This window comes from Lathyrus oleraceus, chromosome 4 (genome assembly GCF_024323335.1).
Source record: "Lathyrus oleraceus cultivar Zhongwan6 chromosome 4, CAAS_Psat_ZW6_1.0, whole genome shotgun sequence".
In the NCBI taxonomy this organism is placed as follows: domain Eukaryota; kingdom Viridiplantae; phylum Streptophyta; class Magnoliopsida; order Fabales; family Fabaceae; genus Lathyrus; species Lathyrus oleraceus.
In genome coordinates, this window is record NC_066582.1 from 41465928 (window position 1) to 41538016 (window position 72089).

General features: G+C 35.1%; 2 protein-coding genes across 2 annotated transcripts; one reads left to right on the top strand and one right to left on the bottom strand.

Annotated features, from left to right (window-relative positions):
• Nucleotides 1-24658: 24658 nt before the first annotated feature.
• On the bottom strand, nucleotides 24659-27446 carry LOC127138738 (pectinesterase/pectinesterase inhibitor PPE8B). Its single transcript, XM_051065243.1, has 3 exons — nucleotides 26989-27446; nucleotides 26338-26862; nucleotides 24659-25521 (listed from the first exon to the last, which is right to left on the bottom strand). The coding sequence occupies exons 1-3, from the start codon at nucleotides 27305-27307 to the stop codon at nucleotides 24824-24826; spliced, it is 1542 nt and encodes a 513-aa protein (XP_050921200.1). The 5' UTR covers nucleotides 27308-27446; the 3' UTR covers nucleotides 24659-24823.
• Nucleotides 27447-36687: 9241 nt separating this feature from the next.
• LOC127135894 (uncharacterized) lies at nucleotides 36688-44593 on the top strand. Its single transcript, XM_051062520.1, has 4 exons — nucleotides 36688-37106; nucleotides 37188-37359; nucleotides 37445-37589; nucleotides 44553-44593. The coding sequence occupies exons 1-4, from the start codon at nucleotides 36688-36690 to the stop codon at nucleotides 44591-44593; spliced, it is 777 nt and encodes a 258-aa protein (XP_050918477.1).
• The last annotated feature ends 27496 nt before the right edge of the window (nucleotides 44594-72089 follow it).

A 72089-nucleotide genomic window follows, 5' to 3' on the forward strand; every position in this document is an offset into this window, starting at 1 on the left:
CCTTAATTGGAAATAGACGTGGTGGCTTGGATTCTAGATATTGAATCGGAAAGCGGTGAAACGTTGGGTTCACATTGGTACCACATGCATAGAGTCATATGTCTTGCATTGAGTCGCATTAGAGTTATGTGATAATTGAGTGTTTGCATTGATGTGATTGTGATGTGTGTATGAGATATGGTAATTGAATTTGATGATGTTTGGATACATAACTTGACTGAATATGTGATTATGTGATAATTGTAGTTATGTGTGCTTGAAACATGTGAAATAAATGTTGGTTAATATTATTTATATGGTTATATGGAGTGTGATCAATTCCTTTAATTGTTGATTTAATCATTGTGCTTGATTAATACTTCTTCATAATGATTTGAATTCTCACCCTTTCAGTTTGAATGTTGCCTTTACATGGGTGTCGTGCAGATACTCAGGAGTAGTATTGCTGAAGTAAGTGGACGGTAGCTCACTCGAGATTAGTCGGAGATTTCCGTATTTTAGTTTGAAGACTAGGTAATGAGTCAATGCTCTGATCATGTAACTCTGGGTAGATTAGTAGTATATAACTCGTATCCTATTTGGATAAGTATTCTGTTATTACTTGTGAACATGCTTATGTGCAATTGTTGTTGAGAGGCCATAATGCCAAATATTCTGATTATGGTTTTAGTTTATTTTGAAGAGATTATTGAGAGATGATCATGGTATGGGACATGGATCATTAGATGAAATGCACGAGTGTTCATTATTTTCCGCTGCGAACGCATATTCTGGAATATTCATGATAATTGAAATGTGTTATTTAAATGACCAGGTGTATTGTAGATTGATGATGAATGAGGTTGGTTTTTGAACGCTTTTAGTTTTTGAAAACGTCGATGTGATGCCCTTTTGTTTATATGCGTGCTTATTTACTCTGATTATATGTTAAATATTTTGGGGTAGTAAAAGGGGTGTTACATTAGTGGTATCAGAGCATGGTCGACCAGTTGGTCAATAGTCGTTAGGGTTTTCAATCCCGTTGTATTTGATTTGTGTATCTGACACGATCGATACTGTTTGTCTGTTTTATCTGATACATTAGTGGTATCAGAGCAGGTCGGTCCGTCCGTCCAGGTTGTTTAATTATGTTTGTTCCCTATTTTGCGACATGTGTGGGAGAACACTGTCGATGATTGTTTTATTTTCCATTGGCAGGTTGGGAATGAAATAAGTGGGGGAGGAGCGTCTGCTTATCTTGGATGTTCCAATTGTATCGAGCTTGGAAATTATGTGGTCGCATGCAAGAGTGTAGTGGGCCATTAACCTATTTGAGAATGTTGTGCTTTTCCTGAACCCGAAGAGAGGTCGGATTCGAGGATGGTGTTGGTTAGAATTTAATTGGGTGTATATCAACTGATTCGAGAAGACGGTTATTTTTCCTGAGGTTGGTGCTAAGGAAGATTGGTTTGTGAAGCGACGTCTTCGTGTGTTAAGCTTGGTATGTTGAAGCTTACGTGTGGCATTCTTGACGAGATTAGAGAAGATCGAGAAGTGAAGAAGCTTCGTGGTAAGGAAGTTGCTTTTGGTGAAAGTGATATGGGGCGGAGTCACCAATGGCAATATTACTTGGGAACTCGAGGATAAGATGAAGGAATCGTATCCGAAGTTGTTTGTTTGAGGTATTTTCGAGGACGAAAACCTTTTAAGTGAGGGAGAGTTGTAACAATCCAATTTTTAGTATTTATTTATTACACTATTATTACTAGATTTTATTTTACTTATGTGGAGTGTTAATTAATTAATGGGTTGTTCGGTAGTATAATAATCGATTATATTAATTAATTTGGTGTGTTAATTAATTATTTAGTTGATAGGAGATATCATGAATAATTGAATTAATTAACTTGGTGGATATATGGTGTTAGTTTAATTTATTTGAATTGAATAGAGATATTTAAATATTAGGTCTTATTGGGCCTATTAATTAAATTAGAAGTATAATGACTTAAGCCCAAAGAGAATACTAATATAAATAGTAAGAGGTGAGGAGAGTGAGAATTAGGATTCATTTGATCATTGAAGGCAATAGAGAAGGAGGAGAGGAAAAGTAAAGAGGAGAGCTAGGGTTTCCAGAAAATTGAAGAGGTAAGAGGGAAATCCTTATTGTTATGGGTTATTATGATTGGGTCAATGGGTAGATGTATTATTAGGTTAAAATCCCTAATTTGCATGATTTTAGGATTATAAGGTTTTGATGAGTATTCTTTATTTGTGATGATTTAATTGTGTTGAAACTGCAAATTAATATTATATATTTGGAGTATTGTGTGAGTTATAATTTTCTGAACGTTTGCCTTTTTACGGAATCGAAATCGGAGGTCCGGAAGTCCTCCAACGATGAAAAACGCAGAAAATTTTGCATGCTGCCCGTCACCATCGCGGCCTTCTTTTTATGATTTATTGTCGAGATCGTTTTGGTCATAACTTTTGATCCGTAAGTCCAAATTGAGTGCCGTTTGAAGCGTTGGATAGCTGAAACAGAGGGCTATAACTTTGTTTCAGGAATAAAATAATTTTGGAGATTATTTCATGGACGTTTTGGGGTTGAAGAAGATGAAAATTATGTTGGAAAATTTAATAAACAACAACTTTTTAGTAATGCCTTCGTGTACGGTTTTGATCATAACTTTTAACTCGTGAATCATTTTGGGTTGGGGTTTAAATAATTAGAAAGGTGACTCTAAGAGATATAGTGTGACGGTGATAAGTGAATTGATTGAGTATTATTCCTATGCCTACTGTATTGATAAATATATTGGTTTATACGTTTGGTTGATGAATCGTTGCATTGTTGTAATATGATTGTGTGATAATTATGTTGTTATGTCGATGATGTTAAGATGTTGATGAGTTGTTGTTATTTGTTGATATTATTCATTTGGTAACATGAATTGGTTAATTGCATATTATATGAATGGTGTATTTGTTATGAATGTTAAGATGGTAGACATCATCTTAATTGCATATTATGTGAATGGTTTATTTGTTATGAATGTTAAGATGGTAGAGATGATCTTAATTGCATATTATGTGAATGGTGTATTTGTTATGAATGTTAAGATGATAGAGATGATCTTAATTGCATATTATGTGAATGGTGTATTTGTTATGAATGTCTATATGTACCATTGAAGGATAATTCATAGAGTTGAATTATGGTGATATGTGGAATGTTAAGATGGTAGAGATGTTCTTAATTGCATATGTGTTGGTATTTGTAAATTCATTCATGGCATGGTCGGCTTCATGGTGGAAGCGGTGAAACTATGGGTTCACATGGTATATAGACGTTGATCCTTAATTGGAAATAGGCGTAGCAGACGTTGATCCTTAATTGGAAATAGACGTGGTAAATAGACGTTGATCCTTAATTGGAAATAGGCGTAGCAGACGTTCATCCTTAATTGGAAATAGACGTGGTAAATAGACGTTGATCCTTAATTGGAAATAGGCGTAGCAGACGTTGATCCTTAATTGGAAATAGACGTGGTAAATAGACTTTGATCCTTAAATGGAAATAGGCGTAGCAGACGTTGATCCTTAATTGGAAATAGACGTGGTAAATAGACGTTGATCCTTAATTGGAAATAGGCATAGCAGACGTTGATCCTTAATTGGAAATAGACGTGGTAAATAGACGTTGATCCTTAATTGGAAATAGGCGTAGCAGACGTTGATCCTTAATTGGAAATAGATGTGGTAAATAGACGTTGATCCTTAATTGGAAATAGGCGTAGCAGACGTTGATCCTTAATTGGAAATAGACGTGGTAAATAGACGTTGATACTTAATTGGAAATAGGCGTAGCAGGCGTTGATCCTTAATTGGAAATAGACGCGGTGGCTTGGATTCTAGATATTGAATCGGAAAGCGGTGAAACGTTGGGTTCATATTGGTACCACATGCATAGAGTCATATGTCTTGCATTGAGTCGCATTAGAGTTATGTGATAATTGAGTGTTTGCATTGATGTGATTGTGATGTGTGTATGAGATATAGTTATTGGATTTGATGATGTTTGGATACATAACTTGACTGAATATGTGATTATGTGATAATTGTAGTTATGTGTGCTTGAAACATGTGAAATATATGTTGGTTAATATTATTTACATGGTTATATGGAGTGTGATGAATTCCTTTAATTGTTGATTTAATCATTGTGCTTGATTAATACTTCTTCATAATGATTTGAATTCTCACCCTTTCTGTTTGAATGTTACCTTTACATGGGTATCGTGCAGATACTTAGGAGTAGTATTACCGAAGTAAGTGGACGGTAGCTCACTCGAGATTAGTCGGAGATTTCCGTATTTTAGTTTGAAGACTAGGTAATGAGTCAATGCTCTGGTCATGTAACACTGAGTAGATTAGTAGTATTGAACTCGTATCCTATTTGGATAAGTATTCTGTTATTACTTGTGAACATGCTTATGTGCAATTGCTGTTGAGAGGCCATAGTGCCAAATATTCTGATTATGGTTTTAGTTTATTTTGAAGAGATTATTGAGAGATGATCATGGTATGGGACATGGATCATTTGATGAAATGCATGAGTATTCATTATTTTCCGCTGCGAACGCATACTCTGGAATATTCATGATAATTTAAATGTGTTATTTAAATGACCAGGTGTATTATACTTACAATTTTTAGTATTGATTTATTACACTATTATTACTAGATTTTATTTTATTTATGTGGGGTGTTAATTAATTAATGGGTTGTTCGGCAGTATAATAATCGATTATATTAATTAATTTGGTGTGTTAATTAATTATTTAGTTGATAGGAGATATCATGAATAATTGAATTAATTAACTTGGTGGATATATGGTGTTAGTTTAATTTATTTGAATTGAATAGAGATATTTAAATATTAGGTCTTATTGGGCCTATTAATTAAATTAGAAGTATAATGACTTAAGCCCAAAGAGAATACTAATATAAATAGTAAGAGGTGAGGAGAGTGAGAATTAGGATTCATTTGATCATTGAAGGCAATAGAGAAGGAGGAGAGGAAAAGTAAAGAGGAGAGCTAGGGTTTCCAGAAAATTGAAGAGGTAAGGGGGGAATCCTTATTATTATGGGTTAGTATGACTGGGTCAATGGGTAGATGTATGTTTAGGTTAAAATCCCTAATTTGCATGATTTTAGGATTGTTAGGTTTTGATGAGTATTCTTGATTTGTGATGATTTAATTGTGTTGAAACTGCAAATTAACATTATATATTTGGAGTATTTTGTGAGTTATAATTTTTTGAACGTTTGGCTTTTTACGGAATCGAAATTGGAGGTCCGGAAGTCCTCCAACGATGAAAAACGCAGAAAATTCTGCATGCTGTCCGTCACCATCGCGGCCTTCTTTTTATGTTTTATTGTCGAGATCGTTTCGGTCATAACTTTTGATCCGTAAGTCCAAATTGAGTGCCGTTTGAAGTATTGGATATCTGAAACAGAGGGCTATAACTTTGTTTAAGGAAAAAAAAAGTTTTGGAGATTATTTAATGGACGTTTTGGGGTTGAAGAAGATGAAAATTATGTTGGAAAATTTAATAAACAACAACTTTTTAGTAATGCTTTCGTGCACGGTTTTGATCATAACTTTTAACTCGTGAATCATTTTGGGTTGGGGTTTAAAGAATTAGAAAGGTCACTCTAAGAGATATAGTGTGATGGTGATAAGTGAATTGATTGAGTATTATTCCTATGCCTACTGTATTGATAAATATATTGGTTTATACGTTTGGTTGATGAATCGTTGCATTGTTGTAATATGATTGTGTGATAATTATGTTGTTATGTCGATGATGTTAAGATGTTGATGAGTTGTTGTTATTTGTTGATATTATTCATGTGGTAACATGAATTGGTTAATTGCATATTATGTGAATGGTGTATTTGTTATGAATGTTAAGATGGTAGAGATGATCTTAATTGCATATTATGTGAATGGTCTATTTGTTATGAATGTTAAGATGGTAGAGATATTCTTAATTGCATATTATGTGAATGGTGTATTTGTTATGAATGTTAAGATGGTAGAGATGATCTTAATTTCATATTATGTGAATGGTGTATTTGTTATGAATGTGTATATGTACCATTGATGGATAATTCATAGAGTTGAATTATGGTGATATGTGGAATGTTAAGATGGTAGAGATGATCTTAATTGCATATGTGTTGGTATTTGTACATTCATTCATGGCATGGTCGGCTTCATGGTGGAAGCGGTGAAACTATGGGTTCACATGGTATATAGACGTTGATCCTTAATTGGAAATAGGCGTAGATGACGTTGATCCTTAATTGGAAATAGACGTTGATCCTTAATTGGAAATAGGCGTAGCAGACGTTGATCCTTAATTGGAAATAGACGTGGTAAATAGACGTTGATCCTTAGATGGAAATAGGCGTAGCAGACGTTGATCCTTAATTGGAAATAGACGTGGTAAATAGACGTTGATCCTTAAATGGAAATAGGCGTAGCAGACGTTGATCCTTAATTGGAAATAGACGTGGTAAATAGACGTTGATCCTTAATTGGAAATAGATGTAGCAGACGTTGATCCTTAATTGGAAATAGACGTGGTAAATAGACGTTGATCATTAATTGGAAATAGGCGTAGCAGACGTTGATCCTTAATTGGAAATAGACGTGGTAAATAGACGTTGATCCTTAATTAGAAATAGGCGTAGCAGGCGTTGATCCTTAATTGGAAATAAACGTGGTAAATAGACGTTGTTCCTTAATTGGAAATAGGCGTAGCAGACGTTGATCCTTAATTGGAAATAGGCGTGGCAAATAGACGTGGATCCTTAATTGGAAATAGGCGTAGCAGACGTTGATCCTTAATTGGAAATAGACGTGGTAAATAGACGTTGATCCTTAATTGGAAATAAGCGTAGCAGGCGTTGATCCTTAATTGGAAATAGACGTGGTAAATAGACGTTGATCCTTAATTGGAAATAGGTGTAGCAGACGTTGATCCTTAATTGGAAATAGGCGTAGCAGACATTGATCCTTAATTGGAAATAGGCGTGGTAAATAGACGTTGATCCTTAATTGGAAATAGGCGTAGCAGACGTTGATCCTTAATAGGAAATAGGCGTGGTAAATAGACGTTGATCCTTAATTGGAAATAGGTGTAGCAGACGTTGATCCTTAATTGGAAATAGACGCGGTGGCTTGGATTCTAGATATTGAATCGGAAAGCGGTGAAACGTTGGGTTCATATTGGTACCACATGCATAGAGTCATATGTCTTGCATTGAGTCGCATTAGAGTTATGTGATAATTGAGTGTTTGCATTGATGTGATTGTGATGTGTGTATGAGATATGGTTATTGGATTTGATGATGTTTGGATACATAACTTGACTGAATATGTGATTATGTGATAATTGTAGTTATGTGTGCCTGAAACATGTGAAATATATGTTGGTTAATATTATTTACATGGTTATATGGAGTGTGATGAATTCCTTTAATTGTTGATTTAATCATTGTGCTTGATTAATACTTCTTCATAATGATTTGAATTCTCACCCTTTCTGTTTGAATGTTACCTTTACATGGGTATCGTGCAGATACTTAGGAGTAGTATTACCGAAGTAAGTGGACGGTAGCTCACTCGAGATTAGTCGGAGATTTCCGTATTTTAGTTTGAAGACTAGGTAATGAGTCAATGCTCTGGTCATGTAACACTGAGTAGATTAGTAGTATTGAACTCGTATCCTATTTGGATAAGTATTCTGTTATTACTTGTGAACATGCTTATGTGCAATTGCTGTTGAGAGGCCATAGTGCCAAATATTCTGATTATGGTTTTAGTTTATTTTGAAGAGATTATTGAGAGATGATCATGGTATGGGACATGGATCATTTGATGAAATGCATGAGTATTCATTATTTTCCGCTGCGAACGCATACTCTGGAATATTCATGATAATTTAAATGTGTTATTTAAATGACCAGGTGTATTGTAGATTGATGATGAATGAGGTTGGTTTTTGAAAGCTTTTAGTTTTTGAAAACGTCAATGTGACGCCCTTTTGTTTATATGCGTGCTTATTTACTCTGATTATATGTTAAGTATTTTGGGGTAGAAAAAGGGGTGTTACATTAGTGGTATCAGAGCATCGTCGACCAGTTGGTCAATAGTCGTTAGGGTTTTCAATCCCGTTGTATTTGATTTATGTATCTGACACGATTGATACTGTTTGTCTGGTTTATCTGATACATTAGTGGTATCAGAGCAGGTTGGTCCGTCCGACCAGGTTGTTTAATTATGTTTGTTCCCTAGTATGCGACATGTGTGGGAGAACACTGTCGATGCTTGTTTTATTTTCCATTGGCAGGTTGGGACTGAAATAAGTGGGGGAGGAGCGTCTGCTTATCTTGGATGTTCCAATTGTATCGAGCTTGGACATTATGTGGTCGCATGCAAGAGTGCAGTAGGCTAGTTAACCTGTTTGAGAATGTTGTGCTTTTCCTAAACTCGAAGAGAGGTCGGATTCGAGGATGGTGTTGGTTAGAATTTAATTGGGTGTATGTCAACTGTTTCGAGAAGACAGTTATTTTTCTTGAGGTTGGTGCTAAGGAAGATTGGTTTGTGAAGCGACGTCTTCGTGTGTTAAGCTTGGTATGTTGAAGCTTACGTGTGGCATTCTTGACGAGATTAGAGAAGATCGAGAAGTGAAGAAGCTTCGGGGTAAGGAAATTGCTTTTGGTGAAAGTGATATGGGGCGAAGTCACCAATGGCAATATTACTTGGGAACTCGAGGATAAGATGAAGGATCCGTATCCGGAGTTGTTCGTTTGAGGTATTTTCGAGGACGAAAACCTTTTAAGTGAGGGAGAGTTGTAACAACCCAATTTTTAGTATTTATTTATTACACTATTATTACTAGATTTTATTTTATTTATGTGGAGTGTTAATTAATTAATGGTTTGTTCGGTAGTATAATAATCGATTATATTAATTAATTTGGTGCGTTAATTAATTATTTAGTTGATAGGAGATATCATGAATAATTGAATTAATTAACTTGGTGGATATATGGTGTTAGTTTAATTTATTTGAATTGAATAGAGATATTTAAATATTAGGTCTTATTGGGCCTATTAACTAAATTATAAGTATAATGACTTAAGCCCAAAGAGAATACTAATATAAATAGTAAGAGGTGAGGAGAGTGAGAATTGAGATTCATTTGATCATTGAAGGCAATAGAGAAGGAGGAGAGGAAAAGTAAAGAGAAGAGCTAGGATTTCCAGAAAATTGAAGAGGTAAGGGGGGAATCCTTATTATTATGGGTTAGTATGATTGGGTCAATGGGTAGATGTATGTTTAGGTTAAAATCCCTAATTTGCATGATTTTAGGATTGTTAGGTTTTGATGAGTATTCTTGATTTGTGATGATTTAATTGTGTTGAAACTGCAAATTAACGTTATATATTTGGAGTATTGTGTGAGTTATAAATTTCTGAACGTTTGGCTTTTTACGGAGTCGAAATCGGAGGTCCGGAAGTCCTCCAACGATGAAAAATGCAGAAAATTCTGCATGCTGTCCGTCACCATCGCGGCCTTCTCTTTATGTTTTATTGTCGAGATCGTTTTGGTCATAACGTTTGATCCGTAAGTCCAAATTGAGTGCCGTTTGAAGCGTTGGATAACTGAAATAGAGTGCTATAACTTTCTCTCAGAAATAAAATAATTTTGGAGATTATTTCATTAACGTTTTGGGGGTTGAAGAACATGAAAATTATGTTGGAAAATTTAATAAACAACAACTTTTTAGTAATGCTTTCGTGCACGGTTTTGATCATAACTTTTAACTCGTGAATCATTTTGGGTTGGGGTTTAAAGAATTAGAAAGGTGACTCTAAGAGATATAGTGTGATGGTGATAAGTGAATTGATTGAGTATTATTCCTATGCCTATTATATTGATAAATATATTGGTTTATACGTTTGGTTGATGAATCGTTGCATTGTCGTAATATGATTGTGTGATAATTATGTTATTATATCGATGATGTTAAGATGTTGATGTGTTGTTGTTATTTGTTGATATTATTCATGTGGTAACATGAATTGGTTAATTGCATAGTATATGAATGGTGTATTTGTTATGAATGTTAAGATGGTAGAGATGATCTTAATTGCATATTATGTGAATGGTGTATTTGTTATGAATGTTAAGATGGTAGAGATGATCTTAATTGCATATTATGTGAATGGTGTATTTGTTATGAATGTTAAGATGGTATAGATGATCTTAATTGCATATTATGTGAATGGTGTATTTGTTATGAATGTTAAGATGGTAGAGATGATCTTAATTGCATATTATGTGAATGGTGTATTTGTTATGAATGTGTATATGTACCATTGATGGATAATTCATAGACTTGAATTATGGTGATATGTGGAATGTTAAGATGGTAGAGATGATCTTAATTGCATATGTGTTGGTATTTGTACATTCATTCATGGCATGGTCGGCTTCATGGTGGAAGCGGTGAAACTGTGGGTTCACATGGTAGATAGACGTTGATCCTTAATTGGAAATAGGCGTAGCAGACGTTGATCCTTAATTGGAAATAGACGTGGTAAATAGATGTTGATCCTTAATTGGAAATAGGCGTAGCAGACGTTGATCCTTAATTGGAAATAGACGTGGTAAATAGACGTTGATCCTTAATTGGAAATAGGCGTAGCAGACGTTGATCCTTAATTGGAAATAGACGTCGTAAATAGACGTTGATCCTTAATTGGAAATAGGCGTAGCAGGCGTTGATCCATAATTGGAAATAGACGTGGTAAATAGACGTTGATCCTTAATTGGAAATAGGCGTAGCAGACGTTGATCCTTAATTGGAAATAGACGTGGTAAATAGACATTTATCCTTAATTGGAAATAGGCGTAGCAGACGTTGATCCTTAATTGGAAATATACGTGGTAAATAGACGTTGATCCTTAATTGGAAATAGGAGTAGCAGTCGTTGATCCTGAATTGGAAATAGACGTGGTAAATAGACGTTGATCCTTAATTGGAAATAGGCGTAGCAGACGTTGATCCTTAATTGGAAATAGACGTGGTAAATAGACGTTGATCCTTAATTGGAAATAGGTGTAGCAGACGTTGATCCTTAATTGGAAATAGACGTGGTAAATAGACGTTGATCCTTAATTGGAAATAGGCGTAGCAGACGTTGATCCTTAATTGGAAATAGACGTGGTAAATAGACGTTGATCCTTAATTGGAAATAGGCGTAGCAGACGTTGATCCTTAATTGGAAATAGGCGTGGTAAATAGAAGTTGATCCTTAATTGGAAAAAGGTGTAGCAGACGTTATCCTTAATTGGAAACAGACGTGGTGGCTTTGATTCTAGATATTGAATCGGAAAGCGGTGAAACGTTGGGTTCACATTGGTACCACATGCATAGAGTCACATGTCTTGCATTGAGTCGCATTAGAGTTATGTGATAATTGAGTGTTTGCATTGATGTGATTGTGATGTGTGTATGAGATATGGTAATTGAATTTGATGATGTTTGGATACATAACTTGACTGAATATGTGATTATGTGATAATTGTAGTTATGTGTGCTTGAAACATGTGAAATAAATGTTGGTTAATATTATTTACATGGTTATATGGAGTGTGATGAATTCCTTTAATTGTTGATTTAATCATTGTGCTTGATTAATACTTCTTCATAATGATTTGAATTCTCACCCTTTCTGTTTGAATGTTACCTTTACATGGGTATCGTGCAGATACTCAGGAGTAGTATTGCTGAAGTAAGTGGACGGTAGCTCACTCGAGATTAGTCGGAGATTTCCGTATTTTAGTTTGAAGACTAGGTAATGAGTCAATGCTCTGGTCATGTAACACTGGGTAGATTAGTAGTATTGAACTCGTATCCTATTTGGATAAGTATTCTGTTATTACTTGTGAACATGCTTATGTGCAATTGCTGTTGAGAGGCCATAGTGCCAAATATTCTGATTATGGTTTTAGTTTATTTTGAAGAGATTATTGAGAGATGATCATGGTATGGGACATGAATCATTTGATGAAATGCATGAGTATTCATTATTTTCCGATGCGAACACATATTCTGGAATATTCATGATAATTGAAATGTGTTATTTAAATGACCAGGTGTATTGTAGATTGATGATAAATAAGGTTGGTTTTTGAAAACTTTTAGTCTTTGAAAACGTCGATGTGACGCCCTTTTGTTTATATGCGTGCTTATTTACTCTGATTATATGTTAAGTATTTTGGGATAGAAAAAGGGGTGTTACAATGCTAATGGCATATACCAATACGCTTGGAGGTGATCGAGACGTCGCATGGTTTATTGACTCTGGTTGTAGCAATCACATGTGTGGTGATTCATCTCTCTTCTATGATTTAGAAAAGGGATTCAACAAGGTGGTAAGATTAGGGAATTATGCAAGCATGAATGTTGTTGGAAAGGGAAGTGTTCGATTGATCGTAAAAGGAGTGAATCACCTTGTACGAGATGTGTATTATGTACCGGGGTTGAAGAATAATCTTCTCAGTGTTGGGAAGCTGCAAGAAAGGGGTTTGGCTGTACTGATGCAGTCAAATATGTGCCGGATTTATCACCACACAAAGGGATTGATTCAAAACCACCATGGCTGCCAATCGAATGTTTGTGTTGCTATCAAACACTCGATCAGTCAAACAGGAAAGAGATGAAGAGTGTATCCAAGTAATCACTCAAGACGTGGCTCATTTATCGCATCGAAGATTCAGTCATCTCATCTACAAAGGATTGAAGACTTTGCAAACAAAGGGCATGATGAGAGGCTTGCCAGGTTTTTCCGAGGGTGAGATTGTGTGCAGTGATTGTTTGAAAGGGAAACAACATAGAGATGTAATCTGTAACACCCCGATAAAATAAGGATAATTATTTAATTTAAATTAATAGTATATTTATTAATTTAATTAAATAATTGGATTATTATTATCGGATTATTATTATTATTATTATTGAAATAATAGAGTTGGAAATAAAAAGGTCCCATTTGGTAAAAAGGGGGTTTTCACGTGAAAATAGAGAAACGACTCTAAAGTGGAAAAGGGCAAAGAGCCAGAGAACGAGGGTTGAAGAAAGGAAAAAGCTGGAAGCAAAAGGTTGCCGGATTAACTCAGGTAAGGGGGGTTTATCATCGTTTAATGGGTATTATGGGTTAACATGTAATGGGTAGTGATAAACCATTGATTTGACTCTAATTAGAATGATGCATGCTGAAATTGTGAAATTTTGGATGAATGAGATATGAGTATAAATGAGGAAATTCGTAGGAATTAGAGGTAATAAGGTTAGAAATTGTGAGATTGAAAGTGTATGATCTGTGTTAGACAATATGAATGAATGTTGTGTAAAAATTGGACTGTGGAAGGTTGAATTGGAGAGATCTCGTAGCAGAGAAAACCATAGCAGATCTGGAAAATCTGGTTTCTGGTCATACGCGTATGGCACTAGGCAATACGCGTATGAGATGGTCTGGTACGCGTATGGCACTAGGCAATACGCGTATGGTTGAGGGAAATGATGTTTTGAACGTGGTTTGGTCTCTGTTGGTACGCGTATGGGGAAGTGGTACGCGTAGCATACGCGTATGAGACAGGTGATACGCGTATGGGATTGGCTGAGAAATGGGCCATACGCGTATGGGACTAGGCGATACGCGTATGGGCAGAATTGTGATTTTCTGAGCTGTTGTTGTGCAGTTTTTTGGTTGTTCAGCTGGGTGATGTAATTTAGCTGATGTATGATATAGTAGGGATCATTTCCCGTTGTTTTGAGCAGTGTAGGTATTAGTAGAGTGTGCTAATACTGTGATTATTAATCGACATAACATGATATGATTTTGTGATAATATGCTGATGATATATGATGATATGCATAATGCTGTGAATGTATGTATTATGTATGCAATTGTGGAATGGACTGTTTTATGGCTTAGAGTGTGAGCATATGTCCATTGTGGATTGTTGATGTTTGCATGCTAGTTGATTTAGCGTGCATATTATGGCCTTTATGGTGGTAGCTAATTCCCATGGTGAGGAATTAGTGAGTGAGTATTGTGGATTGTTGTTGATGTTTGCATGCTAGGTGATTAGCGTGCATATCATAGCCCTTGGGGTGGTAGCTGATTCCCATAGTGAGGAATTAGTGAGTGAGTCACTAGGTCTCAAATGAGTGGGACTAGTGAGCTTGGTAGCCGTATTTGGATTTGATCGGTGAGGTTGAACTATATGTTCATGAATAGTCGGTACCGCATGCATGGAGTCTCATTGCATAATGTATGTATGTATGGCGTATAATATGAATGGATGTATTCCAATATTATACGTGTTGTTTTGGTGATTGTGTTGAGTATGATTTTGGAGTTGACATTGCCGTTACTGATTGTGTGACCTGATTAGGGTGATTGAATGTGTTAACTTACTTAACATTACATGATAATTTATAATGCTTATTATATCGATTGAGGAACTCACCCTTACAACTATGTTTCAGGTAACGAGCAGTGATTGAGTAGAAGCTAGTGCTTGGAGTCTAGTGTAGTTCCTTAGTGGGTCATGCTCTGGTAGATGTAACATCGGGACGGGATGTTTTACTTGTTTTTCATTGATGATTGTTGAACAAGTTTACATGTAATGTGTTATATGTTTTGCATTGTTGTTAGACTTTATCCGCTGCGAATTATGCAAATGTTTTATTTTGATTAAATAAATGAGCATGACAGGATATTTTGGAAAACGGTGTGAAGTGTCAAGTGTGACACCCTTAAATTGCATATCTACTCTGATTTATGTTTTGATGTTTTAATTTAATTTTGGGGTATTTTAGAAGGGTGTTACATTAGTGGTATCAGAGCATAGTCGGTCGAGTCGAGTCGTAATTATTCTGTTTCCCTGTACGGGATAGGTGTTGTGTAACCCTATCAGTACTTATTGTTTTAGCTTGTTGGGCTTTCAGAATAGAGATGGCTGGAAGAGGTAGAGACGATGTTGCGATTGCTGAGGCTCTGGGTATGCTAGCTGGAGTACTTGGAGGGAATCCGAATGTTGTGGGATTAGGAGCTGCTCGTCAACTGAGTGAATTCCAGAAGAACAATCCTCCAATGTTCAAGGGAGCATACGATCCAGATGGCGCTCAGAAGTGGTTGAAGGAGATCGAGAGGATCTTCCGAGTGACTGAGTGTGCCGATAACCAGAAGGTCAGGTTCGGTACGCATATGCTGTCAGAGGAAGCAGATGATTGGTGGGTTGCTGCCCGCACTGAGTTGGAAGCTGCTGGGGGTGCTGAGATCACTTGGGCGGTGTTCAGAGAGAGATTCCTAAGGAAGTACTTTCCAGAGGATGTCAGAGGAAAGAAAGAGATAGAGTTCTTAGAATTGAAGCAGGGCAACCGATCTGTTACTGAGTATGCTGCTAAGTTCACAGAGCTGTCGAAGTATTACACTCCCTATGCTGAGGCTGCTGGGGAATTTTCAAAATGTGTGAAGTTTGAGAACGGGCTACGTCCCGAGATCAAGCAGGCTATTGGATATCAGCGGATTAGAGTGTTTTCTGACTTGGTGGACTGTTGCAGGATTTTTGAACAGGATACCAAGGCCAGAGCGGAGAGCTATCAGCAAAGGGTTGATAGGAAAGGCAAGAATCAGAATGATCGTGGAAAACCGTATGCAGTTGGCAAAGGTTTCCAGAGGTAGAGTGGGATGAAGAGGCCTAGTGGGGGAGACTCCAGTGCCCCTGCTAAGTGTTATAGATGTGGTCAGGCTGGACATCGTATCCATGAGTGTACCAGTACTGAGAAGAAGTGTTTTAAGTGTGGCAAGGGTGGTCACTTGGCTGCAGAGTGCCGGTTGAAGACTGTGACTTGTTTCAACTGTGGAGAGGTGGGTCATATCAGTCCACAGTGTCCTAAGCCGAAGAGAGAGAACCAGTCGGGAGGCAAGGTCTTTGCTTTATCGGGTTCTGAGACTTCTGCAGATGATCGTTTGATCCGAGGTACGTGTTATATTAATGGCTTTTCTCTTGTAGCTATTATTGACACAGGTGTGACTCATTCCTTTATATCTTTGGATTGTGCTGTGAAACTTAAATTAGAGATATCTGAGATGCATGGTAGTATGGTGATTGATACTCCTGCGAAGGGTTCAGTGACTACTACTTCAGTTTGTTTAAATTGTCCTTTGAGTATTTTTGGTAGAGACTTTGGAATGGACCTAGTGTGTCTTCCACTAGTGCAGATTGATGTTATCCTGGGTATGAACTGGTTGGTGTTTAACCGAGTTTATATCAACTGTTTTGATAAGACGGTGATCTTTCCTGAGATTGAGGAAGGAAAGAGTTTGTTTCTATCAGCAAGGCAGGTGAATGAGGCAGTAGCAGATGGGGCAGAGTTGTTTATGCTGTTAGCGACTTTGGAGGCTAAAGATAAACTGGTGATTTGCGATCTAGCCGTGGTGTGTGATTTTCCTGATGTGTTTCCTGAAGAAGTGAATGAATTACCGCCAGAACGTGAAGTTGAGTTCTCGATTGATTTAGTACCTGGTACTAGGCCGATATCGATGGCTCCGTACCGTATGTCTGCTGTTGAGCTAACTGAATTGAAGAGTCAGCTGGAAGATCTGTTGGATAAGAAATTTATTCGTCCGAGTGTGTCACCGTGGGGTGCACCAGTGTTATTGGTTAAGAAGAAAGAAGGTACTATGAGGTTGTGTGTGGACTACAGGCAACTGAATAAAGTGACGATCAAGAATCGGTATCCTTTGCCGAGGATTGATGATTTGATGGATCAGTTGGTTGGTGCGAGTGTGTTCAGCAAAATAGATTTGAGATCGGGTTATCATCAGATACGTGTGAAAACTGAGGATATTCAGAAGACTGCTTTCAGAACAAGGTATGGACATTATGAGTATTCTGTAATGCCTTTTGGTGTGACTAATGCGCCTGGGGTATTTATGGAGTATATGAATAGGATTTTCCATCCGTACCTAGACAAGTTTGTTGTGGTGTTTATTGACGATATTTTGGTGTATTCGAGATCTGAAGAAGAGCATGCTGAACATTTGAGAGTGATTTTAGGAGTTCTACGAGAAAAGAAGTTATTTGCTAAACTGTCTAAGTGTGAATTTTGGTTAGAAGAGGTTAGTTTTCTTGGTCATGTGATTTCAAGAGGTGGTGTTGCTGTTGATCCTTCTAAGATAGAAGTGGTATCTAAGTGGGAAGCTCCGAAGTCAGTTTCTGAGATAAGGAGTTTTCTTGGACTTGCAAGTTATTACAGAAAATTCATTGAGGGATTTTCTAAGTTGGCGTTACCGTTGACGATGTTGACTAGAAAGGGGCAAGCGTTTGTTTGGGACTCAAAATGTGAAGAAGGTTTCCAAGAGTTAAAGAGAAGGTTAACTACTGCTCCTATTCTGATATTACCGAGTCCATCGGAACCATTTGAGGTTTACTGTGATGCTTCATTGTTGGGTTTGGGTGGTGTTTTGATGCAGAATAAGCAGGTTGTAGCTTATGCTTCGAGACAACTGAAGGTTCATGAGAGGAACTATCCGACACACGATTTAGAGTTGGCAGTTGTGGTATTTGTTCTGAAGTTATGGAGGCATTACTTGTACGGGTCAAGATTTGAGGTTTTCAGTGACCATAAAAGTTTAAAAGTATTTGTTTGATCAGAAAGAGCTGAATATGAGACAGAGGAGATGGTTAGAGTTTCTGAAGGATTATGACTTTGGTTTGAATTACCATCCGGGTAAAGCAAACGTAGTGGCTGATGCATTGAGTCGGAAATCATTGCATATGTCTATGTTAATGGTTAAGGAATTGAATTTAATTGAGCAGTTTAGAGACTTGAGTTTGGTGTGTGAGAGTACTCACAATAGTGTTAAATTGGGAATGTTGAAGTTAACGAGTGGTATTCTGGACGAGATTAGAGAGGGTCAGAAATCCGATGTGCTTTTGGTTGATAAGTTGACTCTAGTGAATCAAGGTCAAGGTGGTGAATTCAGAGTTGATGAGAATGGTGTTTTGAAATTTGGTAATCGGATGTGTATTCCGGATGTTATCGAACTTAAGAAGAGTATTCTTGAGGAAGGACATCGTAGTGGCCTGAGTATTCATCCTGGGGCTACGAAGATGTATCATGATTTGAAAAAGTTATTTTGGTGGCCGGGAATGAAAAGAGAAATTGCGAGTTTTGTTTATTCCTGTTTGACTTGTCAGAAGTCAAAGATTGAGCATCAGAAGCCGTCTGGGCTAATGCAACCGTTGGCTATTCCAGAGTGGAAGTGGGATAGTATCAGTATGGATTTTGTTTCTGGTTTACCGAGGACAATTAAGAATTTTGAAGCTATTTGGGTGATTGTTGACAGATTGACAAAATCGGCTCATTTCATTCCGATCAGAATGGATTATTCGTTAGAGAGATTAGCCGAGTTGTATATTGAGAAAATTGTAAGTTTGCATGGTATTCCGTCGAGTATTGTTTCGGACAGAGATCCTAGATTTACATCGAAGTTCTGGGAAGGTTTGCAGAGGGCTTTGGGAACTAAGCTGAGATTGAGTTCTGCATATCATCCGCAGACTGATGGTCAGACTGAGAGGACGATTCAATCACTGGAGGATCTTTTGAGGGCTTATGTTTTGGAAAAGGGAGGTGCTTGGGATTGTCATTTGCCTTTGATTGAGTTTACCTACAACAATAGTTTTCATTCGAGCATTGGTATGGCACCGTTTGAAGCTTTGTATGGTAGGAGATGTCGGACACCTTTATGTTGGTATGAGTCCGGTGAGAGTGTTGTGGTTGGACCGGAGATTGTTCAACAAACTACGGAAAAGATTAAGATGATTCAGGAGAAGATGAGGATTGCTCAGAGTCGTCAGAAGAGTTATCACGACAAGAGGAGGAAGTCACTTGAGTTTCAAGAGGGAGATCATGTGTTTCTCCGTGTTACTCCGATAACTGGGGTTGGTCGAGCTTTGAAGTCGAAGAAGTTGACACCTCGATTTATTGGTCCTTATCAGATTTTGGAGAGGATAGGGGAGGTAGCCTATCGTATCGCTTTACCGCCGTCACTTGCGAATTTGCATGAGGTTTTTCATGTGTCTCAGTTGAGGAGGTACATTCCTGATCCGTCGCATGTGGTCAAAGTAGATGATGTACAGGTGAGAGATAACCTGACTGTTGAAACATCACCTATGAGGATCGAGGATCGAGAGTTGAAGCGGTTGCGGGGTAGAGAGATTGTTTTGGTAAAGGTAGCTTGGGGAGGACCAGCAGGTGGCAATGTGACTTGGGAACTTGAGAGTCAGATGAAGGAGTCTTATCCGGAGTTATTCGCTTGAGGTATGTTTTCGAGGACGAAAACTCTTTTAGTGGGGGAGAGTTGTAACACCCCGATAAAATAAGGATAATTATTTAATTTAAATTAATAGTATATTTATTAATTTAATTAAATAATTGGATTATTATTATCGGATTATTATTATTATTATTATTGAAATAATAGAGTTGGAAATAAAAAGGTCCCATTTGGTAAAAAGGGGGTTTTCACGTGAAAACAGAGAAACGACTCTAAAGTGGAAAAGGGCAAAGAGCCAGAGAACGAGGGTTGAAGAAAGGAAAAAGCTGGAAGCAAAAGGTTGCCGGATTAACTCAGGTAAGGGGGGTTTATCATCGTTTAATGGGTATTATGGGTTAACATGTAATGGGTAGTGATAAACCATTGATTTGACTCTAATTAGAATGATGCATGCTGAAATTGTGAAATTTTGGATGAATGAGATATGAGTATAAATGAGGAAATTCGTAGGAATTAGAGGTAATAAGGTTAGAAATTGTGAGATTGAAAGTGTATGATCTGTGTTAGACAATATGAATGAATGTTGTGTAAAAATTGGACTGTGGAAGGTTGAATTGGAGAGATCTCGTAGCAGAGAAAACCATAGCAGATCTGGAAAATCTGGTTTCTGGTCATACGCGTATGGCACTAGGCAATACGCGTATGAGATGGTCTGGTACGCGTATGGCACTAGGCAATACGCGTATGGTTGAGGGAAATGATGTTTTGAACGTGGTTTGGTCTCTGTTGGTACGCGTATGGGGAAGTGGTACGCGTAGCATACGCGTATGAGACAGGTGATACGCGTATGGGATTGGCTGAGAAATGGGCCATACGCGTATGGGACTAGGCGATACGCGTATGGGCAGAATTGTGATTTTCTAAGTTGTTGTTGTGCAGTTTTTTGGTTGTTCAGCTGGGTGATGTAATTTAGCTGATGTATGATATAGTAGGGATCATTTCCCGTTGTTTTGAGCAGTGTAGGTATTAGTAGAGTGTGCTAATACTGTGATTATTAATCGACATAACATGATATGATTTTGTGATAATATGCTGATGATATATGATGATATGCATAATGCTGTGAATGTATGTATTATGTATGCAATTGTGGAATGGACTGTTTTATGGCTTAGAGTGTGAGCATATGTCCATTGTGGATTGTTGATGTTTGCATGCTAGTTGATTTAGCATGCATATTATGGCCTTTATGGTGGTAGCTAATTCCCATGGTGAGGAATTAGTGAGTGAGTATTGTGGATTGTTGTTGATGTTTGCATGCTAGGTGATTAGCGTGCATATCATAGCCCTTGGGGTGGTAGCTGATTCCCATGGTGAGGAATTAGTGAGTGAGTCACTAGGTCTCAAATGAGTGGGACTAGTGAGCTTGGTAGCCGTATCTGGATTTGATCGGTGAGGTTGAACTATATGTTCACGAATAGTCGGTACCGCATGCATGGAGTCTCATTGCATAATGTATGTATGTATGGCGTATAATATGAATGGATGTATTCCAATATTATACGTGTTGTTTTGGTGATTGTGTTGAGTATGATTTTGGAGTTGACATTGCCGTTACTGATTGTGTGACCTGATTAGGGTGATTGAATGTGTTAACTTACTTAACATTACATGATAATTTATAATGCTTATTATATCGATTGAGGAACTCACCCTTACAACTATGTTTCAGGTAACGAGCAGTGATTGAGTAGAAGCTAGTGCTTGGAGTCTAGTGTAGTTCCTTAGTGGGTCATGCTCTGGTAGATGTAACATCGGGACGGGATGTTTTACTTGTTTTTCATTGATGATTGTTGAACAAGTTTACATGTAATGTGTTACATGTTTTGCATTGTTGTTAGACTTTATCCGCTGCGAATTATGCAAATGTTTTATTTTGATTAAATAAATGAGCATGACAGGATATTTTGGAAAACGGTGTGAAGTGTCAAGTGTGACACCCTTAAATTGCATATCTACTCTGATTTATGTTTTGATGTTTTAATTTAATTTTGGGGTATTTTAGAAGGGTGTTACATAATCCCAAAGAAAAGTGCATGGAGAGCATCATCAAAGTTGGAGCTCGTTCACGCTGATATTTGCGGCCCAATATATCCAGTTTCAGAGGGAAGCAAGAGGTATTTTATTTGCTTCATTGATAACTATAGTAGGAAGGCATGGGTGTATTTTCTTGCTTTTAAGTCGGATGCATTCACTTACTTTAAGTTATTTAAAGCTCTTGTCAAAAAAGAAACTGGTTTGCCCATTAAATGTCTCAGAACAGACCGTGGGGGTGAATTCACATCAAATGAGTTCAACGAATATTATGAAACGAATGGGATCAAGAGGCAATTAACTACTGCATATACACCACAGTAGAATGGAGTTACTGAATGGAAAAACAGAACCGTGATGAATATGGTGAGGAGCTTATTGGTTGAGAAGAATGTTCCAAGAAAACTCTGGGCAGAAGCAGTGAATTGGGCATTTTATGTTATTAATAGATGCCCGACATCATCAGTGAAAGAAATGATGCCAGAAGAAGCTTGGTGTGGGGTGAAACCTTCAGTCGAGCACTTGAGAGTCTTTGGTTGTATAGCACATGCTCATGTACCGGATGCTCGGAGGAACAAAGCTTAAGGATAAGAGCCATTATTGTGTTCTTTTAGGGGTAAGCGAAGAATCAAAGGCATATCGGCTATATAATCCTATCTCTAAGAGGATTATAATTAGTCGGGATGTCATCTTCGAAGAAGAAGAACAATGGAACTGGGAAAGGAGCTTTGAAGATGATAGAAGGTTTAATCTAGAATGGGAAGATGGCAACAATGGAGAGGTGGAGGATTCCGAAGATGGTAGTGAAGAAGAAAACGTAGCTTCTCCGGTGAGGGACGAATCTAGTGATGGCAATGAAGAAGATGAAGTGGCTCCTCCGATGACACCCCGAGTTAGAAGAGCACCAACATATTTGAATGATTTTGTCTCTGGTGATGGTCTTTCAGATGAAGGGGAAGAGGTACAAACTCACTTAGCCTTGTTTGCTAGTGTTGTCCATTATGATCCAATTTCGTTTGACGAAGCAGTAAAGGAGAAGAAATAGAGAACAGTCATGGATGCCGAAATGAGATCAATTGGGAATAATGAAACGGGATCTTATTGAGATGTCTAAAGGAGTTAAAAGAATAGGAGTCAAATGGGTGTACAAAACAAAATTGAATGAGCTCGGAGAAGTGGATAAACACAAGGCTCGCTTCGTCACAAAAGGGTATGCTCAGGAATACGGAGTTGATTATGAAGAAGTATATGCTCCCGTAGCTCACATGGACACAGTTCGAATGATTTTAGAACTTGCAGCACAAAGAAGATGGTGTGTATTTCAGTTGGACGTGAAATCAGCTTTCCTTCACGGAAAGTTAACTGAGAATGTGTACGTGGAGCATGCAAGAGGTTATGAAATAAAGAATGAGGAACATAAGGCGTACAAGCTCAACAAAGCTTTGTACGGACTCAAGCAGACACCACGAGCATGATTCAGCCGGATTGAATCATATTTCAGAAAGAAAGGTTTTGGGAAGGAGGACAACGAGAAAATTTTATTTACCAAAGTCAACAAACAAGGTAAACATTTAATCATTAGCTTGTATGTTGATGATTTAATTTATACTGGAGATGATGAGAATATGATGGTTGAATTCAAAGAGTCCGTGATGAAGGAATTTGATATGACGGACTTGGGTAAGATGACGTGTTTTCTTGGTATTGATGTAGTTCAGTTTGATGGTGGTATATTCATCAGTCAGGCGAAGTACGTGATGGAAGTGTTGAGGCGTTTTGGAATGGAGCATAGCAATTCCGTTGAAAATCCAATGGTTCCAGGATTCAAAATCTCCAAAGATGAAAATGGTATTGAGATGGATGGTTCATTCTTCAAGCAGCTGATTGGGAGCATGATGTACTTGACCGCTACGAGACCGGATATAATGTATGCAGTAAGCTTATTAAGCAGGTATATGTCAAAGCCTACAGAAGTTCATCATTCGGCAGCCAAGAGAATTCTACGTTACTTGCAAGGTACAACAACGTTTGGTATTCTTTATAGAAGGGGAGGAAGTCATGAGTTGATTGATTTTACTGACAATGATTATGCCGGATTAGTGGAAGATAGAAGAAGCACCTCAGGCTATGTTTTTATGCTAAGTGGAGCAGTTGTGACTTGGTCTTCTCGAAAGCACCCGATCGTAACACTAAGCACAACCGAAGATGAATTCATTGCAGCTGCAGGAAGTAGTTCTCAAGCAATATGGATGCAACGGGTGCTAAAGAAGATTGGCTACATGGGCAGTGAGAGTACTGTCATCTTTTGTGACAATAGCTCAACAATTAAGTTGGCGAGGAATCCGGTGATGCATGGCAAGAGCAAGCACATTGATGTGCGCTACCATTTCTTACGAGAGCTAATGACTGATGGAGTTGTGCATCTTCAGTTTTGTGGTACAAGGCAGTAGATAACCGACATTTTCACCAAACCGCTTAAATTGGAGCTATTTCGGGAGCTAAGAAGGAGGCTTGGAGTGTGTGAACTACCACATGTTAACTAGCTGCAAATGCAGTCTAGTTCAAGGGAGGGAATGATAAGTCTTTAGTCAAATAAGACTCCTAGTTTTTAGGATAGTTTGTTGAATTGATTTAGTCAAGTTTATTTCCTTATTTCTAATTAGAAGCGGGTGATAGTTTGTTACTGCACGTTCATTTTGTTCCCTATTTATTTTACAGCATTTCACAGGAAATAAACAAGTCATTAATTCTTATTGCATCTAACAATTTAATATTTGGAAAACTGCTTCCAACAATATATTTTTGACAAATTTAAATATAATATAGAGGTATTCGGAGAAATCATCTAAATTTTCATGTCATTACAACTAAATGAATACAAACACAAATCTCAAGCATGTACCACCATTGCATAGTGACAAAACCATTTCTCATGATTTACCACCATGTACTCCACGCCAATTAATGAAACAAATTCCTTCCAAAAATTAAAGTTTACTAAATTAATGTTATCATTAGCATCAAAACCCTTTAATACATGAATATGTTGATCGTGCATAAATTAATGCTAGAACAAAAGAGATATTTTAAAATCCACACACAAAAAAAAATCATAAGATCATATACAAAATAAAATACCTCAAAATATCTAATAATCAAGTACTAAATTAATTGGGGTTAACATATTAAGTCATTAACCCGTTTCCTTTAACTTTTACATAGATTTTTTCAAAACAACCAAGAACCGTTATGAATCACAACTCTTTTAATCACTAAATACAATATTATACCGAAACATGCAAGGTCTAATTTACACGGTTAAACCAGCAGTGTAACTTACACCAGTGGCAGGTAACCAAAGATTTCCCTCAATAAATTGAGCCACGGTGTACTTAATCGCTTCGCTCGAATCATTCAACACATGATAGCCCGACCATTTCACCCGGTTAGATAGTCCAGCACCCGGTCCAGAGTTCATGTATTCGCCGTAGTACAATGTGTCCAAAGCAAAACTTCCGTCCCACTCTAACCACCCTTCTGGCCTTATCGCGTCACTCATGTAAGATTGCATGAAAATTGTTCGCGAATAAGTCTTCCAGGGTCGACCAAGGTATGTCGGGATGGTCCCAACCGATGGTAGAAGGTCAGCGTCGGCTGAAATGTTGCAAAATTGGAAGGAGAAACCTGTAGGTTGGTTTGGATCTTTTCGTCCTTGAGCTGTAATAGTGTTCTTTTGTTTAGGCATTCCTTGCTTGGCTAATATTTGACAATTCTGGAACACCGCCGTGGCATCTCCAAAGATGAAATCCACCGTGCCAGTGATTCTGCATTCTCTGTAAAATTGACGCATGGTGTGGGTATATAGGCTATCTTGATAACCGAATATCCCACACCGATAAAATACAGAGAGGTCGGAGTCTGATCTTAATGCCACTGCTTGGTGCTTCTCTGCACCTGCAGTGTTCTGAAATGAAATGTCGCGTGCTATGAACCCTCTACCACTTACAGCTGCATATACCAACATATAATTGACATTAAGGTATGAGATTTAGGTCAGAGTTACATTTCAGATATTGAATTGAAGATGACAGGTTTGAAAAAATTAGCAGCTAATTAATGTTTAGAATAATAAGACCCTACTGAGATTATTGAAATTTGTTGTGAGACTATTCAGCCATTTTGATGGTGTGTAAAACAGACTAGACTACAGTATATCCAAAATTTTGTAAATATTGTTTAAAAAGACCTCATAAAATATTTGTTAGAGTTGAGTCAATTTAGTTAGCAATTATATGGAGACATGGATTATGACTTAATTTGTTTAATAGCAAAATTTGGTACCATGTCTATAAATTTAGATCGTTTGTAATTTAAATTAGAAAAGGACCACATGTTTTTGCAAACTTAATCATAATGAGAAAATGAATGCAACCGATTTGGATTACAAGAGCAATCACTTTTTCAAAAAAGATTATCCGGTTAATTGTTATTAGTTTAAGCAAAGTAAGTTTCTTCATAAACAGAAAGAAAAAAAAAACAAGTAAACTTAGAGTTTTTCATTATACTACAATAGCCAATAAAAATTTGTTAAAAAAAAAGTTAGTATAGTATTACTAACACTCTTGTTTTTATCCTTCCTTGAACATGGAACAGAATATTCCATCATAACCCAATGCAACTTTTTCAAATTTCACCTTATTTGATGCCATTTTGCCTTATTATTCTTTTCTAAAACTTTTAAAAAGAAAGAAAAAGAAACATAAAAGAAAAAGAAAAAAAGAGAATTTAACAGGAATACTGTAAAGAGTGTGAATGTAATCTTACCAAAGGTTGCTGATCGGAAAGTAGTCCAACCGTCGACGAAATTCCGACTACCGGAGATGACAGTCGCGTCCATACCGTCACCGATCATCATAATATTCCATTTCTTCTTCTTAATCTCAACATTCTCAATATAAACACCTTTTTTCACATATATAACATATCTTTTCATGCTGCTTTCAGGTGCTGCCGTTATCGCGTCCATCACGTTAAGGTAATTCCCACTTCCATCCGCAGCCACAACAGCATCCGCAGTCACTTCGTCCGCCTGTAACAGCTTCATGTCGTTGTCTTTAACCCATGAAGGAAATTTATCCGAACTGGTAGCGGTTGCGAGTTCGTCGTTGACAGGAAGTACTTCGCCTAGCAGACTCTTCACCAAAGACATTACATGATCGAGACCGGTGGATACAAGACCCTTCACAATTGTACCTTCTAGTCCTTCTATACATGTGTCTGGATTCACAAGAACAGCGCTCAGCCATGTTCTTAGATCGGAGCTTAGATTTCCAGTACTGTTATCCTTTCCTGTATAACAAAAGAATTAATTACAGTGACAATAATAGAATCATATGTATGAATATCGTGCCATCTGTGTCTATGTCTGTATCTGTGTTTGTGTCTGTGTCAATCCTCAGGAGAAATTTATAGTACCTTTGGGGTTCTGAGAGGCGGATATGGACCAACTAAGTTGGTCGGCGGACAAGTCGAGTAAATCGAGGCAATCGGAAACGGCTTTTGAGAGATGAGAATTGCCGAAGACACCACCGTTGTTGAAGCGTGATAAAATGGAGGTGACTTGTTGTATAATAGTGATAACTTCTTCAGCAGAGCTGATGAATTTGAGAGGTGAAACTCTGAGGCAGGCTGATCCATTGAAATCAGTGGAAGCAGAAGCAGTGGAGTGTGGGAGAGAGAGTATGAGGAAGAAAAAGATGAATGTGAATGTTGTTTTTGTGGAAGAAATAGCCATTTTTAGAACTTTGAATTATAATGACACTATGATAGTGTCACTAAAACTATGGTTTTGTTTTGTTGAGAGGCAAATAAGATTTGTGAGATAATAAGATTATTTAAAGGGGAAAAAGAGGAAGGAAAAGATTGGAGATTATGTTGAACTTTTGGATGGTTGATAAGTTCTTCTTTACTTTGTTGAGAGTATTTTTTTTAAATGTGTTAATTTTATTTGTTAAGAATAAAGTATTAAGTTTTTTAAATCAACAATTAGATGTGTTTCTTAAAAATAATGAAAATGTTAATAAATTATTTTCATATTTCCAAAATGCAACATCCTAGCTAATTTTTTTCAATCACAATGATGTTATTAAAAGAGGTTCATGTTCTTTTGTTTAACAAATTAAAATGAACTTATATTTTAGGAAAAAATTAAATAAAAAAAAAATCACAAAGCAAACATGATCTAAGTTTATGTAACTAACATCTTCTATTTTTTTTACTAAAACATTTATGTTAAATTTACTTATTAACATGAAATATTAGACTCCTGAAGTAAAGATCTGTATTATTTTTTAAAAAGAATGAAAATGCAAATTTTTTTATTATTAAAAAAATATTATTTTAATTGCATTTCATCTTCTCTCCATCACAATTATTTCTTATTTTTTATAATTAATTTGTTTTCTTGAAATATATCATGTATTTTGATGGATAACTAAGATCAACTATTACATTAGGTCAAATAAACACAAGTGAGAGACACCGTATATTCGTTATAAAGTGACTAATCTCTATTTTTTTAAACAATATGAAAAGTTTAACTCAACATCTCTACCTCAAATGAGAGTTCATCCACTTATATGTGAAAACTCTTTCTTAGAGATACATTTATACGACCATTGACATCATTATCACATTACATACACTTCAACAAGACACCGTAACTAACATGGTATCAAGAAGATTTTCGATGTAAAGAATCAATTCCTGATCTGACTTATATTACCAATAAATAAAATTAGATTAAAATAACATAAAAATAAATAAAAATAAAACCATCTTTATGCAAAATAAGATTCTAAATCGGTTAACTTGGCTTTCAAGTCTCCATGCAATATTCTCTAGCAATTACAAAATAAATTGTTCAATTCTACACAATCATAAAGTGCATCTCAAACATCAAAACACATGAAGTATAAGATTCTCAACACAATCACCCACCAATGTGATCATGACACCATGCTGCCTCCAAACAAGACTACTCTAGATCTATATTTTATTTTTCTTTCATACTTTCCTATGTCCACTTTAGCACTACCTTACGTATTCAACTTCACTATTTTAATAAACAAAAACAAGAGGAGCTTTCATTTTTATGCAAGCACCCCATGCTTGTCCATAACTAGACATATAGCACATAGGAGTGTGGCAGGTTCCTGAATATGTTGTTTTCTTTAATTTCAATTTCAACTTTCTTTTTCCACGTCCAACTCCGACGCTAATTGTTGTTTGCAGGCCTTGTTTTTTAATTACTTGGTTTCAATAGATTTAGTAATAGATGCTGACACGTACGATATTATAAACGATTATTAATGATATTTAATTTTTTCTTTCCTTTTCATCTTAGTAGTGACATCAACTTCTTTCATCTTAGATATATGCACATAAATTGACTTGGCTAGATTTTTTTGTTTTTTTTATAGATGGACAATTCTTTGGTATTAATGGCCATGAAGAGAGGTGGGTGTCGGTATAACAATTTCTAAATGAAAAAACATTCGTTTAAAATTAAATCTTTTTTAAAATTCGGACCATTCTGATCGGTCGAACATCTTAGACTGTGAATCGGAGGATTGAGCGGTCCAGGACATCAGACCATAGTTGCAATTGATCCGATAAAATTTGGAGTGACGGACTAGTTCACTGATCAGACAATTGAACCAATGAATTTCTTGATCCAGCACATTGATTTTTTATCTTTAATTTTTAATTTAATTAAAATTTTGATCCTCCAATTTTTATTTTTCTTAAATTTTGGTGTCCTTGTTTCAAAATCCGATTTTATTATCAAAAGTTTTGAAAAAAAATCCGATATTTTCGTTTGTTTATAATTTATAACAATATCTAAATGCAAAACTTGGTTTTGATGTAGCCTGTTATTTTTTATCAATTTTACCCTTAAATAACTTACATAATAACTTCTATTGAAATCACTATTATTATCTTTCACATAACTTTCATTTAAAATTAACATTAAATAAAAAACTATCGTAATATTTTTACGTGTGTTCATTAAAAAATGAGATAGACGGGCAGACGCTAATAATATTATAAAAGAAAAACAAATTATATTTATAAATTAACAAAAGTTTTTTGAAAAAATAAATTTGTTGAAAAACATGAAATTATATTTTTACATTATTTTCAGTATGAATGAAAAAAAATTATGTTTCGAAAGATAGGATTAAATTTTTATATTATTTTAATATAAATCCTATTATTATTTTAAAGTAAAAATCACATTATTTTATTAAATTTTTTATTTATAAATTTTATTATTATTTTTAAGTAAAAGTCTCATTATTATTATTAATTTTTTATTTATACATTTTTATTTTCTACTCTATCTTTTAATTTCTATTATTTATATAGAGCATAATATTTGTTTATGTTCTATATTAAGTTATTAATTTATGGTAGTATTATATCATACAATTTTTTTTTTACTTTTGTTGATTTATAAGTATTAATAAATTTTTATGTTTGAAAGTTAAAATTTTATTTAAAATTATTATTCAACTCATTTGCATGAATAAATTTATAGATTTTTTTCATATATTTTATAGTTATGAAATTTATGTCGATAATTTCATTTTATGATTTTTTTTTAAATTTATATAAACTGAATTAGAAGTCATGCGGTCTGATGAGTGATTTATTGATCCGATCACTAATTCAATTACCCAATACCTTGACTAGGTCGATAATCAGACTGAATTTTAAGACATTGTATAACATTAAATAATTAAATGTTTACTACTAATTAATAAATCAAACAAAATTCTAGTTATAAAGTATTTTTTGAACACTCTTAAATTTCAAGATTTTTTCTATTTCAGATGAATTCTTAAAATCCAATTCACGATTTTTTTTAATAAAAATAAATAATAAAAAGAAAGTTTTAGTTATAAAATAGTGTTTACTTAAATTTTTAAACACGAACTTATAATTTGCACATTCACACTCAAGGAAAATGAAGATAAAATAGTTACAAGTTAGTTATGTCAAATAACTAACTTGCTAGTTGAACTTTGCCTTTGTAGCATGGTAGTTAGTTGATTAGATTTCAAGCTTCTCTCATTTAACTACTCTAGCTTATTACCATGATCCACTTATCATCTATAAGTATCATGTGTAACTCTCATTTGAAGCTTAATGAAGAAAATAACTTTGTTCATAATATGGTAACTCTCATTTAAAACCCTCTTGAAAATCTCTCTTCTTTTTCGATTCATTGTTTCCTTTTCCGTTGTGAATCATCTTTGATCACATCCATTTTCTCCTTGTTTTGTTCTTTGTACAAATCTTTTCTGTGGTTTATACTCCTTAATTATTTCTTTCACTAGACTCATCAATGCCGCCAAGAATCGCTTCACAAGTTATAGTTTAAGCTGATTCAGTTTACTATGTGCATCCAAGTGATGGAGCAAATTCAGTTACAACCACACCAAAGCTCGATGGTGCTAACTATGCTGGATGGAGCAGTTCAATGCGACGATCCCTTAGTGTGAAGAACAAACTACCTATCATGATGGACCCGTAAAGTTATCAGACCCTGAAGATCTCAACTATGCAGATTGAGAGAGGTGTAATCATCTGGTACACTTTTGGCTTATTAATTATGTATCGGATTCTATTGCATAAACTATCATGTTTCATAAAAAAATTGTTAATGTGTGGGAAGATTTGAAAGAAATATTTTCTAAAATTGATCATGTTTGTGTTTTAAACTTAAGATCTCAACGTAATTCCCTTAAGCATTGTGCTAAATTTGTTTTTGAATATTTCATAGAGATGAAAACTCTTTAGAGTGAACTGAATTTTCATCAACCAATCCCTACTTGTACATGTTTTCATTAATGCAGATGTGAAGTTATGCGTTCAACTCAGAAAGTAACAATATTTCCCCTAAATATTGGCTCACTGACTCTGGAGCCAATGACCATATTTGTTCCTCTTTAAATTTTTTTTGATAGAAAAGGCTAATTAGTTTCACCTTGTCAAATGGCAATTCAGTTCATGTCACATATGCTGGTAATGTTCAAATTTCCTCTTCTTTTCACATCACAAATGTTCTTTATTCTCAAGAGTTCACCCTTAACTTGATTTCTATTTCTAAGCTATCTAAATCCTTACACTTAATATCCAAATCCACTCTTGATCACTGTTACTTGCAGAATATGAAGTCCATGAAGATGATTGGTTTGACTAATCAAGTGAATGGTTTGTACAAGTCAATGACGGACACTAGACCTACCACTACTACCACTACTACCACTCCACTTCAACATACTTCTTTAGTTCCTTTTCTACACAAGCATGTAAAGATCACTCATATATTTCCTTTTCTTAGTATAATATCTTACGAATCTATTTGGCATTTCAAATTAGGACACTTGTCTAATTCTAGATTGTATGATATGTACAAATTGCATATGTCGATAACAAATGATAATAAATCTTTTTGTGAAATTTGTCACTTTGCAAAACAAACAAAAAACTTTACTTTTCTATTAGTGATTCTCATGCCTCTACTAAATTTGAGCTTCTTCATTTTGATATTTGAGGCCCAATTGCAACCCCATCAGTTTATGGCCATAATTACTTTTTAACTATTATTGACGATTTTAATAGATTAACATGTATTATCCTCATTAAAACCAAAGTTAAGGTTGCATTACAGGTTCAATTTTTTTTACCATGATTGAAAACCAGTACAATGTTGTTCTTAAAACCATTAGATCAAACAATAGACCTAAGTTTTCTTTAACTTCTTTATATACCTCTAAAGAAACCCAACATCAAAAATCATGTGTTGAAACTCCCCAGTAAAATGGGAGAGTAGAGAGAAAGCATCAACATATTATGAATGTTGGAAGAGCCTTGTTACATCAATCCAAATTACCAAAACAATATTAGTCTTATGCCTCTATCCATGCCATTTTTCTCATAAATAGAGTTTCTTCACCTATTTTCCAAAAAAAGTCACCTTATTATACCTTATATGACAAGGAACCTGACATTAATTCATTAAAGTCTTTTGTTGCGTATCATTTACATCCACAATTCAAGTCGATAGAACCAAAACTGATGTAAGGGCAAGAAAATATGTTTTCTTGGAATATAAGTCAGGTTACAAAGGCGGCATTTGTTAGACCTAAATTTGAAAGAAATTTTCATATCCAGATATGTCACCTTTCATGGACATATATTACCATTTCCGTCCACCAATATCAATCCTAACCATAATTGGTGTGTTTATCCCAACATCAGTACACCTGTTACACCTCTTGAGACCAATGACCCTGACCAATACTCCTTGAACACACCAACACATATAATTTATCTCATTTCCCCTACACCTAACACCTTTGAAAAAACATCACACCACTTGATGATTCTAAGCATGACCTGCATATTGTGCCTCATTACCAACATGACATACCTCCACCTAGAACCAGACATCCTCCATCATATCTCAAGGATTACCTTTGCAATTCATTCATTGATTCAATCAATCACTCATCTTTAGGTACTCAATATCCTTTGTTTCATTACATATCTTATTCAAAATTATGTCATTTACACTACTAAAAATATTAAATCTAGAGAGGGTATTATTCTCTCACTAATACACTAAATTCTATCACAAATACCTTTAGTGATAGATTTAGTGATGTGGCAATATCCGTATCGAATTTTAATGTTGCAAAATGTTTGTGAGGAATTTCAAATTTCGTCACAAATAGTTATTGAACTAATATGTCACTAAATATAAAGTTATGTCACTAACAATTGAAAAGAAATTCGCCGATAATTAGTGAGGTGTTTTTAAATACCTCGGTAATTATGATAATGAATTCTTTAGTGGCGTTTATATTTCGTCACTAAGTATTGAAGATTAATGAATGAATACTTGTTCTATGAGGGATGTTTTCCATCACTAAATTAAATGAATTATTTTGTGACATTTATATTCCATCACTAAAGAACAATAAAATTCCTTATTTATGAATGATTTATTCTGACACTAAACTAGATGATCATTATTTAGTGATGTTTATATTCCGTCACTAATCAATGAGAACATATATGAAGTTATTGAAATTGAAAACTCCTTGCCAAATTTAATTAATAATGCAACTGAATTTATTTTATTATAAAAATTAAAATAAATCACACACAATATGAAACACTAGAAATTGTTTTTGTGAATATCATAAATCTTTTCCAAATCAAAACTAATAATACTAAGAATATGTTCTTAAAACTAAATATTAAAACCATAGTATTTTTTTTTCTTGATACTAGATATTACAACTAAAATAGTACAAGCAAAACTCTTAAAATTAAGAAATTACAACAAAAATAATATTATCATTGTTCTTGAAACTAATAGATGACAAATAACAGTGTGTTCTCAATAATTTAATATTGTTTTTCAAGAAATGGGTAGAGTTCGATTCGAACGTGGAGGTTGATGATCTACAGAAAAACTTTACATCTAAATCGGAATAATTGTTCTCTAAGTAAACATGATTCTTCCTGCGATCCATGAATCAAATATTGTCTTAAGTTATCTTTAAGAGTCTTGTTTTCAATGGACAAATCAGAAATAACAGTCCTCCTTTATTCATATTTAGATGGTGAGATAGTTTCAGATGGGAAAGATTTATAGGGCTTATACTTTGCTGCTACTAGTCCCAAACCATATATACGGCCTTTCTTGTGAGTCCCTCTCAATAATCCTTTTTTTAATACTCATTCTTCAAATAACAATTTAGTAGAGAGGAAGAATATAACCAGCCAAAACACAAAGTAACATAATATTTAATAGTTCATAAGAACTTGCACAATCTTGAATTTTCAGACTCTACTTGATTTTTCAGACTCTAAATCTTATTATGTGTGTCTAACCCACAAGAAATCTTCTAAGTTACTATCATCATGCTAAAATAGAACATACACAATGGGAGAAATTATATGTATCACAAAAAATAGCTAAAGTCAATACCATTAAATCATCATCAATAAAACCAATTTGATCAAAATAATGACTCATTCAACGACATATAGCCTCTAAAACATTTTCCCCCATCTTCTGTCAAGTTTCTTAAAAGAGTTATTAAGCTTTCTCCCAACAAGAGCTATAGCCTCTGAAAAACTTTCTCCACCTTGATCTTCATCCTCTTCAGTGTTGGACACAAAAGCTATACTTTTGTTCTTCTTTTATGATCTTCCATTTATAGCCACTTCAAAGGTTTGAAAAGAGCCAATGAGTTCATCAACCTTCAAGGTGCTTAAATCTGGAGCTTCTTCAATAATTGTTACCTTCTTGCCAAACTTCTTAAGTAAAGATCTGAGAATATTTTTGACCAACTTCTCTTCTGACATCTTCTCTCTCAAGGAAAATAAATTATTGGTAATGTCTCTAAGTCTGATGTTGAAATCAGAGATAGATTCATCTTCATCCATTCTCAGATTTTAAAACTTTATAGTGAGGAGTTGCAACCTTGACATCCTAACCTTGGATGTGCCTTCATTGGTAGTTTTGAGAATCTCCCAAGCATATTTGGCTTTAGTATAAGTGTTGATTAATCTAAACATATTCTTGTCAACACTACTGAAAATAAAATTCAAAGCCTTGGAGTTTCCAAGAGCTTCATTATCTTCGACATCAGTCCATTCAACTTCATGCTTTAAACTTGTTGTACCATCTTGAGAAGAATCACACGATGTTTCCACCCTTTAATCACAACCTTCCAAATTTTGTTGTCTATGGATTTGAGATATGCATATGTTTTAGCCTTCCAATTGTCATAATTGGTTCCATCCAAAATAGGTGTTCTGTTGATAGACCCTTCATCCTTTGTGTTATCCATAAGAATAAAAAATATCTCCTTGGAGCTCACTCAAAGAGAACCGGGTGCATGCTCTGATGTCAATTAAAATTATGTTCCGGATGGGACATATTTTAGAAACAATGTTGGGACAACTGGTCCAACTTCTTAAACCAGTAAGACAACAATATAACAACAACAATAATACAATGCACAAATAAATATAATAGCACAAGAGATTAGTAACCCAGTTTAGTGAAACCACACATACATTTGGAGGACACTCTACCCAAAAAAGGAAATTCACTACTTCAAATTAGTATAATTAGTCTTATAGGAACATCAACCCCATGATATTCAAGACCTCTTCATAATCCTAGTGAATTTCTATTTAGGGCTCCCTCTAAATATGTGAACTCCTCCCATTTTCTCTCAATCACTAACCCCTAGTGATCAACTTCAACAACAACTCTATTAATTGTTGAATTTATAACTCAACTAAGATAAACCAATAACTATGCAAACTTACTGAAACATAGAGTGGTATACACAAATAGATTCAAAACTAATACATCATTAGCGTGGAATATAAGAAATAAAGACTCACAAACCCTAGACACTTAGAACTTAATCTAGTGCATAAAACTCTTCACAATACATTAGAATTGAGTTTTCTTATATATAAATGTATTCTGGTCTTTTTCTTTTTGGATATTTAAATTAAATTCATCAAGAATAATAGCTTAACTAATTGGATTTGATTTGCTCCATAAATCTCTCAAACAAAATATATGATTTGTTATATATATCAAATTCAAATTTAAATCTCCATTAAAATTTTTTTTGATCTTCAATGTTTGTCAAACAAATAAAACAAACATTGCTAAATAATTTGAAACAAATTTGATTGAACCTAACCATGTTTGTTACACAAGAAAATTCTTGTGAAACATAATGACTAAGCCTCCACTGTTGTGTTTGATTAAATCATCTCATCATTCTCAATTTTCTTTTCAACTCCCTTATTTCAATCCAATTTGTTTCATTGCCATCTTTTTTCTTTCAATTTGATCAGTTTCATTATTGTGTTCATCATGTCAGTGGAAAGCTCTGTAAGCAGCATCAATAGTGGGTCTTCATCTCATGCCAATAAAAAAGGTTATCAAACTGATACTCTCAATCCTTACTTCATTCATCCTAATGAAAATCATGCTTAAGTTCTTGTGTCCCTTTTCTTTCAAGCATCAACTACCATTCTTGGTATCGTTCCATGACCATGGTATTAAGATCCAAGAATAAACTTCACTTCATCAATGGTAGTTTGCCTCGACCGTTAGATGAAGATCCCAATTTTGTTACTCGGGACCGATGCAACACCATGATCATGTCATGGATTCACATTTCAGTTGAATCAGAAATAACTCAAAGCATACTATGGATGGATAATGTTGCCAAACTTTGGAATGAATTGAAAGATCGTCTCTATAAAGGACATGTGTTTAGAACTTCTGATATTCAGGAAGAAATATGCAATTTAAAACAAGGTGATTCTTCCATTTCTTCATATTATACAAAACTCAAGAAACGGTGGCAAGAAGTGGACAATTTTCGTCCAATTCTTGAGTGTTTTTGTGATTCTACTTGTCAAACGGTTACCAAAATTCGTGCATACATAGATGGTGATAAAGTTATGAGGTTTCTCAAAGGCTTGAGTGAATAATATTCAATTGCCAGATCAAAAATTATGTTGATGGATCCTCTTCCCAATATCTATAGAGTTTATTCTTTACTTGTTCAACAAGAAAGACAAGCCACATTACTTATTGATGAATCAAAGGTGTTGGCTTTTCCCAAATCAAATCATAGTCAGAACTATAACTTCAATCTTAACTCTAATTTTGTGGCAAAGGAACTAGAGGTGGCAGATCATTTAGTGGCAGAGGTAGAGGTACATGTTTTTGTACTCACTGTGGCATACCAATCATAGAGTCGATTCTTGCTTCAAAAAGCATGGTTTTCCCCCACATTGGAAGCAAGATGGCACAATCAACAATTATGTGGCTACAACTGAAAAAGAAGAAGAATCTCAAGTTAAATTCCATGAAGAAAATGAGCAGGATCATGGTAACTTGGTTTTCACACCAGATCAGCACAAAGCATTATTGGCCCTTCTTCAAGGTGCGTCTTCTTTACAAAATCACAACATCAATCATCTGAAAACTCAACCTGATATTGGCTTAGGTATCATATGTATTATCCTTAATACTCATAGACCTGAAAATTTCATTCTTGACACTAATGAACCTAACCATGTTTGTTACACAAGAAAATTCTTTCAATGCATGAAAACAATTAAACCTATAACCATTAAATTACCAAATAGAGCACTAGTCACCATCAACTTTGGTGGAACCATTCAATTTGACAACCATTTCTATATCATTGATGTACTATACATGCCGAATTTTTCCTTTAATCTTATCTCAGTCCCTAAGTTGACCAAAACATTAAATTTCCAATCGATGTTTAATGATATTGATTGCATAATACATGACACTTGCTCTAATAAGATGATAGACACAACTAGATTGAATGGTGGATTATATGTCTTGGCCTCTCCATTTGTTACCTTGCACCATATTCCATATGCTCACTCCATTAGTGTCTTGCATACTCCTTCTTTATACATGTCTCAAAACAGTAATCTTTGGCACTTAAGACTTGGCCATACTTCAACTACAAAATTATTTGAGTTGAATAAAAGTTTCCCTGTTATCAAATCTATTAATTCTACTTCTCCCTGTGATGTTTGTTTTTATGCTAAGCAAAAGAGACTTCAATTTTCCCTAGTTCTCATGTTTTTGCTTCTATTTTTTATTTGGTGCATATGGATATTTGGCCCCCCTATTCATACCATCTATGATGGGATACATATATTTCTTAACTGTTGTGGATGATAAAAGTATATTTACATGGTTATTCCTTATGAGGTTAAAATATGAATCTTCATCCCTCATCAAAAAATTTGTATCAATGATCAAAACTCAATTTAACCTTAACATTAAATGCATTATATCTGATAATGGTTGTGAATTCTTTCTCATTGATTTTTAGAAACAACTTGGCATCATTCATCAAACATCACGTGTCCGTACTCCTCAACAAAATAACATTGTTTAAAGGAAGCACCAACATGTCCTTGGCATTACTAGAGCAATCTTATCTGAAGCTCATTTACCTCCAATTTTTTGGGCTCGTGTTGTTGGTTATGCAGTTCATATCATAAATAGGTTACCTACTCTTTTCTTAAGGCATAAGTCACCTTAATAGATTCTATACAACATATTACCTGACATCACCAATTTAAGAGTTTTTGGATCATTATGTTTTGCTTCCAAAGTTGGATTCTAGATATAGGAAATTCATTTATCTAGGATACAAACCTGACATCAAAGGTCACATTTTATTTGAATTGCATTGTAAAGAGTTATTTGTGCCAATAGATGTTTTTTTATTTGAACAAAACTTTCCTTACAAATAATTTTCAGTACAAAATCATAATTCTGATTCCAAGTCTAATACTTACAATCATAATTATTTTGATGATTTTTTTATCACTTATACACATCTACCACACATGGACCTGTTTATCCCACTACTATCCAAAACCATGATATGGCCACTACTTAAAATCGCATATAATTTATTCCATTAGAGATAACATCACCTGATGCACTTGACTTGATCCATCAATTATCACCACCTATTTCAAATCCAATTAATGTTCCTGATACCAATCTTGCTTCATAAGCAACATTACCTGTCAAAAAATCTACTAGGCACATTAAACCCCCTACATATCCACAAGATTACCATTATAATCTTATTTCCAATACAGTCACCACTTCAGAAGCAGTTGCTCCTAATTCATCTTCTCAATGTAATTATCATATATCATCCCTATCGTATAATGCACTATCTCCTCAAATAAACATTTCACTCTTGATTTGTCTACCATTTGTGAACCTCAATCATATGCGTCAGCCATATGTGATACTAATTGGAGGGATACTATTTAAACTGAATTGGTTGCTCTGATCAAAAGTAACACTTGGAATCTTGTCCCTTTACCTTCACATAAGAAGTCCATTGAATGCAAAAAGGGTGTTAAAATTTAAGTTGCATGCCAATGGTACTGTTGAAAGGTATAAGGAACAATTGCTTGCCAAGGGTTTTACTCAAACTGAATGGTTGGGTTATATGGACACTCTTAGCCCTATGGTCAAAATGACAAAAATTCAAGTGCTTATATCCATTGTAGTTGTTCAAAACTAGCTACTTTTCCAACTTGATGTTAATACAACTTTTCTTCATGGAGATCTTAATGAAGAAGTATACATTAAGGCGCCTCTAGGTCTTGACTTGACTCATTTAAATCTTGTGCGTAAATTGCAAAGGTCACTCTATGGATTGAAAAAAGCAAGTCGGCAGTGGAACACTAAACTTTCTAATACACTAATATCTATAATATATCTTCAATAAAAAGATGACTATTCTCTCTTCATCAAGAATTCCTCCAAAGGTTTTACAATTATCCTTATCTATGTGGATGATTTGGTTTTAGGAGGAATTGACCTTGAAGGAATCCAACAACTCAAAATTATCCTGAATGACATGTTAGCATCAAATATTTAGGAGTATTAAAATACATCCTAGGTTTTGAAATTGCTTGAACCACATAAGGCATATCTATTTGTTAAAGGAAATATGCTCTAGATCTGATACTTGATGCATGTCTTATTGGAGCAAAACCATTCAACACACCAATGCAACCTGATTTGCAACTTCATAAAACACTTGGCACTCCTCTTTTTGAACCTACTTCATACAGAAGACCATTGGTAGGCTACTCTATCTCACTCACTCCAAACCTGAGATAGCTTATGCAGTAAGCAAACATATCCAATTCTTTGATGCTCCGACTGACAAGCATATGTTAGCTAGCCTACGTGTGCTACATTCTCTAATAAATAACCCAAGTTAAGGTTTATTCTTTAGCTCTTCTTCCATATTATGTCTCAAGGGGTTCTTTGATTCTGGCTGGGGGCATGCCTTGACACACGTAGATCCACCACAGACATATGTTACTTTCTTGGCAAGTCACTTATTAGATGGAAATGTAAGAAACATGTTATTGTGTCTCGATCTTCTCTGAGGCTAAGTATAGAGAATTAGCTCATACTACTTGTGAAGGCATTTGCCTTCTCTCTTTACTCAATAATTTTCATCTTTCACACCAAATGCCAATCATCATCTATTGTGACAACAAATATGCACTATACATAGTTTCCAATCCAGTTTTTCATGAGAATGAAACATATAAAAATTGATTTCCATGTGGTTCGAGATAAAGTGTCAGATGGAATTGTACATCTCATGTTTGTTACTTCAAAGGAGTGGATTGCTGATATCCTTACCAAATCATTACGTCCGAGCCCATTTTATAATCTACAAGCTAAACTAGGAATGATTGAAATACATTCTACCTTGAGTGGGGATGTTGAATCTAATGATAAAATAAGAATAAGAAGTAGCTAACTAGTTTATAGAAAATAATAACTGAATTTTAACTAAGTTAATTAATTGGTTAGACACTTACTATATTGGTTAGTAGCATTAGCTTACTATATAAGTTACCAATCTCCCTTGTTTGTAATAATTTAGATGATTTGTAATGAAAAGTTCCAATAATATTTTCTCCTTACTATTTTTCAATACTTTAGTTCATCTAGCTTGAGTCTTAACAAAAACACTTTCTTGTTCCTTCCAACGACAATGCTTTATAAGAAAAACATTAATATTTTCCAGCTAACAAAAAAATAAATGTTTTTTATTTATTTTTAAACCGTTCTCATTTTCTTACCTATGAGAGGGATCTAAAACCATTATCGTTTAGTTAAGATTTTTAAGAGAGCTACCTATAGAAGGGATATTATCGTTTAGTTAAGATTTTTAAGAGAGCTAATTGCCAAATTGGTTTAAAATGTGATTTTTTTTAAAATAACCACCTTTTTCAAAAATTATTCCAAAATATCAAGTTTTTCGATTTTTTTTGAAATAACCATATTTTAAAAAAGATGCGTCATATGAACGGGCGCATCCGTCTTGGCCCAAGAGGAGGCGCCTAAGGCCTTAGCGCCTGCATTGGAGGCCTCATAAGAAGGCACCTAAGGCCTTGGCACCTGCATTGTGCCTCATGAGGAGGCGCCAATGCCTATGGCGCCTGCATGTATTGACATGTTAGGTGCCTAGCCTCTTGTTGTATGCATTTTATATCCCTTATGTTTAAAAACCTCGCCCTGGATGCAATATTTTTCACAAAAATCTTCCCCTACTACCATATTTTCTTTCATTCAACTCCACTCTCCTTCAAATTTTTGTGTTTTAACCATGTCTGAATACATTCACAAGAGAAATGTCGATTTAATATTTTCAGTCGATGTGACTCCGATAAAGATTAGACTATGGAATATAGATTTGTTTGAACGTCTTAATCGGATGTTGAACAGTTGGTTAGATGGAGAAATTGGGGATGGTGAAAGGATTAGAAGAATCCAATGGCTTGTGTCCACGTTCAACCAAAATGGAGAAGTGCGTGAATGGATGGATATTAAGACTGACCAAGACATTCATATGATGATGCATTACATGTTCAAAATTGTTTTTATGGTTGTAATCGCCTAGTTATTGTATGGTAGTTGTTTTAATTATTTGTGTTGTTGTTTATGTAATGATATTTGCTCATAAACTTATAATATGAAATAAATTTAATTTTTCATATATTGCAAGAGAGGTACATTTGAATTTATCTGGTTGTGCTCGTTCCAACACTAAGACAGTTAGTACGATTTTGACCTGACTGACGGCATGAACTACATAATCTAACCATTTTGTTCACCGTATCCATTTAGGTTTGAATCCGGGTGCTATTTGGGTGACCCTTTTTCTTCCTTCACATAACTTCGTTGTTCCAGAAAATGTCCCCTTGATATTCTGGCCAGTAATCCTCTCTTGCCACTACGGAAAAACTAATTTTATAAATATTTCATAGGCTGGTGACTTTGTAAACTTCAGATAGCAAGTAGGATGAATCCCTTCGAACCTTTGAGCATGCCACAATGACATGAGTGCAAGGCGTACGAAAGTCTTGAAACTTTCTGCAGTCGCACCAACCTCTATCTAGTTCAACTCTATATTGTCCCATCGGCATGCCCTCATTGTGATCCATGGACTCGACAACAGTATACCAATCTTTAGTGAGGTCAAACACTGTAACCACATGTGTGTTTTCTTTGGCAGTTTCATGTCTAATGAATTTCATTGAAGCATCACTGAACAACTGCCCAGATTTCAACACTGAACTCCATTTGGAGCGTCTGGTTTCAAACAGTGCCCCTAGCCTGAAATATGTTGCCTGCACCAAAGCGGTTATTGGTAGGTTACAAATATCTTTGAAGAAGAGTTCATTGATTCCACAAGATTTTTTGTCATGTGGCCCCAACGTTGACCGTTGTTGTATGCCCTAATCCACTTCTCCAATGGAATACTATCGATCCACCGTACTACATCTTTGTTTGACAATCTTATTTCTTTGAGGTAGTGTTTGAAAGAAGGTTCTGATAATGTGTAACCTACATTGACAAACTTCTTCCGCAACGTCTTATCTTTGATTTCCCGCATGAAATTCTGAGCAATATGTTTAATATAGAAGACACGCGTCGAAGGAGGATTATGCCAGCCATTATCAATGTTATCATATGCACGGATGATTGAAGGGTGTCAGTCGGAGATCAAACATAAGTTAAGCTGAGGTGCAACGTGCAATCAGAGATTTCTTAGGAAAAAACTCCATCCCTCAGCAGTCTCCCCTTCTACAAGGGCAAAGGTGATTGGAAAAATGTTGTTGTTGCCATCTTGTGCCACTGTCATCAGTAACGTTCACTTGTATTTCTCGTACAACCATGTACCATCAATTTGTATAATTGGTTTATAGAAAGAAAAACCTATGATGCATGGTTGATACGCCTAGAATAGATGGTGGAATATTCCATTCTAAACAACACATGTCCCGTCTGGTGTATACGCGGACAACGTTTCCAACTTGACAATAGTCCCTGGAGCATACTGTTTTAGAGCCAACAGGTATTTTGGAAGTTATTTATAAGACTCCTCCCAATTTCCAAACACTTTTTCAACAACCTTTGTCCTAGCTATCCATGCCTTCCTATATGATGGAGTGTACTCGTACTCTGCCCTAATATGCGAGATTATTGTACTCACCTTTAACGATGGATTGTCGCCAATGACAGACAATATTTCATCGCATATTAGCTGAGAGCTTAATTTCCGATGATTCTGCATTGGGTTTGTCGGCATGCATGTGTGAACTGGACCCATGGATCCAATCTCTCAAGATTCATTCCTCTTCCGGTACGAAACTGACAACCTAAAAAGGCAATGCTCATTCGGACAATAAATTTTGTACCTCAATGTGTTAGTTCTATCAACTCTAAAATCATCTGATAGTTCCGGCTTTTACACATTCCTATTTCCAGAAAGTATAGGTAATTCAGTAAATATTATGTATTTGCCGTTGTTACGTAACATTAATAAGGTAAGCACATATAGTTGGGGTTCAACTGTGTTGGCCCATCTATATAGTGCAATGTGTAAAAATGAAAAAAAGAATACTTGTACATTTTTTTCATGTGCGTATTTCCTACAAGCATGGGGTTGGTCAAGAATGCCGTCACTCGCCCCGATAAACCAGAACCCATTCATGTTCCCGTTTGCAACAAAGTAAGTGTAACACTTTACCACTTAATTAATTATATTTTATATTACAATTAACTATAAATAATATTTTTCAATTTTTTTTATCTAAGATGGTCAGTAAGGGGGATGAACTACAATAGGTGTCTGAAACACGCTATAATAGTCTATCACAATCTGTTGGACCACATTGGACCAAACTATGTAATACTCCTACACAACTATATTTTAATTTAAAAATACTTATCAAATTATTTATCATCTAATCATTTCGTATTGTTTTACAGTTTATTTGAATGTCATATATAGGTCTTGAGTATGATGTGAATCACGACGATGCTGCAGTTTAGACACCAAAGACACAAATTATTCGGTTCACTACTGTGGAAATGCACTAGAGTGATCGGGTCAAACTGTAGTTTAGCATGCAACAACAGATTCCAGAACCTCCGACGTGTTTGGGGAATTGGCATAAAAAAAGAGTTGATGCCCAATGGGATTATTCCGACTAAAGATACTTTACAAAAGAGATGTGTCGTTAATGGAGGAATCAACGACAATACATCTTAAAAGTCATCCATGGTGCAAGACCAACTCAACAATATATGGCATGATTTAGGTCGGTAACAACTTAACAATTTGTGTCTGAACCGCGATATTTGATGGATCCATGCCAATTAGCTTCGTCATCGTACACCCAACAACAAGTCCTCGTCCAACACCAATGTCAAACCACCCAAATCCAACAACCAACCTCATAATATCAACCTACCACATACACCCAACAACGAAATACCCAACTTCGTAACCCATTCATGACATCCACCCAACAACCAAACACCCAACGTCGCAATCCATTCATGCCACCCATCCAACCACAAAACCAAGAATCAAACCCTACCCACCAACAACCATATGATTCAACCACAACCGTCCATAGCCTAGATAATTCATATGGGTCACTTTATCATATCCCCCCACCAATGACCACTCAAACAATCCAACACCGAAACACACAACCATTATTTAACTATAGGACGCCCCAAGAACCATTGCTTCGTTTCCAAAATGATTCAATGTCCCAATTCGGGCAACTATGCCGTCCATAATCTATCCAACCCCATCGACCTACCTACGATGGCATGGGCACCGAACTCCATTATGAAAGTGTCGTTGGCCAGAGCCCCTCCGGATATTGGGAACAAATGATGACACATCTGTCAAATACCGCTGGAACTTCGGCCGGGCCTTCACACCAGCCATCACTCGATCAGGTCAGCACACAAATAACCCAAACACCTTAGGAAAATCGTGGGAGACCTCAGAGACAAACTAACGCACTTGGATGTGGAACAGGGGGACGTTCCGATCGGGCCAGTCATTAAGTTTTTGTCAATCCCATGTAACATTTATTGTAGCATGAATAAAAAAAATTTACATTATTTTTTATTATTTCATAAATAAATAAAAAATTAAAAGAAAAAAATTGGCGCCATAGGCATTGGCGCCTCCTCATGAGGCTTCCAATGTAGGCGCCAAGGCCTTAGGCGCCTCCTCTTGGCGCATTATGGATGCGCCAGTTCAACTGGCGCATCTTCTTTTAAATGTGGCTATTTCGAATTTTTTTTGAAAAACTTGTTAGTTTGGAATTAATTTTGAAATGTTGATTATTTTGAAAAAAAATCCTTAAAACGTTCTAAAAGTCTTAAAAGTTTTACGTGCCTGATATGACTCGTCATTTATATTTGTTTTGCTCTTTTCACATAAGTCTTATGCTGGAGTGCAAGTTGTTTTAATAAATTCCATTGATTAAAAAAAGTTGTAGATTTTTTTAATTATAAATTATACATAAATAAAATACATAGACACGTACACAAAAATCAAATAACTCAGAATCACATAATTATGCCAATCATTTTCACAATATTCAACTTTCTATTACCTATCTCAGAGGGCTTAACCAAAAGTGACACATTTATCAATTACCAACAACAATTTTTATAATCAAACTGAAAAAGTAATGAAATTACATTAATATTGTGCGCCAAGAGTCTTAAGTGGTGGAGAATGAGTAAGAATTGAGTTTTCCTACCCTTACTCTGATTATTTTGAACACTAGACGTTTGACTTGTTTGTTTAGAATATTCAACTCCGTCCCTAGACTTTAGTGCAATCTAATCACAAACAATCTTTTCATAAACCCTTCTTTAAGGTAAAATAAACATAACCCATCAAACTCACTTTTTTGCTTTAGGGCATCACTTCGAAAACCCTTTTTCAAGGTAAAATCAATCAACCCACACACATTTTCTACTCTGGACTATGAAGCTCTGATTCTTCATCACCTGATGAATGATATGTAGGCACAAAGGCCACAATCCTTGGCGAGTATAATAATAAAAAAATCCCATTCTTTCACACTCTTTTGAAAATAAAATAAAAAACGAGATAAAGACCCACGCACGAAGAGAACTTAAATGGTTCCCATGGAGTACCATGGACGTGACGGGTGCTAATACCTTCCCCTTGGGTAACCGACTTCCGAACCCAATATTGCGAGACTGATTCTTTATCCGTAATTCACGCTCCCCATGCGCACACCTTTTTCCTGAGGGTTTTATCGATTATTTCCCCTTTCCTTTCTTATAGGAACAAATAAAATTCGGTGGCGACTCTTCTGATGTCAATTTCAGTTTCGAAGTCCCCATATTCGTTTACCCCTTGTAGCGATAACCATGGAGGCTGATTGTTTCAGCTATGCTAGGAAATGTCATAAATGTCAAATTTATGCTAACAAAGTACATGTACCGTCAATGCTACTGAATGTTTGACATCACCTTGGCATTTCTTAATGTGGGGCATCGACATGATTGGCGCCATAGAGTGTAAAGCTTCTAATGGTCATTGTTTTATCCTAGTTTCCATTAATTAATTTACCAAATAGGTATAATTCGCTTCCTACACCAACGCGACGAGACAAGTGGTCGCCCGTTTTCTCAAGAAGGAGATTATCTACCACAATAGAGTTCTAAGCAAGATCATCAACAATAATGGTTCGAACCTCAACAACAAGATAATGACAGAATTGTGTGAGAGTTTCAAGATTGACCACCATAATTCTTCTCCATATCGTCCAAAGATGAATGACATTATTGAGGCTGCCAACAAAAACATCAAGAAGATCCTGAAAAAGATGGTGAAAACCTACAAGGATTGGCATGAAATGCTACCATTTACATTGCATGGATACCATACCTCAATCCGCACTTCAACAGGGGCAACCTCATTCTGCTCAATCTATGGGATGGAAGTAGTTCTCCCAGTCAAAGTAAAGATACCATCAATGAGAATTCTGATGAAAACCAAGCTAGATGGAGCTGAATGGATTCAAAACAATTATCATCAGCTCAACCTCATTGATGAGAAGCGCATGACCGCTCTGTACCATGGACAATTGTATCAACAACGATTCAAGAGAGCATTTGACAAGAAAGTCCATCCTAAAGAGTTCAAGGAAGGATATCTCGTGCTCAAGAAGATCTTTCCCATACACAAGGATTCATATGGGAAGTGAAATCCCAGTTATGAAGGCCTATACGTTGTAAAAAAACATACTCTTGGAGGTGCTCTATTTCTTACAACTATGGATGGTGAAGAGCTCACTCACCCCATGAACTCTGATATAGTCAAAAGATATTATGCCTAATAATAATCCACTAAGTCGAAAACCTAAAAAGGAGACTTAGGGAAAAATGAGTATCCCGGTAGACTGAAAAGCAAAAAGGACGGTCCAGGGAAAAGTTAGGGATAAATAAAAAAAATGATAGCTTGATAAGTTGAAAGCCTGAAAAGGAAGCTTAGGAAAAAAAACGTCCTAGTGGATTGAAAATCCGAAAGGGCGGTCCAGAAAAAAGTTAGGGACAAAAGGCAAAGACTGCATCAGACAAAACTAATTAATACAAAAGAGCCAAAGGCGGAACATCAATCCAGGTGCTCCCTTTAGAAGTAAGGTTTTGCGGAGCCATGGTTATTAGGGATAATAGTGGTCATTGTGATTCAATGTAAACCTTTTCCCATTGCCATTTTAAAATTTATAACATTCCATGGAGTTACACCATTTATGTGCTACCATTCTTGAATAAATACAAGTTTTCCTATCAATTTCTATCATTTGCTGTTTTTCTCTGCCTTTTCTTTATTATGCAAAATGTCATTTATTTGTTAATAATGAAATTTTTTAACTTAAAAGGAATATTTAGCACATTGAAAAAACACAATTTTGCTTTGACATGTGAGAATATTGAAAGGAAATCTTTTATTTTCCCCGTAAGTCTCAAGGTTGTAAGACTTCTCCTGGATAATCACAGCAGGAATATCCATGGAGAATAACTCATCAATCCTCTGAAAGAGTCCTCTTGGCTAGTTGTGACTATCAAGATTGATAGATCCTCCTTTGATTCAGAACCTCTATAAAGCTTCTACAAACTCCCAGTCTGCATAATGTTAGAATTTACATATCATGATAATTCATATATCATGCATATAAGAAAATCAAATCATGTGTAGCCTGAAGTGTACTTCTTGCTCATTTGCATTATCTCATGTCTCGCTGTTGATTGTTATCCCTTGACCCCCAAGTCCAGTTGTTATTGGCACTTTCCAAAGTCTAGTTGTCATTGGCATTGCTTGCAAATCAAATTGTTATTGGTATATCCAAAGTACAATTGTCACTGGAATTGTTTAAAACCCAATTGTTATTGGTACTCTCCGAAGTCCAATTGTCACTGGCATCTTGTTCAAAACCTAGTTGTTGACAGTATATGCTTTGAAAATCGAATTGTTATTGGTATCCTTGAGTTCTAGTTGTCACTAGTATTGTTTCAAAGCCCAATTGTTATTGGTATTCAAAGTCTATTTGTTATTGGCATAGTTTAAAGTCCAGTTTTCACTGGCACCATTTGTCAAAATTCCAATTTTTATTAGTAACCAAAGTATGGTCGTTACCAACATGCATCTTTTAAATTCTAGTTGTAACTCGAACCTTATTTTCTAAGTCGAATTATTATTGGCATCCAAAGTCCAGTTGTCACTAGCACCATTGTCCAAGCCTGGTTGTTACCATCTTTACTCTCGAAGTCTAATTGTCATTGGAACCTTTTAAAGTTCAATTGTCATTGGCACGCTGTCTTAAAATCCAATTGTTATTGGTATCTCAAGTCCAGTTGTCACTGGCATCACTTGTAAATTTTGGTTGTTACCAGTGTATGTATTCCAAATCCAGTTGTCACTGGTGTCTCTTTATAGTCTGGTTGTCACCAGTATCTATTTTTAAGTCCAGTTGTAACTGGCATCCCCTACAAAATCCAATTGAAATTTGTACATTTTAAAGTCCAATTATAACTGGTACATTTTAAAATCCAATTGTAACTGGTACCTTTTAAAGTCCACTTGTTACTGGCGCTGCTTGTAAGTCTAATTGTCATTGGCATCATTTAAAGCCCAGTTGTGACTGACACTCTGTTTTAAAATCCAATTGTAATTGGTCTCTTAAGTCCACTTGTTACTAGCACTGTTTGTAAGTCCAATTGTCATTGGCATCACCTTTAAAGTCAAGTTGTAACTGGCACCGATCCGTTTGAAGTTGGTTGTAACAAATACTTATGGTATAAGTCCAACTGTTGTTGGCACCTATAGAGAGTCTTATACCCTATTTATCCTGATGTTTCCTAGAAAGTCATGCATGACTCGTCATTCTTAGGAATTCCTAGAATTATGGATGTCTTTCCTGTTGGAAGACTCTGACTTTTTGTCTTGGTTGATTTCTATGTAAAGAATCATAATAGCTTTTGCATGGATGTTTTTCTTGTCAGAAAACTCCCGAATTTTATTTTGGACGATCTCTTTGTAAAGAATCTTCATGCTTCTGTTTGCATAGATAACTTTCTTGTAAGGAAGCTCTCGAGCTTGTCATGAGTCGATTTTCCTTGTTGGGAATCCCTTTTACTGATCGATTGATTTTGTTGTAAGAAAATTCTCGAACAATGTGACATTTGGTTTCATTGTTATGAATCCCCAAAGTCTTTGATTGGATGTTTCTTGTCAGAAAACCCAGAATTTTGTCTTGGACAATTTCTTTGTAAAGAATCACCAAGTTTCTTTTGTGTGGATGCTTTTCTTGTGAGAGAGCTCCCAACTTTGTCTTTTTTGTATTCCTTGTTAGGAATCACCGTTTTGTTTTGATTTTGACGATTTTCTTGTTAGAAAACTCTGAATCTTTGTGTAGAATGCATTTCTTGTCAGAAATCTCCTAACCTTTTGAATTCTCTTATATTCTAAAGTGTTGTTCTTCAACTTTCAACTTGAATACTCCCTAGTGTGTCTGTTCTCCAGCAAGATTGTTATCCCCAGCGAGTTTCTACCCTCATTTTTGTTTTCTGTGGGCCATTGTTACCCTTATCTCCAGCATTCGACTTAATTTCGTTATACCGTCGATTTTTTTATCAATACATTGACTGTATTTCATCATGTTATGACCTTTTGCATACTACATCCATTTTTTGTCGATATTCACAAACTGGATTTGAGCATATTACCTAAGGTTTTGCTTGCAATTCTTAACTTCAATTTTCCTTGCAAGTTCTTGCGTTATGTGACATTAATTCGCATCCTCACATCACGATCTTAATTTGTGCACGCTTCATTTCTTGATTGCTTTATTTATCTAGTTCTAACACATGAGTAAAATAAACCCTTTTTTTCAAAAAGAACAAAAATAAAGCCTTGATCCAGCGTCGATTATTTTCACAAAGATCAAACCATTCATCCATTTCAAACCTTCTATTTCATTTCACTCTCAATCCATTTCTATAAATTGCTTAATTTTTCAATCCATTCAAAATTTCTCAAACTATTCCATCAAACCTCCTCTACAATCGCTAATCAAATGCTTGATCCAATTTCAAGTCATTTTCTCAATAAAAATAAAAAACACTTAACCACTATTGAGAACTTTTCAATAAGAGAGATGAAATAAAAGGGGTGTAGCCAACGAACTCCTGAGAGTTATATCTGAGATGTAGTTCTCATCAATCCAAACTCTTATCATCCTTAAATAAATTCTACAACACTTAATAAACCTTGACTAGTTTCGAGTGCGCTTTATCCAACAAACTCCAAAAAAATTTAAAAATATCAAAACCCTTTTGCAATTAAGATGAAAAATGAGCAGGGTGTATTCCATGAATTCCCGAGACTTAGGAACTGAGATGTAGTTCTCGTCTCTCCGAACTCTCTCATCATCCAAAAATACTTCAAACCAATCAAATTATTTTCTCGCCGTCGTGCGATTAATCCTTAAACCCTTTTCATAAACGAAAGGTATTTTTTTCTAGAGACGATGTAAAAATAATGTTTCGTCCACTTGAACGTGTGAGTAAGCTAGTAGCGTTACCCACAAATGTTGGTTTGTAAATCCATTCGGTCGTGATGCAAATGTTTCCTTCTCCATTGGTTTTGGGTAGCCAACAATGTTTTTCGATTTACATAAAGTAACTTTCTCTAAAATCCACCAACAAACAAACATTTTCTACCCAGAACTACGTAAGCCTTGAGTTCTGTATTGTACCCAGAGATACGTAGGAGTAGGATTTGTAAATATTTTCAGGCCCATTAATAAAAAACTTAGGTTTAGTTCCTTTCTTCGGACATTAATAAAAATCCAAAAACATTTTCTCTTTTCTTTTGGTCCCATTCTTCTTTCCCTCTTAATAACTCAAGAAGCATAACATTTCTAAGCTGACACTAACATGCACAATTAACCTAATGGTTCCCGCTGAGTACAACGGATGTGAGGGATGCTAATACCTTCCCCTTGCGTAATCGACTCTCGAGCCCTGATTTGGTTGCGACGACCAATATCATTGTCATTATTTCTTGGGTTTTATTGATATTTCCCCTTTCCTTTTTAGGAATAAATAAAGTTGGGTGGCGACTATGTTTAGTCCATTATGCGAGCGTTAATTGTGCTTCTCTAGGCCGTGTTCTCGTTTTTTCGAGGTGCGACACACGCCTTCCTAGAATATGCAAATACCAAGAGAACTCCTTAGTATTTTACTCATATTATACTCATTTACTAATCCATAAATTCAGAACACCATGTCTGATACATTTATCCCAGCAATTGGCCTATAACTAATCCTTAGCACCCTATGAGGAATACTAACATCCTTAACCTCAATCACCTTAAACAAGTTTCAGTATTCAGTAATGCCAGCGACCTTATTTGTAGATACTTATTTTCTACACCTTCTTGATCATAGTATTTTCACACGAAGGAACCTTGCTTTTGTCTAATCAATCTAGAGTAAAAGATGAAGGTTTCAAAAATTGCCCTCTATCATGTACCTTTTTAGGCTCCTTGACCAGCTTTTCACAGCTATGACCATCATCAGTAGAAGTCTTTATTAGCCAAACGATTTTCTTGACTCCTTTGCAACAACGACCTTATACACTTGGCTTCTTTTCAGTTGAAGTCCATATCTGAAGAACCTTCTTCGACTTCTAACTACTTGTGACATCCTTATGAATTATTTTCCTTCCAACTTCTTTCCTTAAGGTGGATACAATGTCTGGGGAATTTTATACAACATCTGTCTCAGGTTCACATGATTGAAAAAATCTTCTATTTATTTCAGAATTAACAACGAAACCTTGTTCATCCTTCCTCTGAGTTGGAAACTTAGTTACTAACATGTCACATGTGTTGTCTAGCGCATCCTGGTTGACATCTTCATTACCCTTTTATGATATCATTGATAACATAGTTGCTCCACAGTAGTTGAGTACAACTCCTACAGTATATATACCTTGAGAGTCACATGTGTAGTGTTTGCGAGATTTTGAGTTTATCGGAATAACTAACTGCAAGTGTACAGTCTATCGCGTAGTTTTAAAATATATCAATCCCACAGAGGCCAATAGTCAAATCTATCGTTTCTAATTGTTACGGTGTTTATCTAAGGCGAATGATTTAAGAGTGGGACAAGAAAATAATAAACTTTAATAAATTAGAGCAAGTAATACTAGAACGTGATTCGTATCAATTAACAGTACTCTTGATAGCTTCTAATAGGATTACTGTACGAGGCAATATTTTCTATCTTGAAAAGAATTCAATTAAACAGGGATTGTCGCTTCCTCGTATTCAGAACCAGATTTTACTCTTTAATTTATATTGTCCATTGTCACATATGACCGACGTTAATTGCATCAAAGTAGTAAATCTTATTTTAAGGAATTAGATTCTTTACTTAGTCAAAAAGTGATTTTGATTCGTAAGTTTAAATAAAAAGGGTCCCTAGCTTCCGCTTAGGTGACCGGGCCCTAACCCTATAGGTGCGCGTTCGCAAATAGTTTTAAAACATTCTTCTAGAAATATTAAACCTCCTAAGTAATTAATAAAGTGCTTTCGCGGTTTTTACTAACCAAAAATAACCAATTTTAATTTTAGTGCCAGATGGATTTCGATCTTATCTAACGTTATCACTATCCTACGTTCATAGTAGCGGATTTGATTAATTTAGGAAATTTGCGTTAAAACCAAAACAGCTCAAAATTGTAAGCCTAAAAAAATAACTGACAGATTACCGTCAAATGATGGTCCTCACATTCTAGTATGAATAAATTAACTACACATGATTATGGTAATTAAAAAGGAATTTGGTTTAGACTTAGAATTAAACATAACGACGGTTTTAAATAAAGCGGTTTAAAGGCAAAGGTGAGGAAATAAAATGTGATAAATAAAAGTGCGGGAAATAAAGCAAAGATAGATAAAGCAATTAAAGCGTAAATAAAGCTGAATAAAATAAGAACCTGCTCAAATTGGAGACTTGAATCTGATAAAATGCGGGTAGACAGAAATAAACTTCGATGGAATGTAAATGTGGGAAGATAAATAAGTTTAAAATAAAAGTGCTCCAAGCTTGATACACGAACAAAATGCGATAACCCTTTGATGTAAGGAGTTAAAGCTCTAATTATACTGAATTTATGGCTTATGTTGGTACTAAGCTTGGATGGTTTGTAAAATGAAGTTTGAAGCCTATTTATAATGTTCTAAAAACCTAAAATGTCATGTGAAGCTTTCTCATTTGGTGGGAGGAAGAATAGGGGAATATGGGAAGAGTATAAGACCAAGTGAGTCCATTTTCTAACCGCCTGCCTTTCACAAAGGATGGTGAATTCCATCTTTCCAACGTCTGGAAGAATGAGTCAATCCACCCGTTGGTAAGTATGACACATCATTTCTAATATGGCCTTCCCTATGGCGAACGCCATGTAGGTCACCTTGTGTGCAATTTCCATTTTTTCATTGTTTTGCATCTGAATAGTTTCCTTTCTTCGCATATGGCCCCAATATGGTTAAATACCTGAAATATAGACAAAGTACCCACATAACACTAGAATTATAGATAAAACGATATCAAGGGATGTACAAAATGAGTCGAAAATATACTTTCTTTATTTGAAAACCAGGAAAGTATATAATATCTCCTATCATGCTCATATTATAACCAGACAATATTTGATTAACAACATGCTCCACCGTATTGCATGATATGTCAAAAATATGCATGCCTTTCACAATGACTTCCTCCAAAAGTATAATATCTTCTTCAATTGTCAAGGTTTCTTTTAACACCATCCTTACAAGGGCTATTCCCATTTGATACAAATACTTCCATTTTTATCACAATATCCTCATGATAAGGAGAAACATTACACTTATTAGCATCCTCAGTAACACCATCATTATCCTTGTTGTTACTCACATTAATCTCCCTGATTAGCTTGGCAAAATGAAGGTATTCAAATAATATTATGGGTTTTAATCTCATGGTTTCAGAATGATCAATAGGATCAAAAGTCTCAGCATCACAAGGACTTTCGTCCTCTTCAATAGATAGCATATTTTTTTTGCAATATGTCAGTAAAACATTTCTCTATCTCAAGACCAATGACATTAATTTCCTTATCTTCATGGGGAGTTATATCTGTTTGAACCTCGTCTATGGCATATGAGTCCTTGCTTTTGATATCACTCAGATTTTCACAGAATAATGTCATGACTTCTTGTTCCACATTGTACTCCTTCAAAATATGATTCATCCAAAATAGATGTGTACAACTCCTCTTTGCATCCATATATTTAGTCTCAGTTGTTGATAATGAGACACAATTTTTCTTTTTGCTGAACAAGGATATAAAGTTGTTCCCAATAAGGAAGCACCCATAAGATGTGTTATTTCTATCATCTACACTTCTATCCCAATCAACATCCCAATATCCAACCATAATTGTGTTAGTGTCTCGCGATTAAAGTATACCATAGTTACATGTCCCATTGATATACCTCAAGATTCTCTCAATTTAATTTAGATGACTTGCCTTGAATTTTTCTTGAAATCTTGCAGACACCTGTATTTCATGATTAGACTTATACTTCTTCTTGATGCTCTTTGTACTCTTGTCATGAGACTTGATTAATTTCTCCATGATTCTCTTTATTATGTTGACATAAAGAAGGTATTCAAATTCCATATTCAAATACATGTCTATATGAGGTCTTTTCACATCCATATGATAAATATTAGCCTTATGACTACCTGATTGTTTTGGTACCTATCTGATGTCTTCAAGAATATCATCATGATACAACCCTCTATCTTATGCAACATATAACATATCTTCACACAACGTTTCTTCATGATCATGGATTTTATCACCACCACTGGATATGACAGGTTTATCCTAAAATCTTCATGTAAATGATCATTATTGTCCTTATGCATTTGATACCCTGTCAACATGTTAAACTATATTCCTAGAATGTCTTGAATTCCCAGATTGATTTCATGGGTCTCTTCACACAAAAATCACGTGATGATTATTATTTATAGGTATATTTAGGAGTTGGACATCAATAACCATTCCTCCATCAACTAAATCTGTTTTCACAACATGTGGAAAGTTGAGAAGAGCAATATCTGGAACATATTTCTTGACATACAGCCTGAGAGTGGACTTCAAGATACTAGGAGTAAAACCATTTCTAGTTGTACCAAACTCACTATCATGATTTTGGTTAATCATAACTCCATACATATGAGAAGGAATGCCATAATTCCTATTCTTCTCCAACTTCTTCTTCTGAACAACTACTGGTTGATCAATCTTGGGAGGACCTCTAGCCTGACAATCAGTCTTCCCTTTAATGAAAAATTCTTTCTTTAGTCTAATAATACCCGTATGTGGTAAATTAAACGTATAAGTAAAATGCTAAACCATCTTATATGGCATATTGATTTGGTTCCCAGGATGGAAAACTTCATAACAAATCCCTTATTAATCATTGATATCATAACTCATATGATAATCTTCTCTGTTAGGGCTCTTAAGCTTTCTATACCATAGCTCCGTTTTAGATTCTAACACGTCATCCACATTATGCTCTGCAGTGGTACCAATCATCTTCATCTTAACATATTTCTTTCTCTTATGTCTATAACAAGGTACAACATGGTTTCTTTCTCATATCATATTACTAATACATCTACTTTCAAGATTCCAATCTTCACAAGAGTACTCCTTGTGGGACAAACAAGCGACAATGATATTTGTATTGCCAAGCCAAACTTGTTGCCATTGCCTTTGAAGATTCTTATTCTGCTAAGGATATAACTATTGATAGTATGGTAGACTACTATACATCTTACATAAGTACATGAGAATGAAGGAGACACACTTAAGGAACTAGTAATCATGCTTTTCCCGATGCTGAGACAAGATACCTAATATTCTACATTCTGGTTTTTGAACAGAAGTAATACACCTTTTATTTGAATTTGATTGCCCGCTAGTATGCATATCTTCGAAAGAAACACCATTATTTATCTTATCATCTTCACCTTCATCATCATTCAATACATTAGAGATTATTATTTGTTCCCTTGGAACACTTTAGCCTTTATCTTGAATATGACCACAATCTTTGCAATTAAGACATTGAATTCCTCTAGATCTGTAAGAATAGTTGTGCTTTTGACTTTCTCCATCCTTTTCTATATGTCGAATGTTCTTGACATTGATAGTGACATTATTCTCATATCTCTTGTTAAGTCTACTCAATATTTTACTAAATCTCTTCTTCAACCAGAGATATTCTTTAAAATAATATTCTTCTTGACCATCACAATCTTCATAATTGTCCATAATCTTTTGAGGATTCTTAGCACCATGAAAATATTTTATTAACACACAACTTCTCCTTCATTAAAATTATCCATATTGAATATAATATGTATTCCCTGGAGCTCACCCAACAGGCTAGGGTTCCTGCTCTGATGCCAATTGAAATTCTGCTTCTCATGGGGCAAATGTCAAATGTGATGTCCTAGATAACTTGTTCGATAAGTTGAACCAGAATCACCATAATTAACACAAATTCAATTGTACAAGATGATAGATCATAAAATAAGTAAAAACATAAAATAATTGGTAACTCAGTTTGATGCAGCAACACCTACATTTGAAGGATTTTCTTCCAACCCAAGAAAGGAAATTCACTATTATTAGTTTAGTACAATTAGTCTCACAAGAAACATCAAGCTCTATGTTGTTGAATGCTTCTTCCTAACACTACCCAGTGACTTTTTATTTATACTCCCTCTAAATAAGAGAACCCGTCTCACTTTCTCTCAATTACTAAACCCTAGTGATTGGTGTTTAACCTAATTATCAATGTTGAATATTACAATTCAACTAGACAAACTTATATCTTTGCCAAGTTACAGAAGTATAGTGTGGTGTACATACTGTTAGGGACCAATTAGTACTACTTTTTATATCATTTTATTGGTCCCTTTTACCAAGTTTTGATGTAATTACACACTTTTATTCTCACTATTTTGTATAAATGCAATTAGGTTTAATTTATGTTGTTTTGAACAGTTATTTCACATATTTGTTAGTTTTGTAGAATTTTTGGGCAAGAGAGCTTTGGAATGCACAATCATAAATTTAAAGAAGTGTTGAATGCAATTTGGAAGCCTAACTTGGAAGAATACCACTTGGAAGACTCTTTTGATGAAGCTTGCAAAGCAAGGAAGCTGAGATAGCTTCAGTTCGCGCCGCGAACCACCTTTGCGCCGCGAAGCCTGCGAATCCAGCAAGCTGTTTTTGGGCCAAGGGTGCTGTTTTTGATGACCAGCTGGTTTTGCCATTTTGGTGTCTGCCTTAGGGGAGCTTTTCTGTTTTGGATGAAAATGATCATTTTAGGAAATGTCAACCCTTTTAGAAAATCAGAATGGAAATTGATATTCATTCTAACACATTGTTAACACATTCATGGAGAGTTTTGATATTTTGTAAGAGAGAAAAAACAGAGTTTTCTTCCATTGCATTTTGCTTTCCAAAATGATGATGAGGAACTAAACCCCATTTTGTCAAGATTGGAGGTAGTAGCTATTCTCATTTGTTTATGTATTCCATTTGATTTATATATATATGATAAAAGATTGTTGATGTATTGAATGTTATTTTTGCCCTAAGTCGAAAATCAGATTTGAGTAGTTGTCGAAAGAGATTATTTAAGTCTTGACATAAAATAGATTTTCAAGTAGTGAATAAGTTGTAGAGATAGATTTATTCATTACTCTTCTTTTGTATCAATCATTAAAGATTTCTATATTGATAGTTAGGTGGAGAGATTGTCTAAGGATCAATATAGTGATTATCACAATATCATTTAGACATAAATGATATTGAGAGGATACTTGAACATCATCAATAATCTTAAATCTATATAGTTATCATAAGGAAACATAAGCACTTGGAATAGTGAACTCCAATCTTGCCAAGCTTTTACATTTGATTAAAACCATTTTATTGTTTTAGTGACATTTTACTCAAAAGATAACTTTCCAAACAAAACAACTTTGTTACTTTCTAAACTTATAACAATTTGGATTATAGAACAGTGGTAATAACAACCAATCTCTGTGGATACGATATAAAAATATTTGCCGAAGATATACTTTTCAACAAATTGGCGCCGTTGCCGGGGATTGGTGTTCGATATTACAAGCATTGCAATAATTCATTGTTTTAAGTTTTGTTACTTTTATTACTATCCCTCTTTTGTTTCACTTGGTTTGTTAGTTTTGTAGATTCTAGTGCATGCGAGGAAAAGCTACCGAGGAGAAATTTCAATTCGATCCCGAAATTGAAAGAACACTTCGGAAGCTCAATAGCAAAACACGAAGAAGAAGGAAACTAGCCGAAGAGAGGAACCGGAGAGAAGAAGCATCTACTTCCGCACTTGTTCAAATCGAAGAAGTGGTTGTAGAGGCTTGTGACGGAAACATGGCGGATGACAATCGTACCGAAATGTCCGCTAATAGTCCAAGAAGGAATGCTCAATTTTCCCGTGAAGGATCATGAGAAGACAGCTTTTACATGTCCTTTTGGCATCTTTGCTTACCGAAGACATTTCAACGGTGTATGCAAGCGATATTCTCGGACTTAATAGAAGAATGCATTGAGGTGTTCATGGATGATTTCTCCGTTTATGGATCATCTTTTGATTTATGCTTAAAACATCTTGATGTGGTTTTGGGAAGATGCGTGGAGACCAACTTAGTGCTCAATTGGGAAAAATGCAACTTTATGGTCACCGAAGGTGTTGTACTCGGTCACAAGATCTCCTCCGAAGGATTAGAGGTTGAAAAAGCTAAGGTGGAAGTCATTGAGAAATTACCACCTCCAACAAATATAAAAGGAATAAGGAGCTTTCTCGGACATGCCAGTTTCTACCGGAGATTCATCAAAGATTTTTCAAAGATAGCAAAGCCATTGAGTAACTTGCTCAACAAAGGTACGCATTTTATTTTCGATGAGTCATGTCTCAAAGCTTTCCTTGATTTAAAAGAAAAGTTAGTCACCGCACCCATAATCGTGGCACCAAATTGGAAACTTGATTTTGAACTTATGTGTGACGCAAGCGATTATGCGGTTGGTGCAGTGTTGGGTCAAAGAAGAGATAAATTTTTTCATGCTATCCACTATGCTAGTAAAGTGTTAAATGAGGCACAAGTCAATTATGCGACAACTGAAAAAGAGTTACTAGCTATAGTGTACGCATTGGAAAAGTTTAGAGCTTACTTGATTGGGTCAAAAGTTGTAGTCTACACTGACCACTCGGCGATCAAATATTTGCTAACCAAGCCGGATTCCAAACAAAGACTAATTCGTTGGATTCTCTTACTGCAAGAGTTTGATTTGGAAATCCGGGATAAAAAAGGTTCCGAAAACTTGGTGGCGGATCATTTATCTCGTTTGGTCAATGTGGACATTACAAACAAAGAAGAGGAAGTACGAGAAGAATTTCCGGATGAAAAACTGTATGCGATTCAAGTGAGGCCTTGGTTTGCTGATTTTGCTAATTACAAAGCAACCGGTTTAACACCGGAAGACCTTGCTGGTAATCAAAAACGGAAATTCTTGGCGGATGCAAAATATTATGTTTGGGATGATCCTTATCTGTTTAAAGTGGGTGTAGATAATATTTTGAGAAGGTGTGTAACACTTGAGGAGTCAAGAGACATCCTTTGGCATTGTCATAACTCTCCGTATGGAGGTCACTATAGCGGTTTGAGAACAGCCACTAAAGTGCTCCAATCGGGCTTTTATTGGCCATCTTTATTTAAAGATGCACATGAACATGCGAAGAGTTGTGATACATGCCAACGGAGTGGAGGAATAGGATAACGGGATGAAATGCCTCTAACCAACATGCTAGAAGTAGAAGTTTTTGATTGTTGGGGTATTGATTTCGTTGGCCCATTCCCCTTTTCTTTCTCAAATGAGTACATACTAGTGGTCGTTGACTATGTCTCGAAGTGGGTAGAAGCAATTGCTTCACCTAAGGCCGATGCCAAAACAGTGATTAAATTTTTAAAGAAAAATATATTTTCACGTTTTGGTGTGCCTAGGGTGTTGATAAGTGATGGAGGATCACACTTTTGCAATACACCTCTAGAATTTTTTTTGCAACATTATGGTGTAAAGCACAAGGTGACCACTCCCTACCACCCACAAGCGAATGGTCAAACGGAGGTTTCTAACCGGGAAGTCAAGCGGATCCTTGAGAAAACAGTCTCGAATTCAAGAAAAGATTGGTCTTTAAAACTGGATGAAGCTTTGTGGGCGTATCGTACCGCCTACAAAGCACCTATTGGGCTAACTCCGTTTTAAATGGTGTATGGGAAGACTTGTGATCTTCCAGTGGAAATGGAGCATAGGGCATTATGGGCTCTCAAATTCTTGAACTTCGACTCCATTTTAGCTGGAGAAAAAAGAAAAGGACAACTCCATGAATTGGAGGAATCAAGGAACAACGCTTACCATTCGAATAAACTGTACAAGGAAAAGGTAAAGGCATACCATGATGGAAAGGTCCGTCATAAGGATTTTCATGTTGGACAAATGGTATTGCTTTTCAACTCAAGGTTGAAGTTATTCCCTGGTAAGCTGAAGTCAAAATGGTCAGGACCGTTTGTTGTCAAAGAGGTGCGCAACTATGGGGCCATTGTGATCGAGGATCCAAAGTCACAAGAGAGCTGGACTGTAAATGGCCAAAGACTCAAAGTCTACCATAGTGGCGACGTAAATCGGGATATGTGTGTCATTTCTCTATCCGGACCGGGCTAATCATTGGACCGTCGAGCTCTAAACGACGTTAAACAAAGCGCTTGTTGGGAGGCAACCCAACATTGTAAGTCTGCATTTTACATTTTCTCAATTCTGCTATGTTGATATTCTGCTGTGTTAAATTCTGTGAAATTGGGTTTTGTCCACTGCAGTTCGCCCCGCGACCATCGTTCGCCCAGCGAATTGAATACAAAGCTTCAGTTCGCGCCGCGAACAAGGTTCGCCCCGCGAACAGTGCGTGGCAGAACCACTTAAGTTCTGTTTATGTTAGTTTTTCTGTCCATTCTATTTCATTTTCAAAACTTCAACTTTCCCTCTTTTTCACTCTCACTCCCAAAAACTTCCCAAAACTAAAAAAACTTTCTTCTCCATCTCCCAAATCCTCAGTTGTTAGCTAAGATTCAAGTTCACTTCAATAAGGTATGTTAATCTTTTCATGTTCTCTTCTCCATTCCTTTCGGGTTCTCATTTAGGTAAGGTTAGGGTTTTGTAAAAATTGGAACTTGACACTTGAAATAACCTTGCATGTCTAATGTGGATTCAGATTAGGATTAGGATAGAGATTGTGATTATGACTGTTGGAAGTAATAACCTTAAAATCTTTGGAACCCTAGAAGGCTTCTGGAGATTTCCTGGTTCGCAGGGTTCGCGCTGCGAACTGGGAAATTCCAGTGCCATGTTTTTATGCTGTTGATTGCTAACTCTCTTCATGTTTTGTTGTGTGGTTGTTCTGATGTTTATTGCAGATGTCTAAGAGAACCAAAACCACGGCTTCCGCTCATCCTTGTTCTTTAAGACGGTTCATAAGTGACGAACACGAGGAACGATTTGAAAACTTAATTAAGAGAACCATCCAACCGGAAAGGTTCATCCGTTTATCACCGGGTGGGATTTATCGGAACTTGGTTTCCAATTTTGAGAGAAGAAGGTGGACCAAACTTTGTGAACCAGAGGCGGCAATCAATTATGATATTGTACGGGAGTTCTATGCAAACGTCATGCATCTTGAAGAGGGAGTAGCTTTCAACTACAAAACAAGGGTAAGAGGCAGGATTATTTCTTTTGGCAGAGATGCAATTAACTCATATCTTGGTAATCCTCTAACCTTGGGAGAGAATGAACGGTGCGAGTATCGTACCCAGGAATTGGCAAACGTTTGGGATCTTCCAGCGGTGAGTGCCATATTGTGCCTTCAAGGAAAAAATTTGACCTAAATGATCAAGGACTTCCAAAATCTTGGAAAAGAGAGAATCTAAATCTGGAAGCCAGGGCATTTCTGGTGCTGCTGTTGAACAATATCAGGCCAAGGAGCCACGGCACCACGATCCCTTTGGATGTAGGGTGTTTGCTGTACTACATCATGATCGGAAAATATGTGGATGTAGCATCAATCATAGCGGGAGAAATGCGGAAGATGGCTATAAGCGGAATAAAATTTGGTGGTAAAGCAGGTGTGCTTGCATACCCGGGGTTGATCATGGGACTTTGCCGACGGGCGAATGTTGCCATTCCGGATGAAGTACACTTCTCTATCACTAGTGTGATTAACGATGCTTATCTGAATAGGTTCTGCCAAAGCCAGTTGAACAGAGCCGAAGGAGCTGGGACTTCGTCCGCTAGACCCCGACCCCGCACTACTCCAGTCTTCGACCAGATGGTGTTTGCCAATTATTGCTGTGAGAGCTTTGAGGCCTCTAGGAGGTCTCAATCATTTATCTTTGATGCTATGCAGCAACAATTCCAGAACACGTTCCTTGCACCCGAAGCCCGCACATTTCCTTCTCAGGCGGACTATGTTGCTTATGCTAATTGGCCTGAGGGCAGACCAACTTTTATGGGGGGTGAAGGAGGTGGTGCAAACCATGGCGATGAGATGGAGGGCGTCCTTGGATCTGTTGGTGGTGGCCAAGAGGAGGAAGATTAAGGAGTTGGTGAATTTGAGGAGTTTATTTTATTTTGAGTTTTCTTTGTATTATTTTGCTTTTGAAATTTTTTGATGTACTTTTGGGTGGCTCTAGTTCACCAAAACTTTGGTTTATTAGTTGTTTTGATAATTGCATGAATACTCTTTGAGATTTAAGTGTGTTACAATCAAATTGATTTACCAACATTTTTTTGTTTAATTGTTCTTACCCTTAAGTCAAGCTTAAAGCAACCAAGAAATATTCGCAAAGAAAGAAGCATAGGACACTTCGAGTGGTGATGATAAGAATTAGTGTCGGCATTTCAAGGTACACTTTATCGCTTTCTAGACTTAACATGAGTAGTTTGATGGTGTGTGCAAATTCCATATCATCAACTCATTGAAATATATGTCATTTTTGAATCAAAATAGGAATTAACCAATTGTGAGGAAGCTTTCCATTGTACACTAAAATGCGGGAAACCAAACATTATTTCAACTCATTCTTATCATGCTAAATGATGCATCAATCTATTTTTGTGTGAAAATTTTGAAAATGATAGAGGCATTGTTTGTTGAGAAAAACCACTTGACCAAAAAGTTTGAATCAACTAACCTTGTGAGGAGTAATCCTTAGTTAAACCCCTTTGAGCTTATTTTAGGATTCATTTGATTGATAATTGTAAATCAATTGATTTTTTTTGGAATAAATGAATCCTAATTTCTTTCGTATCAATTGAACCCTCAAACCGAGTTGTTTGCAAATTTTGCATTTTGCTTATGTCTAAGTAGGGAGCATTAGTGAATAAATTTGGTTTTGGAATCTAAAGTTGGGGAGAGTAAAGTAAAAAGATGTGATTAGAAACTTGGAAAAGTGAGTTTTTATGAAAGGGTGAAAATATGAAAAGAAATAAGAAAAAGAAATCACCCTTGAAACCATAGAGCAAAGAAAAAGAAAAGAAAGAAAAAAGCAAAGAAAATGCTCATGGTTGTGTGGATATGAAAAGAAAAAGAAAAAGAAAAAGATAGGGATCAAAGAAATGGAAATTGTGTAGAGTTGAATGTTTGGGAATGCTCCCTTAGGATAGACAACTTTGTTGAATTCTCTTAATCATATCCTTTCTTGTAACCTAAGCCACATTACAACCTTTGAAAGACCTCTTGATTCTCATTTTTCACATGATTTAGTATTTGTTGTGATAACCGCATGATTTGAGTTGTTGTTGATTTAATTGCTTGGATGAGTGAAAGTAACCCTTCATGTTATTCATCATTATTATGATGTGTGTATAAGTTTGATTCAATTTTGACATATATGGCTTTGAATTCCTTGGAATGATTTTTGCACTCAACCATTTCTCTTATTCATATTTTGTCTAGAATTGAGATAGGTGGATTGAGAAAGTGCCAAACAATTTTGAACCATTTGAATGTCCTTGGTAAATCCTTGTTTCAATCTTTTGTGTCATTGCTTTGGTTGTGATGGTGAAAACTTTTGTTTAGGGACAAACAAAATGCTAAGTTGGGGAGAGTTGTTAGGGACCAATTAGTACTACTTTTTATATCATTTTATTGGTCCCTTTTACCAAGTTTTGATGTAATTACACACTTTTATTCTCACTATTTTGTATAAATGCAATTAGGTTTAATTTATGTTGTTTTGAATAGTTATTTCACATATTTGTTAGTTTTGTAGAATTTTTGGGAAAGCGAGCTTTGGAATGCACAATCATAAATTTAAAATGTTGAATGCAATTTGGAAGCCTAACTTGGAAGAATACCACTTGGAAGACTCTTTTGATGAAGCTTGCAAAGCAAGGAAGCTGAGATAGCTTCAGTTCGCGCCGCGAACCACCTTCGCGCCGCGAAGCCTGCGAATCCAGCAAGCTGTTTTTGGGCCAAGGGTGTTGTTTTTGATGACCAGCTGGTTTTGCCATTTTGGTGTCTGCCTTAGGGGAGCTTTTCTGTTTTGGATGAAAATGATCATTTTAGGAAATGTCAACCCTTTTAGAAAATCAGAATGGAAATTGATATTCATTCTAACACATTGTTAACACATTCATGGAGAGTTTTGATATTTTGTAAGAGAGAAAAAACAGAGTTTTCTTCCATTGCATTTTGCTTTCCAAAATGATGATGAGGAGCTAAACCCCATTTTGTCAAGATTGGAGGTAGTAGCTATTCTCATTTGTTTATGTATTCCATTTGATTTATATATATATGATAAAAGATTGTTGATGTATTGAATGTTATTTTTGCCCTAAGTTGAAAATCAGATTTCAGTAGTTGTCGAAAGAGATTATTTAAGTCTTAACATAAAATAGATTTTCAAGTAGTGAATAAGTTGTAGAGATAGATTTATTCATTACTCTTCTTTTGTATCAATCATTAAAGATTGCTATATTGATAGTTAGGTGGAGAGATCGTCTAAGGATCAATATAGTGATTATCACAATATCATTTAGACATAAATGATATTGAGAGGATACTTGAACATCATCAATAATCTTAAATCTATATAGTTATCATAAGGAAACATAAGCACTTGGAATAGTGAACTCCAATCTTGCCAAGCTTTTACCTTTGATTAAAACCATTTTATTGTTTTAGTGACATTTTACTCAAAAGATAACTTTCCAAACAAAACAACTTTGTTACTTTCTAAACTTATAACAATTTGGATTATAGAACGGTGGTAATAACAATCAATCTCTGTGGATACGATATAAAAATATTTGCCGAAGATATACTTTTCAACACATACAACAATAACAATGACTCTAAATTCTAGCACTCTAACATCTTTAATTTATTGCTTGCTTTCCAATGTAGGTTTTGAGATCCTTATATAAAAAATTATTATGGACTTTTCTCTTTAGATTTCAACTTTAATTTCGTCAAGAATCTTTGCATAATCAGTTGGATATTATTTTTTCCATAAATATCTCCAACAAAAGTATATGATATGGTTTAACTCAAATTCAAATTTGAATCGCATTTAAACTTGACATGATCTTCATAGATGCCCAACAAATCATATAGTCATATTGTTAAATGAAATAAATAAAATCTAACTAAATCATCAACAGAATATTCATTCCAAAACAAAACAAATCTGGCTTGTTGAGCATGACCCAAATATCGTACCCACATGCAGTGACATCGCGTCCAATATATATCCCTTATGCACCAGAAAATCATCTTGAAACATTTTGGCAAACTTGAACACTTCTCCATGATGTTGTTTTGCAAAATGCAGGCAATCCACAAAGGAACAACAAACTTTTTAAGCAATGTTATAGAAACAAAAACAAATATTTTATGACTGGTTTATCTTAAGAACCAAACTTTATTTTCCAAGAGTATCACACTTTTGAGAATTATAACAGTAGTGCGACCAAAACAATTTCTTCCTCATAAGTAGTACTTCACTCAAAAGCATAAAGGCAACTTAAGTAAAATAAAATATTTTGTTTATATATATATATATATATATATATATAGAGAGAGAGAGAGAGAGAGAGAGAGAGAGAGAAATTCCAAAAAATAGAAAGCCTTGGAAACTGGTGTGAAATGAGGAAGAGCATACCCTACTTTATATAGAAGAAGTAAAATCCAAAAAAGGAAAAGATCCATGGCTGTTTTTAATGGCCCAAATGATTCACTCTTAAATCCACTCGATTGGATAAGTGAAATAATAGATTATTCTTGCCCATTTTAGAAATTTTTTGAAAAGGAGTTGTTGCTAGTCATTAAGACATAGTCATAATCGATTGTAAAATCGTCCAGGCTTCTTCCAATCGATTGGTTTAAGGTTCCAATCGGTTAGGTAGTTCAAAAATTTATTTCCAATTAATTGGCTTAAGGCCTAAATCCATGGGACAGTTCAAAGAAGCTTTTAAAAGAAAACTGACAATTTCCTAATCACTATGCTCAGCCTTGAAAACATTTTAAAGAGATTTTATAGATGATAAAGAGGTTTTTAGTGTATGTGTGTGTGTGTTTATGTATGTGTGTATGTATGTGTGTGCATGTGTGTGTGTTTCTTTACTTTTACAAAACTCTGGTCACTCAGACAGATACAACCATCCAAGCTTTCACATTTCCTCTCTTTCACAACTTTGAGGCTTTCAAGATCTTTTACTTGATACATCGATCATACAAGCACTTTATTGAAATCTTGAGTTTCCTACTAGATGAGGCTTGAGATGTCTTCAATTTTGGTCATCATCATCGGAGAGTTTTGAAAGTCAATACCATGGGTTTCAATAGCCATTGGAGTTATCCCCATCAAAACTTTAGAAAAACTACCAACTGCATACCTGCAAGAACAAGATCCACACATTTCCCCTCGACTATCAACCCAACCAAGGGAAAAGACTCCATACATACCCAAAAAGAAAATGGTTGACTATAAGGAATATATATCACTTATAGGTTCTTACCATTTACCATTTTTTTGTTGCAATATCTTCTTAGCATGATTAGGAATAGGGTGCTCAATGTTGTCCGTAAAGAAAATAAATAAATCATTAAATTTTTGTCTTGGATGACAACACTGAGAACTTATTCTCAATATAACAATGGATTGCACAGGGTGAAATCAACAGCAACAACGTCATTTAATGAGATAAATTGTAAGACCAGAAAAATAATTTGTTCATTATTGGTAAACCTTCACCAATTTTTTAGTCTTATAATTCATCACAAAGAATGATTTACGAGTTTGGAGCGACATCGGATGTGTTAGGTTTATGGCAAAACTGAATGAAGGAATGATTTTATAATAAAAAATAAATGAACGGATGTTTTTCCCTCTGTTGTTTGTATATCTGAAGGATTAGATAACTTAATTTTTAATTAAAAAACAAAATAAAAAATAATGCCGCTATTTTAAAAGATATAAAAAAAATTGGAGTTGCTAAGATTCGGAGTGTTTCCCGGAGATAATTTTTCCTTTGGTAGTTTGTATATCTAAAGGAATAAATTGTTTAATTTTTAATTAAAAAAAGAATTGCGCAATTTTAAAAGAAATAAAAACGTAAACAATAGTTGTTGGGATTCGAAGCATGTCCCTAAGATAATTTTCCCTCGATTATTAACTTCAACTGAGGTAAAAGCGTATTATTTTTTAACTAAAAATTAAAATAAAATCAAATTAATTAGACACTACCTCGGTGAAACTCCTGGCCGAGATAAGGCTTCGTTAGAAAATCTATTATTTGTAGTAGTGTGAGAAATAAAGGATTCTAGAATGTCAAATCTTTTTTAGTCTAAGTCAAATTTACTCTATTTTTATTCCTAATTCTCCAAACTAAACTCTTATGAAAAAATCCCTCAATTTAATATGTTTAGGACAATAGAGTTGTTTAGCGAAATGGACCAATTCTTAGACACAAAATTTTAATTTATTACTTGACGACGATTTAATACACTTGCTAAATCAATCATCATTCAATCTTATTATTGGTGATTAATATTGTATTTAAGTGTGAATTAGAGTGACTTTGTTATTATCTAAAAATTAAGTAAAGTCAGGATACACCTCAGTATTCAAAGAATACTTACAAAGATAATAGTAGATTATCTATAAAAAAAAGTTTTCACACAAATTAATATTGAGAAAAATAAATGTGAGTAGTGTGGGAAAGTCCGGTTAAAAATATGAAGACTTAAATATTTATAAGTGGGAAAACTCACACACCTATCACCTTAAATTTTAGATGGGTATGTGGTGTGTATCTTACAAAGGTGTGTTGCTCTTAAGATAAGTCCCAAAATAAAAATGTTCTCTCGTGTTGACCCTTCAATTTGTAGCCCCAAAAGTGGTATCAGAGTCTGGTTCGAGTGAATGGACCAACTCATTTGTATCAAAAGTATTCTCACATGGTTGTGGGTAGAGTGTCCTGTTAAAGAGTGTCAACGGCGGTATAAGTGTATGTGATGAAAAAAAAGAGTTTAAGTTTGACAGGGGCTCACACTTTAAGAGGAGTGTTGATAAAAACAAATGTGAGTACTGTGGAAAAATCCCATATTGATTAAAAATATAGAGATTTGCGCATTTATAAATTGGATAAACTACATACCTATTATCTTAAGATTTTGTGTAAGTATGTGATATATCTCTCACAAAGATATGTTGCTCTTAAGAAAAACCTCAAAATAAAAATGTTCAATCGTATTGACCTCCGATTTATAACTCCAACAATTACGAGGTTAAATCTTCGATCTAATGAAATATGACTCAACTTCTTATCAATTATATAAATTTTAATTACCTTTCTCAAATATTATTATTAGAGTTGTAAAAGCTAATTTCTCAAACTAGTTAAATTATATTGCATTCCACCCGAAAACTTAATGGCACCAAATGACTAATGCTTTTCCTAAAAGAGGAGACCATGACAACGTATTGGGTGGGAAAGTAATAAGACGGTGACTTGTTAAGTAATCAATTACATTATCATTTTAGATATAAAGTACTATTATTTAAAATTAAAATACACACTAATATTTTTATTTTTTTACTTTTATATAATACATTAATATAATTAAATTGTTAATACTTATGAAAATATAATTAAACATTAAAATTTAATACCAAAATATTATTTTTCAACATTGAGAGAAATAAATACATATGTTGACATTTTGTTTTAAAGATATTTGTATGTTTTTTTTTTACAAAATGGTTATTAGTTTCTAGAGATGCTGGAAAACAAATCAAGAGCATGACTAATTCAAATAATAAATATGTCTTGGTGGGAGTTTCATTCAAGTTCATTTTAAAATATTTAACTTAGAAATTAACATAATATAGTCCTCTATTTAATTTAGATTTGTCAATAAATGTCGGTTTGAGACTAGTTTTTAGTTTTTGATTTTAAAAATCAATTTTAAAACCAATTTTTTATTTATATAAAAATGGAGTTGATTTAATAAAATAGTTTTAATTCTTACTAAAACTCTAAACAAAAGAAATAGATTTAAAATTTCATTTTTTGTGTGTGGAGATTTTTATCTCTTTGAATGGTAGGTTGAAGAGTTAATGGCATGGTTGTTATGATTTGATATTCTATAATTGTCAGGTTGATCTGAAATTCTTAAAATGCTATTTTTTTCTGGTTCATCAATAAATGTGAAAGAGATGTGGAAGAAAATAAAAATAAAAATAAACTTGAAAATAATATCTTGGTAGGTTTATAACTAAGTCTTGTACTTTCTCTATTTGGTGGTAGAATCTAATTCTATGTCTAAACAATAGCAGTTTGAGAATCTTTGACATATTTTTTGTGGTGAAATGTTCTTGGTATTTCTCTTGGAAAACTCTATTTCTATTTTTGGTGGTTCAAACGGGATGATATCAAGCTTATGTCTCCTTGTATATGGTCGGTTTCATTGATAGTTTTTTGAGTTGTACTTGAGATATTTTACCCTGTCCTTTATTGGGTTGATCCTTTTTGTTTGTTTGGATGTATGATTTAATGTTTTATTGTTATCAGCAACCATCAATCTAATAACTATTGACCACCACACTAACCACTATTCAAATCATTATGCTGACCACCGTTACAACTGTTAACTACTCCTAGTATTTTGCACACCACGAACCACAACATTGACAATCGTAGATCACCAATTACCACTTACGACTATTTCTCTTGTTGAGATATAATATAATACGAGTTGTGTGAGGCCCAAGCCCAAATTTAATTAGGGTTTAGGATTGTTATATTTGTCACTTAGTAGTCGAGTCACTTAAGTGTATATAAATAGATGCTTTGTAATTTAGTTTATGTATCACAGTCATTCTTCAATACTAGTAATCCTTATTTCCTTATTCTTTTTCCTATCTCTTTCTCTCCTCACTAAAAGTGCCTCACGCACTAACAAATTGATATCTAGAGCTCCAGTTAGATTCTTGGTGGTGTTTTCAAGAACCACACATCGACGACCGTGTTTCTGAGGTCGTGGATTGTTAGTCAATCGTTGGAAAGATGAATGGTACTAATGACATTCTTAATTCTCTTCCAATTCTTGACGACGAGAATTAGATCAGATGGAGAAAACAAATGCAATCTCTATTTGGATTTCATGAAACCCTAGAAGTGGTTACTAATGGCGTCCCTGAGCTTGCTAAGAATGCAATTGATGCTCATAAAGTCACAAGCAAG

Coding starts and splice junctions, on each gene's coding strand:
- LOC127138738 (XM_051065243.1), bottom strand. CDS start 27,307: ATGGCTATTTCTTCCACAAAAACAACATTCACATTCATCTTTTTCTTC. Junction 26,863..26,988: donor CGCCTCTCAGAACCCCAAAG/GTACTATAAATT, acceptor TTTGTTATACAG/GAAAGGATAACAGTACTGGA. Junction 25,522..26,337: donor TTTCCGATCAGCAACCTTTG/GTAAGATTACAT, acceptor TGGTATATGCAG/CTGTAAGTGGTAGAGGGTTC.
- LOC127135894 (XM_051062520.1), top strand. CDS start 36,688: ATGGTATTAAGATCCAAGAATAAACTTCACTTCATCAATGGTAGTTTG. Junction 37,107..37,187: donor GATGGTGATAAAGTTATGAG/GTTTCTCAAAGG, acceptor CAATATCTATAG/AGTTTATTCTTTACTTGTTC. Junction 37,590..44,552: donor ATTATTGGCCCTTCTTCAAG/GTGCGTCTTCTT, acceptor TGTCATATATAG/GTCTTGAGTATGATGTGAAT.